The following is a 72,089-nucleotide window of genomic DNA, read 5'->3' as shown; positions in this document are numbered from 1 at the left end:
GGGGGAACCAACAATGAAGTGGTCCCTCTGCTCTGAGGAGAGAGGTGCTTAGGTGGACAGAGTTGCCAGATGCTCTAAGATGCACATAGCCCACTTGAGACTGAATTTCATTTGGATAGAGGCTTTCTAGTTGTACCCTTCAGGCTATAGTGTTGAAATTGTTGAGTGGTAGACAAATCCAAGAGACAAAGTGGGTGGGGAAGTCTAAAATTGGAAAGAAAAGGGTGCTGAACCGGGATGAGGCAGCACTTGGTCATGATGCCATGTGGATCTTCACTGAGTCTCCATCCATGGCCCACCCAGCCAGGCCACTATTTGTATCTGGAAGATGGAGAAAGAACACTAAGATCTTTTCTTATGGAGTCCTGAGCCTGAGACCATAGGAATGAGATGGTCACTCACCAGTATAGGACCAGGCTTTTTTCCACTCTGAAATGCAAAATAGAGAGGATAATGCTCCTTGGCTAGAGCCAGATATTTCTTGGTCTTTTCTGTGCCCTGATTGCCTTCCCTGCCCCTCCTTGGTGCCCTCTTCACTCATCTCCAGTGTTTGTCTAGCTGCTTTTCATGTTCCTCACAAGGATAGTGTCTGGAGAGAGGGAGGCCAGAGGAAATGGACTCTTCTATTTCTCCCTCTTCATCTCTGAGCATGGGCTTGGGCTCTACTGGGAGCTCTTTATCATCTCTTCTCATTCCCTAAATTTGGTGGCTTCCTGCTTCAGTGTCAGAAAGGCACCAGCATGTGGAACCTCATGTGAAGGCTGCCGTTACATAAGACATGACCCTGGACACAGGACAGAACTATGCTGGATTCACTCTTCTCTTCACAGAGATCATGGTCCATTCAACTGCCCTGGTCAGGAACTTGATCTCATCTTCTCCTTCATCTTTTCCAAGACCTCATACAGTGTCCTGCATGCAGTTAAGTGTGGCCAACTGATTGGAAACCTGTCTCTTTGATTTAGTTAGCCTCAGCAAGATGCATCTATTTCTGATGGTTAATCTGTCACCTCTTGCTGCCATTAAAGATGCCCAGGAACACAAATGCTTTTTATAGCTTCACCTGGGGAGCTGCTCGTGTGTTCCAGGCACTATCTCTTATTGTCTACTAGCTCACAGCTCTTCTATCTCCATTTGTTGTTATCCACGACTCATTAGCCATGAAACCCAAAGCCAGTTAACTAACTACTCAATGTCCCTATTTGTTCATCTGTACGGTGGGGATACAACCAGCACTTGCTTCTTAAGTCATCTGGGGAGGACTTAGAACAGCACCCGTGCATATTAACCCTCCATGAATGTCATTGTCCTCCATTTTGAAGGTTTATTCATGACCCCTGCTTTTTGACTCTCTATTCTACCTCCTCAGGAGACAGCATCATCTCGTGCCTGCTGTGGGGTTCTGGTTTTAGTCCAAAAGTTCAGAGGAACCACTGAAAAGTTTGGCATGAGGAATGTGTACATTGAAAATGACAGTAGGGCAGGTGTAGGGGGAGATCGGAGGCAGGGGCACCATTTACATTGTCTTCTCTGGAATGATGTCTCCTGGGATTGCACAACGTAGCTAGGGCCTATTGGAGAGCCAGATGGTACGAGGCAGGGAGACCAGGTAGAAAGCTGCTGTAACACTCCAGGCAAGAAATGATGAGGGCTTGAAGCAAGGCCCTGGCCATGGGGTCAGAAAAGAGAGGAGTGGATTTGATTACTACTATTAATAATACCTAATACTTATATAGAACCTACTATGAACTTGGCACTGTGTTTCGAGCTTTACGTGTATTAACAACACTAAAAGGTAAATTCTCTCATTTCCCACATTTTATACTTGAGAGGTCCAGGGAGGTTAAATAATTTACCCAAGGTCACACAAGTGGTGACTGGCTGAGCTGGGACTTGAGTCCTGGCAGTCTGGCTCCAGAGTCTGTGCTCTAAGCACTAAGCTGGACTACTTTAAAGGAAGTGTAAACAGCAGGACTCGATTGTTAGTCAGATGTGGTAGATGAGAGAGAGTGAGAGGAGTTGAAAATGACTCTTGGATGGTGTCATTCATTCAGAGAAAGAGGGAGGGAATTGTTGGTGGGAGTTTAGTTTTGGATACACTGACTGTGAGACGCCTGCAAGGCCTCTAAAGGGAGGTGTCCAGTGGACATTGAGTCAGGGAGTGGGTGGGGTTGGAGCCAGAAATCCAGGGCTGGTGGGGGAGGGGTGGTCAGCTTACAGGGCAGAGCCCTGAAAATGGACTGCACCCTGCAGGGAATGTGTGTATTATGAAAAGAGAGCCGAGTACTGAAGCCTGAGGAATATCAGCAGTTATGGAGCAAGAGGGGCAAGAATTCTGAGAAGGAGCTCCCAGGAGTAGGGAAAGAACCAGGAGAGGGTCCTGGGTATTAATGAGGCAGATGCCAAATTAGGGAATACGACCTACTCAGGGAGCTCCATGAAGAAAGAATAGCAAAATACCTATGCATTTAGCAACTGGGAGCCATTAGTAACCGACAGACACCATAAATATGGTGTGGTAGAGGAGAGTTCAATCATCACGGCATTCAAGAGAGTGGAGGTCACGCATGTGTTCTCTTTTCTTACATCTTGCTTTGTGTGGAAGTAGAGCCCCAGAGAGTAATGAAAGGAAGCATATTACCCAGAGAAGGGGGAGGAATGAGCTGGTGTAGATGGGAGAAGCTTGTGCTTAATCTAGGTTGTTGTGTGGCTGAAGACTCCAGCGTGGTCCCCCATGGTCACCCCTCTTGTAGTTCACATCCTTGGGTAATCTCTTTCCCTTGACTGTGGGCTGAACCTGTGACTTGCTTCTACCCAATAAAATTTGGCAAAGGTTATGGGCAGTCACTTCCATGATTACATTCTTGTATAATCTGTCTTGCCAACTGGCCCACTCTAGAGGCTCTCTCTCTTCCAGTATTTGAAGAAGAAAGCAGTCAGTGTGGGAGGCCCACATTGCAAGGAGCTGAAGGTGGCCTCTAGAAGCTTAGGTGGCCTCTGGGAGCAGAGAACAGCCTCCAGCAAACAGCCAGAAGAAGTTGGGGCCCTTAGTCCCACAGCTGTGAAGAAATTAATTCTGCCAACAACCTGAGGGAGCTCGGAAGTGGATTCTTCCCCAATGGAGACTCCAGGTAAGGAGACAACAGCCTGGCTGACACCTGGATTGCAGCCCTGTGAAACCCTGAGCAGAGGACCAAGCTACACAGTGCCTGGACTTCTGACTCACAGAAATCGTGAAATAATAAATGTGTCCTGTTTTAAATTACAGTGGTAATTTGTTATGCAGTAATAGGTAACTAATACATAAGGAAGTAAAAAGAGACAGTGGGTCATTGATGACGATACAGAAGAGCAAAAAGAATAATTTATATCTCTAGCCCTGACCTCCTTCCTGGCCTGCACACTTGGTTATCCAACTGCCTACTCTGCATCTCCACTTGATCCCTAATAGACTCCTCAACCTTGACATATCCAGAATGGAACTTTCAACTCTGTGCACCTCCTCCCCTTAACCCCACAATCTGCTTCTCTCTCAGTTTCCCCATCTCAGTAAATGGCAACTCCATCGTTGCAGTTTCTTAGGCCTAATACCTTAGAGTCATCCTTGATCCACTCCTTTATTCACATCCCACATCTAAGTCCACCAGCAAAGCCTTTTTACTGTATTTGAAACATAAATCCAGCCCTGACCACTTCCATTGCTTCCATTCCAGCCCTTGGTATAAGTCATTCTCTTTTCTCACCTGGATCCCTGCAGTAGCTTCCAGCTGGCCTTCAGGTGTCTATCCTGCATCCCCTCCCCATAGCCCAGGCTCAGTTTAGCATCTGATGTAACTTCTTACAACATAAGTCAGATCCAGTCCCTCCTCTGCACAAAACCTGTCAGTGGCTCCCCTCTCAGGGACAAAGCTAAGGCCAGATGAGGGCACTCAAGGCCAAACCCCTCTGATACTGCCCCCTTTGATTCTCCTGGTCACTCCCTGTCCTCTAGCCACACCAGCCTCTGTCTACTCTTCAAACATGCCACACAGGCTTCTGTCTCTGGGCTTTGGTTCTGCTGTTCTCTCTACATGCAATGCTTTTCCCCCAGGTAGTCCTGTGACTTGTTTCTCTACATCGTCACCACCCTATTTTAAATTGCAGCTTCCGATGCCATAGTCCTCTCTAATTGATTTATCTCCTGAGCAGTTACCATCATGTGCCAAACCATATATTTTACTATTCATTTAGTTATCTATCTGTCTCCCTCCACTAGAAGGTAGGTTCTTGGTGAATGGGGAATTTCTGTTTTGTTCACTTTTGTGCCCCGGCACCTAGAACAGTAACAGGCACCTGGTTAGTGGTCATGGATCATAGTTAGTGCTCATGAGTTAATGAATGAATGAATGGACTGAATAGAGAAGCTTTCAGGGAAGCTGGAGAGCATGGGGTCCAGGATGAGGGTGAAGAAATAGCCTCAGACAGGAAAAAGGACATGTGCTCTGTTGAAACCAGAGGAAACAGATCAGGAGGGGCTGGTGCAGGTGATGGGGTAGGAAGTTTGGAACCTCCCCCTTCTATCTTCTCTCTCAGGTGGGGGGTGCAGCACCATCAGAGACGTGGAGAAAGGCTATGGTGATGAGGATAATGGCTGATGTTCATTGATCACAGTTATGTGCTACATCTGTACTGGGTGCTCTCTACACCTTTTCTCAATCCCTAACAGCTGCTCAGAGAAGTGAGCGCAATTTAGTCAATTTCCAGGCGAGGAATCTAGAGTTTCAGAGAGGTTTAGAAACTGTCTCCATTTGTCTAAGTAAGTTGGATAAACAGGGGCCAAGCAGGTGTGAACAGGCAGAGGAAATGGGCACAGAAGTGTGAAAGGAAACGATGCCTTTAGGGCACTGCAGGAGGTGTGGTCAGGCCAGTGCAGGTGGCACATGGCAGGGAGTGTCCAAGGATGGAGCAGAAATAGGAGGACTGGACTGCTGAGTGCCTGCAATGCAAGGATGAAATGTCCAGGGTTTGGATTTTATCTTTTAGGGTAGTGTTTCTTCAACTGGGCTTCAAAAAACTTGTTTAGACAAAAACTAATTTCTAGACCACATCTGAAAATATATCTTCAATCTCCTGAGGGAACTAATTTGAAAATGCAACATTAAATGTTAAAAATTTGTCATTAGTGACTTCACTTGTCACTGATGGGATTATAAACACAGTAATTAGTTTGGAAACTGGAACCACTCAGGGATAATTGATTATAAGGGTATTAGCCAGGTGATACAGAGTCTGCTTAGGTTGTGTTTAGATTAAAAATAACATTAAGACAATTTTTCAAAAAAAAATTTAACAATTCTTTAAGAATTTACAAATCTGCATAGCATCCCCCTACCCCAGTAAGACTGCAGAAGTCGATGGGAAGCCACAGGAGGTTTGGGAACTCAGAGGAATGTAATAAGATATCTTTCTTAGCAAGTTTACTTGGGACTCTAGACTGTGGTCAATATTGTAATAATTTTTCAAAAGCAATGTGTTTATGCTGGTTGTTTTCCATATTTCTTGTCTGTTCCTTGATATTTATTTAGTCTTACGTATTCAAAGTCTTAAGAGGAAAAGGACAGCAGTGGCTCTTGGAGGAAGGGAAGCAGAAACCAAAGAGGTAGAGTGGTTTGTTGGTGAAGCTGTGAAGAGAAGGGCTGTGGTGAATGGAGTCCCAGGGATCTGTGATAAAAGAAGAGAGATAAATTGGGGTAAGCAGTCAATGGTGAGAAGGAGCCCTGGGCTAAGCAGTAGAAAGGACTTTCCCTTAGTGGTAGAAAGGAAAGGCGCCCACCTGGTTGGGTGGTGGAAGCCTTGGGGGATCAAGAGTACACAGGAGGAGGAGCAGGCTGACAGGAAAGGATATGGAGCTCAGTTTTGGTCACAGTTTTTCAAACCCTTTGGGGCATCCTTGACATGTGAACCAGAGACATTGGGATTATGTGGGTTAAGTCAAGATTATATAAAAGTGAGCAAGCCCTCAGGGGCAAGAATCTTGATAGACACCTTTTAAATGAGGCAGATAAAGTCTTATATTAAAAACAAATATTCCAGAGCATCACAGCAGAGTGAGCCTTCCGTAAACTCCTTCCCTGATAAGATACAAAGAAAAGGACATTCACAGACCAACAAAAGACAGTCACACAGCAGAAAAGGACATTGGGGAATCCCACACTGCCGCACATCTGAGAGTGGACATGCTTGGGCCCCTGGAGGAAGTGGAAAGACGTAAGGAGAAATCCTCCCCCTCCATCAGATCACCGATTTGGGTCTACTTGGCTCCCCGAGGCGGGGGGGGGGGGGGGGGGGGGGGGGGGCCTCTGCAGGGAAACTGTAGCTCTTCAAGTTCTCTCAGCCTGTGAGAAAATCCCACACAGAGGAGTCAGAACCGTTGCAGGGGTGCCATCCACATCTGAGCACCCAGGAGAGCAGATACTGAGAAGCCCATCCCCCACCCACCCCTGACACTGCAGCTCAGCCCATCAGACAGAGCAGCCTGGGAGCAGGCAGCCTGTGGAGCAGCCAGACACAGACTGCAGGGTGCTCAAATTACACAGCCCTTGGCCGCCACCCAGTGGCAGCAGGTGGAAACTGCAACCAGATATTTCTAGGTTGAGGAAAAACAAAACGAGTACAACATGCACGATGCAAAAGTATATTAAATCGCCAGACCAGAAGGAAAATGACAAGCACCCAGAAATCAACCCTGTAGGCACAGAAATTCATAATCTAAACAATAGAGAATTCAAAATGGCTGTTATATAAAAGCTTAATGAAATACAAGAAAACATAGATAAACAATTCAATGAAATAAGGAGTTTCTTCACAAGACATTGAAATCACAAAGAAAAACCAATCAGTACTGATGGAGATAAAGAACACACTGGAGGAGATAAAGGAAAATCTGGAATCTTTAAAGAACAGCGATGACAATATGGAGGAAAGAATTAGCATTATTGAGGTTAGGAATACAGATAGGCTCCAGGTGGAGGAGGAGAGAGAACTAAGACTAACAAGAAATGAAGAAAGTCTCCGAGAAATATCTGACTCAATTAGGAAATGTAACATAAGAATTATAGGTATTCCTGAGGGAGAATAGAGGGAAAGAGGAACAGAGAGCCTATTCAAGGAAATAATAGCTGATAACTTCCCAAATCTAGTGAAAGAGCAGGAAATACCAGTAAGTGAAGTCAATAGGTCTCCTAAATATGTCGATAAGCAAAGGTCCTCTCCAAGGCACACAGTAGCAAAGCTGGCAAAAGTCAATGACAAAGAAACAATATTAAGGGCAGCTAGACAAAAACAAAAAATAATGTACAAAGGAATTCCCATCAGGCTCTCAGCAGATTTCTCAACAGAAATTTTACAGGCTAGCAGAGACTGGAATGATATATTCAAAATCCTGAAAGACAAAACCTTTCAGGAAGAATACTCTATCCAGTGAAAATATCCTTCAAATGTGATGGAGGAATAATAACCTTCCCAGATAAACAAAAACTAAGGGAGTTCATGGCCACGAGGCCACCACTACAAGAAATGCCTAAAAAGCTCCTTATGCCTGAAAAAAAGAAGAGAAAAGGAATACAGAGCTTGGAGAAAGGAGATAAATAGGTAGACAAAATCAGAAAAATAGTAGATCTTTATCAGAATAGGTTAGCAATCATTTAAATACCGAAATCAAAGATTAAAAGAAGGAAAACACCAAAAATAAATATAACCTCATCACTTTAAAACACCACAACACAAGATGGAATAAGTTGTGCTGATAATAACTTAGAAGGGGAAGAGGAAAGAGATTGAATCGACTTACTCTAAGGAATTAAGAGGCCATCAGATAATGGACTATCTCATACACAAGATTTTTTATACAAACCCCAAGGTAACCGCTAAACAAATAATAAGAACAGAATCACATATGATAAATAAAGAGAAAACTAAAAGAGTCATAAGACAGAACTACCAAACTGAACTGGCAACCTGAAACACACAGGACAAGAAACAAAGGAAATGCAAAAGAACCAGAAATTAATTGATAAAACAGCAACATTAAGCCCTCATATATCAAGAATTACTTTAAATGTAAATGGATTGAACTCTCTAATCAAAAGACACAGAGTGTCAGGATGGATTAAAAAGCAAGACCCAACAATACGCTGCCTACAGGAAACACATCTCAGCTCTAAAGACAAGCACAGGCTCAGAGTGAAAGGATGGAAGAAAATACTCCAAGCTAATGGCAAACAAAAGAAAGCAAGTGTTGCCATACTCGTATCAGACAAAGTAGACTTCAAGATAAAACAGGTAAAGAGAGACAAAGAGAGGCAATATATAATGATAAAAGAGACACTCCACCAAGAAGACATATCAATTATAAGTATATATGCACCCAACATAGGAGCACCAAAGTACATAAAGCAACTATTAATGATCCTAAAGGGAGATATTAACAATAACACAATAATAGTAGGAGGTCTTAATACACCACTTACATCAATGGATGGATCATCTAGACAAAAAAATCAATAAGGAAACAGTGGACTTAAATGAAAAACTAGACGAGATGGGCCTAATAGACATATACGGAGCACTCCATCCAAAAACAGCTGACTACACATTCTTCTCAAATGCACATGGAAGATTCTCGAAGATACACCATATGCTGGGAAACAAGGCAAGCCTCAATAAATTTAAGAAGACTGAAATCATAACAAGCATCTTCTCTGACCATAATGCTGTGAAACTGGAAATCAAATACAAGAAAAAAACTTGGAAAGTGACAAAGATATGGAGATTAGACAACATGCTACTGAACAACCAATGGATCATTGATGAAATTAAAGGAGAAATCAAAAAATATCTAGAAACAAACGAAAATGAAAATATGCCATACCAACTCATATGGGATGCAGCAAAAATAGTCCTGAGAGGGGAATTCATAACAATACAGGCCCACCTTAACAAACAAGAAAAACTCCAAATAAGCAACCTTAAATTTTCTAGTTCTAACAGAACTAGAAAAAGAAGAACAAAGGCCAAAGTCAGCATAAGGAGAGAAATAATAAAAATTAGAGCAGAAATAAATGAAATTGAAACCAAAAAACAGTAGAAAGGATTAGTGAAGCAAAGAGTTGGTTCTTTAAGAAGATAAACAAAACTGACAAGCCTTTAGCCAGACTCACTAAGAAAAAAAGAAAAGAGGTTCAAATAAATAAAATTAGAAATGAAAGAGGAAGAATTGCAGCAGATACCACAGAAATACAAAGGATTATAAGACAATACCATGAAAAACTATATGCCAACAAATAGGACAATCTAGAAGAAATGGATAAATTCTTAGACTCATACAACCTCCCAAATCCAAACCAAGAAGAAATAAAGAATCTGAATAGACCAATTACAAGTAAAGAGATTAAAATAGTAATCAAAAACCTCCCAAAAAATAAAAGTGCAGGACCAGACGGCTTCTCCAGTGAATTTTACCAAGTCTTCAAGGAAGATTTAATACTTATACTTCTCAAACTATTCCAAAAAATAGAGGAAGATGGAACACTTCCTAACACATTCTATGAGGCCAATAGCACTCTGATACCAAAGCCAGACAGAGACAATACAAAGAAGGAAAATTACAGGCCAATATTGCTGATGAACGTAGATCCAAAAATCCTCAACAAAATAATGGCAAACTCAATACAGCAATATATTAAAAAGATCATACACCATGACCAAGTGGGATTCATACCAGGGATTCAGGGATAGTTCAACATCTGCAAATCAGTCAACATGATACATCACAAAACACAACAAAACGAGGAATAAAAACCACATGATCATCTCAATAGATGCAGAGAAGGCATTTGACAAGATCCAACATCCATTTGTGATAAAACCTCTCAACAAAATGGGTATAGAAGGAAAGTACTTCAATATAATAAAGGCCATATATTACAAACCCATAGCCAACGTCATACTCAATGGGGGAAAACTGAAAGCCATTCCTCTGAGAACAGGAACAAGACAAGCGTACCCATTCTTGCCACTCTTATTCAACATAGTACTGGAAGTTTTAGCCAGAGCAATTAGGCAAGAAAAAGCAACAAAAGGAATCCAAATAGGCAACAAAGTAGTGAAATTCTCACTATTTGCAGATGACATGATTTTATATATAGAAAACCCTAAAGAATCCATTGTAAAACTATTAGAAATAATCAACTACAGTAAAGTTGCAGGGTACAAAATCAACCTACAAAAATCAGTTGCATTTCTGTGTGCTAATAATGAACTAACACAAAGAGAGCTCAAAAAGATAATACCATTTACAATTGCATCAAAAAGAATAAAATACCTAAGAATAAATATTCCAAAGGAGGTGAAAGAACTATACAATGAAAACTACAAGAAATTACTGAAAGAAATATATGATGATGTAAAGAAATGGAAATATATCCCATGCACATGGATTGGAAGAATAAACATAGTTAAAATGTCTATATTACCTAAAGCAATCTACAGATTCAATGCAATCCCAATCAGAATCCCAAAGACATTCTTCACGGAAATAGAACAAAGAATACTGAAATTCATATGGAGCAACAAAAGACCCCGAATAGCTAAAGCGATCCTAAGAGAAAAGAACAAAGCTGGAGGCATCACAATCCCTGACTTCAAAACATACTACAAAGCAATAGTAATCCAAACAGCATGGTACTGGTACAAAAACAGACACATAGATCAATGGAACAGAATTGAAAGCCCAGAAATAAAACCACACATAGATGGACAGCTAATTTTTGACAAAGGAGCTAAGAACATACAATGGAGAAAGAAAAGTCTCTTCAACAAATGGTGCTGGGAAAACTGGACAGCCACCTGCAAAAGAATGAAAGTAGACCATCTGCTATTGCCATTCACAAAAATTAATTCAAAATGGATCAAAGACCTGAAGGTGAGACCTGAAACTATAAAACTCCTAGAAGGAAATATAGGCAATACACTATTTGACATTGGTCATAAAGGAATCTTTTCGGATGCCATGTCTACTCAGACTAGGGAAACTAAAGAAAAAATAAGCAAGAGGGACTTCATCAGATTAAAAAGCTTCTACAAGACAAATGAAATCAGGATCAAAATGAATAGACAACCTACCAGCTGGGAGAAAATATTTGCAAAACATATATCTGAGAAGCGGATAATCTGTATAATATATAAAGAACTAGCACAACTGAACAACAAAAAAACAAACAACTCATTTAAAAAATGGGCAGAGGAAATGAACAGACACTTCTCCAAAAGAGATATACAGATGGCCAATAGGCATATGAAAAGACGTTCAACATCACTAATCATCAGGGAAATGCAAATCAAAACAACACTAAGATATCACTTCACACCCATTAGACAGGTTATAATCGCCAAGACAAAAAAACAACAAATGTTGGAGAGAATGTGGAGAAACGAGAACCCTCATACACAGCTGGTGGGAATGCAAACTAGTACAGCCTCTGTGGAAAACAGTATGGAGATTCTTCAAAAAATTAAAAATAGAAATACCATATGATCATATGATCCAGCTATCCCACTACTGGGAATCTATCCAATGAACCTGAAATCAACAATCCAAACAGGCCTATGGACCCCTATGTTCATTGCAGCATTATTCACTATAATCAAGAAGTGGAAGCAACCCAAGTACCCCTCGACTGATAATTGGATCCAGAAGATGTGATATATATATACAATGGAATACTACTCGGTTGTGAAAAAAGACAAAACCATCCCATTTGCAACAACATGGATGGACCTGGAGGGTATTATATTAAGTGAAATAAGCCAGAAAGAGAAAGACAAATACCATATGATCTCACTTGTATGTGGAATATAAACCAACACGGACAGAGAAAATTGTGTAGTCGTTACCAGGGGCAATAGAGGTGTGTGGGGGGGGCACAAGAGGTGAGGGGAGACATGTATATGGTAGTTGACAAACAATAATCTACAACCAAAATTTCACAATGTTATAAACCAGTAGGATCAATTAAAAAAAACAAATATTCCAATTTACTCATCATCCACTATCTGGGCTTTTATCCAGCCTGAAGCAGAACAAAGAAACCTCATGAGATAACTGGCATGTGAGCAGGTATCAAATCATACCACAGAGGAGAAGGAAGCACAGAACTTACTGAGCTCTCTTTGGAGTTTCTCTGCAAAAAGACAAGAAGTTAATCAGTACCATCCATAGCAAAGGAGCCAGGTCCACTTGGCAATTGGGCCTCTGGGAGACACCTTCCTGGGCTGGGTGTGCAGTGAGTCCTGGTTGCTGTCCCAGAACTAGAAACACTAGGGCACAGTCAGGGTCACAGATGGGGAAGGAAATGGAGCAGGGTCGGTGGTAGTGAGTGAGGAAGGGCTGCATTAAAAGCCTCAATTACAACATCCCCTGATCCTCTTCACTTTTGTCCTCTCCCTTTCACTGTGTCCAAACCCCTGTTCCATAGTTTTTGGATCTCACTGCCTCTGTCTTCCGATTGCTTTATCTTTGGTCTGTCATTGTCGCTTTTTCTCCAGACAAAGTTTTCAGATTAAACTCAGCTCACCTACCAGAAGAAGTCCCAGAAGAAGCAAGAGTGAATTCTGAGCCGTCACCCAAGGTAAGTCCTTCAGGAAAAGCATGCCTGAGCAGGAATTGCTGAGTATTATTCCTGCAGAGAAAAGCAGGAAAGGGCCAAAGACAGCAGGATGCCAGGGCACACAGAGGATGCCTCATGGATTCTACATGATTTCTGGTCCAGCCCAATGGCAGGGAGGGGACTGGCTGGGATAGTGACTCTAGCCTTGCCCCATTCTCTCCCACTGGATGGTTGGGAAACCAAGAAACCTGAGCCTTAAATCAGGGAGGCATGAATCATCCCTGAAATATAGAACTAAAACTGAGATCTGGAGGGATGAGTAGAAATTGTTTCTTTTTCCTGAAATCATGGGAAGAGGAGCCTTCCACTGAGAATTACCTTGAATCACCTAACGCTTCATACTTCTTTGGCTAAGATGCTTTGAGGGACTTGTTCAAGCTCAGAGCTAGTTGGTTTTATGATTTCTAGCCTGGTGATCTTTCCCTGGCCCCAAGCTGTTCCTATTTAACTCTGAGAGTCGGATCTGGAGGTTTCCTAGGTGGAAAGAGTCCCTGGCCCTAGGAATGTGAAGACCTGAGCTGGCAGTTTGCCTTTGTATTCAGGCAGAGAGGCTTCTTCTCCAAAGGACCATTCCATGTATAGAAGATGAAGGAGTCTCATGGATGGTGCAAGGGGAGGGGTCTATGCTGGGACAGGGGACCCCTGGGCACAGGAAAGGAAGGCATCAAAATGGACAGGAAAGGCAGGGGCCAAAGAGGAGGAGGAGGATGTGGTGGAGATGGTGGAAGGCAGGGTTGCAGTCTCACTTCTTGGTGCGACTTCTTGCTGTGGGCAGCACTCCTTAAGCTCCATCATTAGATCCTTCCATACTGCATCCAGTCTCAACTCTTTCTCTTCCCCTCTATCCCTTCCTCCAACCTCTTGCTAATAGAGCTTTGAAGTGAGAACCACCATTCCCCAAAATTCTTTCTAGAGGTAGAAAGCTGCAATCCCAACAATAGGATAAACATTCCCACAATTGGCTGCAGACTCTTCTTCCTAGAACAGTGCATGTCTCTAGGATATTCTCACTCAACTCTGCTGCTACTATGGTTCTCTAAATGTTAAGGCTCTAGGGTCCTTGTTGGTTTTCCAGTCCATTTCCTGCTCCCTGAACTTACATAAACAAGCAAACACTCAGATCCAGGGTGGCTTAATAACTCTTTTCCTTAACATTCTTTAACACAGTGACAGCTCTGGACCTCTCTGACTAAACTTAGTGACTGTGTTATTCCAACTCACTGCCAGTGTTCTTCACTCTCAACATTGCCTTCCCAGTCATTGAATGTGAAAATATATTTCAAAAAGTTGGGGACAATGGAGGACATGCATGTCTCCCAAATCTTCATCATCTGTCATTCTTTACTTTAACGAGATTTTCTTCAATTGCATAAGAAGTGCTGTGCATATGCAGCTTTAGGACCCAAGACACACACACACCTGCCCCTCTGTAGAGAATTCTTGACCCTCCCATCACCTTCTCACATGAAAAATAAGAGAGTTCTCTGAAGTGAGGAAGATCACAGAAGAGGAGGGGAAGAATCTCTCCTTCATTCCACCAAACTTTGCTCCTTCCTGGGAAAAGATCACACTTCAGAATCCTTGTTGTGCCCTCTCTCTAAGACCCCAATAGTAACACCCAGTAGTTATTCAGCACTCCCCCTGCTCTAGGGGCTGTGTGCATCCTCATGACTCAAGCAAGCCCCAGGGGGTGAGTTTTTGTTTATCCTTATTGTACCAAACCTGCCAGGGAGGTATTATGATCCTGATTTTTGTAGGAAACTGAGGCTGAGAGAAGGTGAGTGACTAGATCAAAGTACTCGGCTAGTGAGCAGCAATGCCAGGGCTGAACACGGCTCTGTGTGACTGCAAAGCCTGACCTCTCAGCCATTTCCTCCGTGCAGCAGACCCTGTCCTCATTGCCTTGGCCTGCCATGACTGCCCACACTGACCCTGGGGAACAGACCTCAGCTCAGACTGGCAGAGGCCCTTGATGACCAAAGCTGGCCAATGAGAGCAGGAAAGAAAGCACTGGCCAGCTGAGAACATATAACAGTGGAAAGTTCCTTGGCCAAAGCCAAGGTCTTTGTCTTTGTCCCGCCCCCAGAGTTTATTTGCCCAAAGAAAGTAACATGAAAGACAGAATATGGTTTTCTTATTCCCTCTCAGGTTTTTACCCATATTTACCTCACACAGAATGTTCTGGTCCTTCTATTTCTCCTGTCTTCAAGCACCTTGTGTTCAGTGATATGAAATTCTTATTCTCTGAATTTTGTCGTATTTGGGTCACAGGAGCAGAAGAGGCTGGCTCTGAGGCTGGACCAAGAGAGGCCAGAAAGAGGAGTGCACAGTAGCCCCCTCCTCTGCTCACAGAGACAGGACAGTTGATGATCCAGCAAACACTGCCACTGAGACGGGAGAAGGGAAAACCAGGGAGGCGATAAGACTTAGATATAAGCAGGCGTGTGGAAGTAGCAGCAGCCAGGGTGGAGAGCTGCCCCAAGGACACCCAGGGAGCCTGGGAGAGATAGAGCCCTGTCAACAGGAGCCTTCTTGACTCTGGATAAGGCCGTAGAACGGGTAAGGTTTTATAATCTTCCTTCTCAAGGTTCTAGATTGGAGTTTAAAGCAGACAAGTTCATTCAGTTAGAATGTCTCGATTGTGTGCCAGGTATTGTATGAGGAGCCAGGGGAGCAATAAATAGAACACAGTTCCTGCTGGCCAGGAATTCACAGCCAACTCATTCAAACAGCAAATAATTACCAATTACTGTGTGCCAGAAGTCATTCTAAATGGTTTATACACGTGTGAACTCCTCAGTCCTTACAACAACCCTCAGAGGCAGGCTCTGTTGCCCTCATCACCACCATCCTCATCGTGCTCATTTTACATTCACAGGAAGTGAGGCAGAAAGAGATTAAGTGACTTGTCAAATTAGAGAAGAGTGACACTTTCTAGACTTTGAAATCAGGCTATTGGATCCCAGAGTCTGCTGGGGCCAAACAGCACCGACTATACTAACAAGGAGCAATGTGTTGGTGCTGTGATAATGGGAGTGTTAGGAGAGGCCAGGGAGACTTCCAGGAGGGGGTGGTGTCTTGGGTGTGACTTGGAGAAATATATCTATATAGAGAGAGTCATTGATACAGATAATAATTAGTTAAAATTTGAATTTCAAACAAACAAGAAATAATTTTTTTAAGTATGTGCCAAATATTGCATGGGACAAATTTAAATGATTATCCTGTATTTTTATTTGCTAAATCTGGCAACACTCCCCATCAATCAGACGTTTCCTCGTATAAAGGCTGCATGTCAGGGGTTGAGGGTGTGGAGAAGATGAGACTATAAAGCCAGCCAGGGGCAGGTCACAGAGAGCCTTGGATGCCATGCTTAGCATTTTACACTTTATTCTCATGGAAGACTTTAAAAGGAGAGGGCATTAGAGGCCCAGATTAAATGTGTGCTTTATGAAGCTCTCTCTCAGGACAACGTGTAAGAAGGATAGGAAAGGAAACAAGAACTAGGGAAACTACTGTAACAGTCCAGGGGAGAAAGTATAGTGACATGGACAGAGGCCAGGTGGCTGAAGAGGAGGGGCAGTAAAAAGAAAAAATAGAGCTGGCTTCATAGGGGTGTCACCTGTGCAGTTGCACAGGACTCTGTACTCAGAAGGGCCTCACACTTGGTTTAATTCTCTGCTGTTGCCATCTTGAAATTCTTAATAATTTTATCTTTGAACTTGTGCATTTTTAAAATTAAGATATAATTGACATATAATATTATATTAGTTCCAGATGTAACAACATAATGATTTGATATTTGTATATATTGAAAAATTACCACCACAGTAAGTCTAGTTAACATCCATCATCACACATAGTTACAAATTTTCTTTTTCTTATGATGAGAACTTTTGGAATCCATTCTCTTAGCAACATTCAAATATACCATACAGTATTATTACATTACATCCCCATGACTTATTTATTTTATAAACAGAATTTTGTACCTTTTGACTCCCTTCTCCCATTTCATACGCCCTCCACTCTCTGCCTCTTGCAACCACCAATCTGTACTCTGTACCTATGAGTTCAGGTTTTTGGATATTTTTTGGATTCCACATACAAGTGAGGTCATACAGTATTTGTCTTTCTCTATCTGATTTATTTCACTTAGCTTAACGAGGTCCATTCATACTGCAAATGGCAAGATTTTCTTCTTTCTTATGGCTAAATAATATTCCATTATATACCCATACAACATTTTCTTTATCCGTTCATCTATTGATGTGTGCTTTGGCTGTTTCCACATCTTGTCTATTATAAATAATACTGCAGTGAACATGAGGGTGCATATATCTTTTCAAGTTAGTGTTATTGTTTTCTTCAGATAAATACCTAGAAGTAGAATTGCTGAATCATATGGTAGTTCTCTTTTTAATTTTTTGAGGAACCTCCATACTGTTTTCCATAGTGGCTGCACCAATTTGCCTTCCCACCAACAGTACACAAGTGTTTCCTTTTCTCCACATCCTGGATAACACTTGATATCTCTAATCTTTTTGCTGATAGCCGTTCTAACAGGTGTGAGTGGATATCTCATTGTGTTTTTGATTTGCATTTCTCTGATGATTAGTGATGTTGAACACCTTTTCATGTACCTGTTGGCCATTTGTATGTCTTCTTTGGAAAAATATCTATTTAGTTCCTCTGCCCATTGTTAAATTGGATTGTTTGTTTTTTTGCTGTTGAGTTGCATGTGTTCTTTATATATTTTGGATGTTAACCTCCTGTAAAATGTATGATTTGCAAATAGTTTCTCCCATTCGGTAGGTTGCCTTTTCATTTTGTTGGGGGTTTCCTTTGCTGTGCAGGAGTTTTTTAGTTTTATGTAGTCCCACTTGATTATTTTTGCTTTTGTTGCCTTTGCTTTTGTGTCAAGTCCAAAAAAAAAAAAACCATCCTGAAGACTGATGTCAAGGAACTTACCGCCTATGTTTTCTTCTAGGAGTTTTATGGTTTCTGGTCCTTTGTTCAAGTCTTTAATCCATTTTGAGTTAATATTTGCATATGGTTTAAGATAGCGGTCCCGTTTCATTCTTTTGTATGTGGCTGTCCCGTGAACTTGTGTTTTTTAAGTGAAATCCAATGGACCAACAGAGCATATTCATGAGGAAAGGATATATGCTCAATATGCGTGTCCACTCTTCCTTGCCTCTCCATTCACATATAGCATTTGTGATGCTCCATGAGCTTTCCAGTGGACCCACATGCAGGGGGAACTGAGCAAAAGTCAGAGTACGTAAGCAAGTTTCATCAATGACTGAGTAAATCGGGGTGTTCACAGCCCCTAGAGGTCATGCTTCCCTTTTGAACCAAACCCTGCTTCAAATGCAAAAAGAAGTCAATGGAGTTCTAAGAAACATAATCCTATCATATCCTTTCATGTGTTACTTTCCTGTATTTGCCAAAAATTTGTGCTGAAAATAATGACATAGATGGTAAGGAAAAGATAAGGAAATTTCTACTTCCTTTTCCTTCCATTGCTTCCTTGCTCATCAATAAGCCAATGAAGGTGTTGGTAGAATGCACACATACCAAGAACAGAAATAAAAACAGTCGAGTTAGTTTTGTGCAGGGTTTTCATTGCTCTGGTAAGAATGAGATACGTGTACAAGCTATGGAATAAGGCGCTGGCCCGGCGGCGTAGTGGTTAAGTTCACATGCTCCATTTCAGTGGCTCAGGGTTCACCAGTTCGGATCCTGGGCGCGGAACGACTCACCACTCGTCAAACCATGCTGAGGTGGCGTCCCACATAGAGTAACTAGAAGGACGTACAACTATGACATACAGCTATCTACTGGGGCTTTGGGGAGAAAAAAGGAAAAAAGAAGGAATATTGGCAAGAGATGTTAGCTCAGGGCCAATCTTCTTCAAAATAAAAAAATATTGAATAAAATGATGCAAGTTTAGTTATTCCACACATGCGTCAAATGTTCTTATATTTACATTTAAAACTACCATTGCACATTACAAAGGTGAATGGTAAAATTCATGGTGGTAAATAAAAATTCTAATGTTTCTTTACTTACAACAGTAATAACTAGTAAATAAAAGCCACTAATGACAAGTCGAGAGAGATAGAGACTGTAGAAGAAACAGAAAATCTTTATATTTTAGTAGTTTTAAAGGCACTTGTTCCTACTTTATAAACAAGGGGTTCACATTGTTATTGAGCACTGAGCCCTGCAAATTACCTAGCCAACCTCGGATAGAAATGGCACCTGCCAGAGGTGGGGTAGAGAGAAGGAGTCTTCTGGCATGTTTCCAAGGCCTTGGTTTAGTGACTGGGAATGATAGTGCCACTGCCGGGTCAGGGGAGCCAGGAGGAGGAGCAGGGGGAGATAATGATGGCAGCTCAGTGTATGTTGCATTTGAGGTGCCTGTGGAACATTTAGACAGACACACCAGTCAGGTGGAGAGCCAGGCCTGGGCTTGAGAGAAATGGGTTATCCAAAGAAGAAAGGTCTCATGCAAATGGTGAAGACCATTCAGGGAGCAGAGAGAGGGAGAAGAGCTCTGAGGAGAAGACCTCAGAAGAAATGGGGAGCAGTATGGAAGGCAGAATCTGATGTTAAGGCAAGACTTGCCCATGACACTCCAGGTGCAAGAAATGTCACGTTTCTTAATTTTTCTAAAGAAATTAATTCTGTCCTGGGAGGATCCCATTTGAAAGATTGGCAGGAAGACCTCTACTCAGTCATTTTGCATGGCTCCATGTTCCTCTGCTGCTTGGAGCAGCACTCTTGAAATCCAAAAATTTTGTAAACTCCTTTGGTTTCACAGTTTTGCAAACAAGCACTTTAGCTCAGAAAGGAAAATTGTGTAGGCAACACTCTTTCTTTTTGGCTCGCCTACCTCCCTTGCTGCCTATCTTCTTCTGTAGGCATGGGAGGTAGATTTAGAGCGACACAAATAAAACTTAAGTTTCAGAGTCCCTTCCAAGGGCCTATACTTAATTTATATGCATAATTTTATATATTTTCCTGAAAAAGGTAGCTAAAATTGAATAAGCTTTAGGGCCCTAGAAGGCAAATATTTTTTCCCCTGATGCTTCATAACATACACACCAAAGCCCAAGACACGTGGATAAGGTCATGCTCTAGGCCTGGACATCTTGATTGCAGCGTGAATGTTACACAAAATTCCTCTGATGTCATTTTCATCAGAGCTATTTAGGGAGGGGCTACCAAGCTGGAAATGTGAGGAAACTTTTTGAGATATGACTTCCCTGAAGAACTATTTCTGTTTATATATATTCTAGAATGTGCGAGTTATATATATTGCTTAAAGTATTGCCAGCTGCTGCAACAAGTATCTTCCAAAATGTCAGGGGCTCAACCCAACAATAATTGAGTTCTCACTCACATCACCAACAATGCATTTGATCCTGGCTGGCAGGCGGGTTTCATGGTGTGACTCCTTTCATCTGCTTCCCCACCCCCAGAGCACAGAATCCTCTGCATGTAGCCAGAAAGAGGGAAGACAAAGTGGCCACCACCTACAGGCTTTGGCCCAGAGTGGACACACTTCACTTCCACCCATATTCCATTGATAAGAGACCGTCTATGGAACCACCTAGATGCAAGAGGTGCTGGGAAATGTGTTCCCTGGTGGACAACTAATTACCAGTGATAACTATATTATGGAATGGAAACATATGAATTTGGTGGACAGTTAGGTTTCTCAGGCTCAGTGGGGAAAGCTGTTATTCAGACCACACATAAAGAGTAAATCTCACTTTCTGATTACACTGGGAAGAGCAAATAAATGTTGTAGACAATCTCTTCTGCTTTGTTTTTCAGGTGTTTTGGGGGGCTACTATTAGCCAAAAAGAGAAGTGTTCTCCAGAAGTTTTGGTCTCAGCTACAGGGAAGGTATTTTCTAACTGATAGTCAGGCTGCTCCAGGTACTGAAGGCAGCACATACCTTTAAACTCTGTTTCTGTTTGTTTCAAAAAGAGACTTTACCTGAGGCCAATTTGTGGAATTGGAGAAGTTTGACTTCAGGATATCCAGTCTCCTCTTGGTACTTGGTTTCAGATGCCCAGGGCCTGCTGACTTTCTAACCCTATCCGTTATCAGACAAGCTTCTGCAAGGCCAGGGCCCTTATCTATTGCATACTTGCATACTTGAAGGAATGGAGTTAGTGCCTGAAAGACAGGAGTAGGTGCTCAAACCATTGGTCAAATAAATACAGAAAGAGAGGGAAAGAGACAGAGTGAGAGAAAGAGAAAAATTATCATCATTATTGACCTTAAAACTCCTTTGCTCTATTTCTTTTACATTGCATTTGAAGTCTTTTATTTTTCATTCAGGAATAAAAGGTTATCTCTCTCATTAAGCAGACTTCATGGAATAGGAAGCAGGTGGGAGTCTTCTGGGGCAAGGGAATCTCTCCCCCCTGGATTGTCCCTTACCCAAATCCTGCCCTGCAGTTGATCCTGTTTTGAACATTTTTCCTTTGGGGGAGAAGAAAGAGCCCTTCCTCCTCATGTTCCTTCCCCCGCTTCAAGCTTAGCAAGACGATTAAGCTGCTCTGATCTGCAAAACGGGGAACCTTGGACCTAGCCGAAATAGTCTCCAACCAATCAGAGGCAAGGAGTTACCATTATTACAAAAAAATAATAATGGTAATAACATTTACTTTGTACTGGGTGAATGTGTATTAGATAGGTTTCTATTGCAATCATGCTTCCGAACAAACACCAAACATCTCAGGGGATTATATCCACATTTATTTTCCTCATTCATGGGTTGACAGAGTGACTGGAGTGCAGCTAGTCCAGAGTAGAGTCACCTGTTGGACTCCAGGCTGGAGGTTGGGTTCCAGTCAACTCCAAAGGTCTCTTTTTTCTGAGACCAGGAGCTACAAGACATGTGCTTCTCCCATTCCCGGCAGATGGCAGTAGCAAAGGAGCCAAGCCAAACCATGCAAGCATATTTAGAGCTTCTGTTTCACTGACATTTCATTGGCCAATAAGTTACATGGCCAAATTCAATGAGGTGTGGACTGCAAAGACTCATGGCTGACAACAGGAGAACAGGGGGCATTGATCCTATCCACCACAGGAGAGAGCTCTAACCACAAAAGTAACATGTGCTAAACAGAAAACAAGAAATAAACACACACACTCATGCACACAAGCACTTAGAGCATACATAATCACACCACCAAAGGAAACACAATTGAAACACTTTTCTTCTACTCTCCCGCTATCCACCCAGATGCTCAAGCCAAAGCTTAAGAGGCATCTTTGCTTCTATCCTCCTCTCTCTCAACATCTAATCCATCAGCAAGTCCTATCTCCAAATAAATCCAAATCCCTCACATTCTGCACCTCCATGGTTACTGCCATGGTCCAAACTTGCATCATCATCTGTTGCGTAGACAATTGCAATTGTTTCCTAATTGGTCTCCCTCCTCCACACTTGCTGCTGCTTTGGGAGCATTTGACCTCCACCATTCGACAGACACAACATGTACCCACCACAGAACAGACAGACCATGTACCCACCACACAACAGATACAGCATGTAGGCACCACATAATAGTTTCAGTTTCAATCTCTAAAGCCATACATGTTGACAGATATAACTAAAGAAGCAAAGGCTCTTTGGGATCCTCAAAGTTTTGAGTGTCTAAAGGCCAAAAGCTGGAAACTGCTGCTCTCTCCACCAAACCTGAAACTTGTGATCCACTTGGTCCAGGATTCAACTGCTCAGCTGGGATCTGAAAACTTAGTCCATACTCAATAACTGAGTATTGACTTTTTGCTTATTGCACAGACACTGGAACCAGGCCAGACCTAGAAGTGTCCACATCCTTCGTCTTTCTTCATCCAAGTTCTAGGCCTGATGAGCTTTAATGTTGGCTCTGGAAATCTTGAGAGTGGGTTGAAAATGGACCATCAGCTCCTGGGCCCCTTAGATGTAATGATGGGGTTTAACCACGCCAACAGGCTTGGACCCATCCCACCTCTCTGGTCCTGCTTACTCTATCACTGACCTCCATTTGTAGTTTCCGCCTCCCCCCTTACATCCTAGTGCATCCTGTTGTACTCAAATGAGTCCACAGTGTCTGATATCAACTCCAGTTTCATTCTGAAAGTGTCACTCTGATGATAAAGCAGCACGTTTTCCACCTGTCACTTTCTCATTCGTTCTTCTTGGTTAAGAACCATGTGGCAGCACTAGTTTCCTGAGACTAGGCCCTGGCCCATGGATATAAGCAAATGAGTTATGAAAGCAACAGCCTAATGAGGGAGAGTTGGGGCTGGGGCCTGAGGGGGTTGTCAAGGGGGACCCTGGAGGAGGTTCCCTTATGTGACCAGAGGGAAGAGGGCCCATTTTCCTCCATGGGGTGCTGTACTGTGGTAATAAGGATGGCCAGGGCTTATCTACTTGGCTCTGTGACAAGGGAATTGGTTCTGGTGGCTGTGGTGGGTCCCCGCCCTGTGAAGGGTCAGGCCACTCTCAGGCACCATGATCTCCTGGGCCCCTGTGAATGCTGGGCAGATGAAAAGGAGGCTGTCATCAGACCCCAGCCTGAAGAAGGGCCTCAGGGGCCCAGAGAAGTGTAAACAGGGACATGTGTAGATGTGCGATCTGTCCCTCATGTCACAGAAGGAGACATGTCCAACTTCATATTCCAGGAAGGTGCCCACATGGCGAAGGTGCTCTGTCAAGGAGAAAATATTCTCAGGAGAGGACAGGGCTCTGTATTGGATTCCAAACATCTCCAAGGTCCAGAAGCCATTCTGAGGAACCAGTAGGGCCTCTCCTTTCCTCTCGACATCATCTCTACAAACCCCTACAGCCCACACCATCACGTTTTTGACGCCCACCTCCCAGTAACGTCTCCCTGAGAAGAAGATATCCAGGCCCAGGACATAACGCTGACAGTCGAATCTGTCTGTGTTGTCAGGCATGCTCTGCCTGGACGGGATCCATCTCATACATCTCTGGTCCTCTGACAGGAATAGCTTAGTGTCGGGGTCCAGGACCACATCAGCTGCAGAGGAAGTCTCAGGTTTAGGTTTGGGGTCTCAGGAGATTGTGTGGTTCCTGGTCCCCAGAGAGGTCTCAGAAAGCTGGTAGAGATCCCCTGTGTGGTGGCCTTTTCCATGAAAGCCCCAGGTCCCAGGTAGTTCATAGACAAGAGTTACTTAGGCTGCACTTCCATCTCTTGAGTGACAGGAGCATTGCCTCAAGTAGAGGATAACTGGGGCTCTTGGAAATGTAGAAAATTTAGAAAATGAGGTGAAATAAATGGCTTCCACTTTCTCTTGACCTTCTCAGATCTGCCCCCTTTTTTGTTCAAGACATACGATCTCTGGGACTCTCTTTAGTTAGAAACTTTCCCACTTGGCTTAAACCAGCAGAGAGGCCCTATCCCTCTCCCAGCGAAGCAATTAAGGCCAATTTCTCCCTACACAGTTTCCTGGGGGGTAAAGGGTCCTTTCATTGGTCCTCTGTGTTCCACCAGTTTAACCAGAAGACAATTGATTTAAATGACTAACAAGGGCTCCCTTCACAGGGTAAAAAAGGAGGATAATGTCCCCAAAAGCCAACCTGCTGCCTGAGAGGTGTGTATGGCAAAAGGCAGGGGGAACTATCTCCATCCAGTTTTGCTTCAACAACCTGGGTCTGAAGTCTGCAGCTCTGACCTCTCTGGATACAGGAAATGCTTCAGACCCTGACATTCCACAGACTCTCCCATCTGCAGTCGTTATTAGTTAGTCAATCTACATTTCCATTGTGTTAAAATGACTTTCTCCTTTCCCCAAGTTGATATGTATGACTGTGATAATTTTGAAATTCATATGAGGAAAGGGAAAAGTCTGAGTGCCATGGTATCAGATGAATTCTGGATTCCTAGGTGCTTTTGAGCAGAAGGTGGCAAATCATAAAATGCAAAGTGCTCATTAGGACAAGGCAAGTGGATTCCTTGCTCTCCCACTAGCCCACCCCCCCGCCCCTCACAGGCTACACACAGAGTATCAGTGTTCTCTTGGAGCAGAAAGGCATTATGGCACCTGTCTGTGCACACCTGGGACAAGCTAGGGGAAGCTCATTGCATTCCCACACATGTCTCTTCAACTGTGCAGTCCGTGCCCTCTCCCAGGTTACAAATCATGAAACCATATTGTCTTCTTTCAAATTAATCCAGGATCCACAGAGTAACAACTACTACCATGTAACCTTTGTGGAGGTCCACTGTGTATGGTAGACTTCCGTAATCATGGAATAAATTATTCTAAAACAGAAAGTTTGGTGGGAACTAAGCCATAGAGTTGATTGAGAGCTGTGGAGATTCCCTGACAGAAGAGGTGGGATCCAGCTTTGGGTGGGATACTGCTAGCGAACTGACCTCAGTTCCCTGCTGCCCCCAGCCAGTCTTGGGCCCCCTTGTTCATCTCCTCTAATGTGTCCTGTTGGCTGGAAGTGGGGAGGATGCTCAGGAAGTGAGGGAATGTCAGAGGTGCTCCAGCATGTGAGAGGGTTCTTCTCCATCCTGCAACGGGACAGACAGAGAGGTGAGCTTCATGAGATAACGGCTAACCAAGCAGAAGACAAATTGTGTCTGGAGTAGTTCAGGAAATGCTAAACTTATGCAATTCCTCTTGAAGTTGCTCTGAAAAAATAAACAGAAGCAAACGAATGTCCACAATAGAGAGACTAAGAGAATCTGAGTTTGTATTAAACCATGAAGGACTGGCCCTTTCATTGAACACAACTGTCCCCTTTTCCCCCTTTCTAAGGAATTGTCAGCATACCAGAAATGACGTATGATCAGGTGGATTGAGATTATCAGTACTGATTTAGGTTTGCTTTAGTTCAACAATGTAGTGCTACATGTAGCCAGGTGACTGGAGGCAACATTGCAGAATGGAAGCAAGCAAGCTCTGAGGATTCATTCTTAGCACATGAGTTCCAAGCCTTTCTTCTGCCTCTATTAATTTCCTCTCTCTGTTTCCCAGGCCTCTAGCTGTCAGAGCTGTGTCCTTTGTGTGACAGTGAACTGTACTCTTACTCTTTTTACCTTTTATGTGAAGTTCTTTCTCTTTTTCACACATTTTCCACAGTTCTTTACTTCTTGTTTCTTTTTTTTTTTTTTTTAAAGATTTTATTTATTTATTTTTTTCCCTCCAAAGCCCCAGTAGATTGTTGTACGTCATAGTTGCACATCCTTCTAGTTGCTGTATGTGGGACGCGGCCTCAGCATGGCCGGAGAAGCAGTGCGTCGGTGCGCGCCCGGGATCCGAACCCAGGCCGCCAGCAGCGGAGTGCGCGCACTTAACCGCTAAGCCACGGGGCCGGCCCTACTTCTTGTTTCTTTCTCTTCATTTTCAACCTCTTTTTCTCTTGACAGAATCTCTTTTTTCCCTGTGGAGTTTCTTGATAAGACAGATGCTTCCAGTGATGAGGAGGAGCAGAATGGGCACAATGACAGCCAGGGCCACCATCCAGGGAGATGTTCTGGGAATAAAGGATTCTGAAAAGGGAACCCGAAAAGTCCCATTTAGTGAGAAAAAGGGTACCAGGAATGAGAGTGCCCCTCAGGGCTCATATTTAAAGACCTCCCCCAGGTCCCTGCTCTGTTGATTTCTCCATCAGAAACCCAGATAGAGAAAGAGTCATCCACAGTGATTGCCAGGGCTGGGAGCCCAGGAGACAGAAAAATAGAAACACCTGGAGTCAAAGTCACCATGCGAAGGATCAGGATGAATAAAAGCTAACCAGCCATGCTGGATCACCACAGCCACCACCCTGGGACAAGCCACCATCCCTTCTTGCCTGGAATATTGCAATGCCCTCCTCCTGCTTCTGCCCACACCCTCTGCAGTCTATCCTCAGCACAGCAGCCTAAGTGAGATAATGTTATGTCTTTGCTCAAAACCCTGCAATGTTTCCTATCCCACTCAAACTAAAAGGCAAAGTCCATTTGTGGCCTACATTGCCACATATGATCTAGACCTATTGCCTCTCTGAATTCATTTACTCCTACTCTCCCTGCACTCAACCATTCCAGCCACACCTGCCTCTTGGGGTTCCTTGAAACTGCCAGACATGTTCCTGCCTTAGGCCTTTTGCATATGCTATTCCTGCTACCTGGCTTGCTCAGCCCTCAAACATCTGCATGGCTCATGCCTCACTTGCCCAATGGCCATGTTTTCTGTGAAGCCTTCCCTGACCATCCTATTTATAATTACAACTCCCCCATAGCACTCCCTATCCCCTCCTTGATTAATTGTTTCTACAGTACTTATCACCATCTGATATAATCCACAGTTTAATTAATGATTTCACTCCTTAATTACTTCGTTTATTGGGCTCTGCTGCTCTAGAATGTGAACCCCATGAGGGCAGGGATCTTTGTGTATTTTGTTCTATGATTTATCTTTGGTTTGTAGAACAGAGCCTTGAGTATATGTGATGCCTGCTAAGTGTTTCTTGAATGAATTGATGAATGTCTGTAGATAGAGAATTTCCTTGCTCTGTCCCTTGGGAAATCCCACGAGCAGGAAGGGAGGGCTTCAGCAGGCAGCACCTCTGGGTGTAGATAGACACCTGCCCAGACCACTCTCCATGGTTTATGATTTTTCTAAATGTTTAAAAATTGTTGCAGGATGAGGACCATAACAGGGAAAAAAGATCAGATTTACCATAAGAGAAGAGGCTTCCACCCATGTGTTTTGAGAATATTTGATTTTCCTCTTGTGACAAGGGGAGAGGCCCTAGCTCCACTGCAGCCTCCAGCCCTTCCAGGCCCAGGACCTTTCCACCCCACACCCCTATCTCCCCATCGATATTACAGGCTCCAATCTGGCTACTGAGGATCTGCCTCCACACAATGGGCTCCAGAGGGCAGGGAACTAACCTGGAATGACAATCACAGTTTCTTTCTCCTGGCCAAGCAGGGTGTTGTTGATGGAGCAGGACACATTCCTCACAGAGGGGTCCCTGATGATCACAGCCGTGGTGACCGTGAAGAGGCTGTCTGCATCCACAGTGTAAGCTTCCTCCAGGGTGGGCACGATCTCACCATAAGGGTCCCTCCAAACCACTTGGGGCTCTGGGTACCACCCTACAGATATGCACTCCAGCTGGATGCCTCCATTCTCATGGCCCTTCATTTCAATGAGGAGCTTAGAGCCCTGGCCTGAGGAAAGAGAACAGGGCTCAGATAACAATGCAATGGTGTCTTAGCCAAAGTGTCTTAAAAGATCAACTCTTAATGGTGAGAGCCAAGGGAAGAGGGGAGAGAGCAAGTGTCCAGCCTCCAGAGAAACTGATTACGCATATTCCATGCATTCCTGCAGTACCCTCTCTGTGAAGGGAGGAAGGAAGGAAAGGAAGGAGGGAGGGACAGAGGAAGGAAGGAAGAAGATAGAAAGGAGGAAAGTAAGGAAAAAGAGAAGGAAGGAAACCTCAACATTGGAGAACACCAGGAGACCGATATGCCAAATAAATGATGAGATCTCTAAGGAAAAAGGATTACATTGCACTTTTTTTTCTTCTCTACAGACCCCATTATAGTACCAAGCATCCACCTCCTAATAAATGTTTGTTGATTGATTCATTCAGCTAGAGATTTTAATGTTCTGACTTCTCTATGGGTGTGTCCACTCTGACCTGAAACAACCATGTTCAGGATTTCACTTTCAGCCCTGGGAGGACTTCTCAGTAGCCTTAGCTTCCTGAAGCTCTAGGTTAATATAAGGACAGAAACCTGCCCAGGTGGCAGAATCTTAAGAAATTTTTTGACCTTCAGATACTGACCATTCTCTCCTGGTTTATGGCTTCACATCACCACAGATATCAGATAATCATGAGGAGCTGTTGGTTTTAAGGAGAATGGACAGAGCTAGTGTGAAAGCCAACTCTTACCTCAGTTCAGAGATGTTTATCTCCCATGGCCTCAGTCAATTTTAATGATTTTCTTATAGTCCCTTGACAACATCCACCTGTTAGAAAGATCTGGATACTCTGGGATCCTCAAGATAACAATATCACCTCCCCAGTGTCAGCAGAACATCATCAAAAATCCTAGGAATCCAGGCTCTTCGTAACTTATTCTGTCTTTAAAAGATTCTTCAATAAAAGAGATAACAGGTGTGAGAGAGCTGCAAATGCATGGTCCTGACAGACTTCTGCCCCTTCAGCAATGTGTCCAGCAATCATCCAAATTGCTTTTAAGCAATTCCTTCATTAAGCTTATCCAACAAATTATACCAAAGACAAAATTAAAGCAATCACTTAAGTTTTAGTGCTTCCTGATCAACTTGATTTTTGCCAATGATACCCAACCAAGTGGGCTCGCCTCCTGGTGAGTTAAATAAGACTCTACACCAGTGGAAGTTGTCTCACAAAGTAAAGTGTATTTGCAGCAAATTAGGCCATGAGGATTCATTTCCAAAGTCATGGCGTCCCTGAACAAAGGAAAGCAGGAACTTTTATTTGGTTGGGAAATGAATATTCAAAAGGGAGAGGTGGGTATTCGCTTGCACAGGCTCAGTTGGAGAACATCCTTCCACATAATGAAGCCTAAGTTCCTCTTGGAGAGATCTTTGCATTAAAGATAAGGCAAAGGTCATGGGCATAGCTCTTGTGGTGAGGCTTGGTCAGTTTCAGGACAGCTGGTGGTTACATCCTGGCTTGGTCAGTTTCAGGATGGCTGCTGGTTACAGCTCCTTAACACACAAAAGGAAAAGAAACAACCTGGAAAAACAATTAATTGCTTACAAATCCACCTTTGACTTTCTCGAGGCACCTAGTTGGTGACACTAAGAGGAAAAAAAAGCTAGTTGCATATTGAAAGGCTCACACAGAAACTTGGAAGTGGGATAAGACTCAAAATAATGAGGCAAGTTAGAAAGAAATTCTACAAAATATTCCATGAAGTTCAGTAATGGCAAGCATGAGACAATAGACTTAAGGACAAAAATCAGTCAACAATTAAACAAACAAAAAGCAATAAACAAACAAACAAAATTCTACAACTCAATTCGGAGTACGGCAGGCCAGTACAGGGTCATGTTGACAGGGAAAGAGTAGATAGTCCCCGCCACACCCATATCCACACTGTCAGCTGTGCAGTGCCGCTGTGAACAGAGTCAGGACACCAGGTTGAGAAACACCCCTTTGAGGATATTTTGTATTAATCAGATACAAGGTTGCCCTTCTGAGTAACAAAGATGGGATCTCCCACCAGCTGTGATTTGAGGCCCCCTGGGAAGGTCACACTGTCCCCAAACCTCACTTCCACTGGTCTAATGGATTGAAATTCCATTTATTTCTCTGTGTCTTCAAGGCTTTTCCAGTCTTCAAACGTTTCTTTTTAAAGTATAATACACTGACTCCAGGAGTGAGGTCATACCCTAAAGCAATTATTAATAAACTCCTAGAAATCCCAGTTTAAATGCCACTTCTGTTTTGAAGCCTTGCCAAATTCCTCTTGGCTGAATTCTCACTCTTTTTCTCTGTGGGGCTAACAGGCTTAGTACTTAATCATACTTTCATGAAATCGTCTGTTTACATGGGAGTCATCCTCACTATGATTAGTATTTCAGGAAAGAACAAAAAGGCAAAATGTATATTTATCAAGAATGAGATGTCCACTTGTTGTCGTTTTCTGGGCAGTCCTTGTTTATACCAGTTGTCCTGGTGCAGTTATTTACAGTTCTCCCCTCACTCTCCAAAGGGTACAGTTTGCATGATCAAGTACAAGGTTCCCCATCAAGAAGCCATGTGCCAGGCACTGTGCTGGATGGGATTTCACATCAGATCCTCTCAGTCAGCCCAAGAGGTGCATGGCTCACTCCCTCACTGCATTCTGGTTTTGCTCCAAACCAAATCTGCTGACAGCTTAATCTTGGGATGTCCAGCCTCCAGAGCTGTGAGAAAATAAATTTCTGTTGTTTAAGCCATTCAGTGTGTGGTATTTTGTTATGGCAGCCTTGGCAAACTAGCAGGAGTCAGGAATAGGCGGTGTACTATTTGTTGATATGTGTAGTGGTTACATTGGTTATAGTTCATGATAACTCAGTATTCTGTACATTAGTGTTTCATGAGTTTTTCTGTATATTTCACAATAAAAATGTCTAATTCTAAAACATGTTACTGAGGAAGACCCTCAGAGATCTGCAAGAAGTAAGCATAAGAATAATCTTCAGGGATTCAACACTCTCTGCTGTTCAAGGCTACAACTGAGTTCTGTGTGTGCTTCTCAAGAGGCGATGCCCATAGCTTAGCAGGGCAAACCCACTCATTTGACCCTTGGGCAGGAGGAAGCCACCCTACCCGTGTAAATGGAACTCTAGGCAAATATCTGCTGGTCTGCCATGGGCCTTAGGTTAAGAGAGAAACTTTCCTCAAGAGCCACACTGTGAAAAACCAAGGGAATGAAATGAAATGACACATCTGCCACCATCAGGAGCATGACAGCCTCATTGTAGATTTTGCTTTCTTAGAAATAATGGTGGTAGATGCCATTTTCATGGGCTGTGATGTTGTGGATGATCAGCGCCACTATCCCCTTTCTTATCTCTTCCTTCACAAAGGTTGTTCTTCCTCGGTACTCCTCCATCTGCTCCTCTGTCCTCTCTCGCCTGCCCTTATACACAAGCACTACAGGGAGAACTAAGACCTGAACCACCGCACCTCCATATCCTCAGCACTTCTCTCAGGTGACAGGTGGCAGCATAACATGTTTGCTTCTGCTATGGCCAGGATTGGATCAGCTGGCCCCACGACAGTAAACTGGTCTGTTCAACAAAAGGGTAGAATCAGGCAGGGGCACCAACCATCATATATCTAAGGCAGGAAAAGAAGTGTATATTCCGGGTCACAGGCAGATTCTTTCTCTATTTCTAATATATTCTCTCCGACATAGTCTTTCTAAGGCCACAGGGGCTTCCTGGGCTGAGAATTCTGGGGCCAGTAGCTATGGCTGGTCAGCAGCAATAGATACCTATTAGGAGTGTCTGCTGAGGCTGCTAATGCTTCCTGAACAAAACATTGAGAAGCACACACTGAGCACCCCCTACTGACCCTGTGCTCGCACAGATTTTCTTCCATTCAGATATCTAGAAGAGTGCCTGGAGTAGAGTATAAACCTGAGCTGTCCAATATGGTAGCTGCTAGCTAGTCCCAACAGAAATGTGCTAAAATGTGAAATATATGCACATAATTTTGAAAATTTAGTATGAAAAATATTAAATATCTCAATGATAATATTTTTCATTAATTAAAATTTAAATAACACTATTTTGATCATTTGAGGTTCAAGAAAATATATTAAAGATTATTTCATCTGTTTCTTTTTTAGTTTTTTAATGTAGCCACTAAAATACTTAAAATTGTTTATGCAGCTGGCTTTTGTGGCTCTCATTGCATTTCCATGGGACCATGCTAGTATGAATTCAATGGGCATGTGCAGAAGGAAAGGATGAGTGAACACAACTGCAGTACTTCTTCAGACTGCAGTGTTTTGCAGACTGAAGTGTTAATATACTTTCTGAGAAGCTGACAGTATCTAGTGGCATGGACCCCACCTGAGACCAGTGCAAACAAGCTGAGGAGCTGGAAGAAGAGAAGGGAGCCCAGCAGGGGGAAAGGCTGGGAAGCAGGAGGATCCGTAAGCACCTCAGATGAGTCATCCAGGAGGGACAGGGACCAGAGACCTAGGGGCACAGACACGGAGAAATCAGCCAAGGAGACTTGGAACCATAGTTCTGATCTAAGTCAAACTCTCTTGTAACTTGTGTTGGTATCATGAGCGCCGCAACTTCTGTGTTCAGCAACCTCTTTCCTCTCTGGGATCAGGTATCTCCCGATAGATTGATTAATTAAAGATTCCATGGAATAAGCCAGCAATACCAGGATCAGGGAGTCAGTTTTCTGCCCTTATATGCTCACTTCTCTCTGGCCAGAGTTGAGTTTCTTCAGTTGTCACTTCATATTCTTTCATACCCTCCCATCTTTCCCTTCCTCCTCCCCAGGAATCTGGCTGTTTGACCCCAGGTAAAGCCAGTCATGGAGACCCTCCCCAGCAGGAAGCCTTCCCTCTCCCAGGGGCCCAGCCTTTCTCTTCATCAAGTTCCCTCCCTCCATTTACCACCCCAACCTCACCCCAAGGCTGTAGCGATTCCCCCACGCCCCTTTCCTACTTTCTACAATTCATTTCTGGGTTTTCTGTTGTCCTCTGATGCTCAAGTGATGATTTTCCCCTTATTCCTTTTCTCTCTAACCCACTTACAGGCACAGTCACAACGAGAAAGCAGAGAAAAAATTTTCTTCCTCTCCCATTAGTCACAGTGTGCGGAGCTGTGGGACATGGGACAAGGTCCAGTCTCTGACCACAAAATCCCAATATTTGCAATAAATAGTTTAGAGCCCAGGATTGTCTAGCTGTGAGTCAGTCAGCCAATGGTATACCAGAGCCCACTTTCTCCCAGTTACTAGGTAGAATACACAGAAACAATTTAAGAATTAAAATCAAACAGCTGCTAATAGCCTCTTGCGATGAAATGACCTTTTAATTTCCTTTTTCTGTTTTCAGAAACAAGATACTTTTCATTTTTTCCCATAAAACCTTGAGATTCCCCGAGGATTGTGGCATCGCTGCTAACTAGGAGAAGAGTCTTCTGTGTGTAGAAGTGTCTATTTAGTAGAGGATGGGGTTGGGGGTGGAGAGGTGATGAGGTAAACATGAACAGCCCTCTTTCCAAAGCCTGAAGGATCTTATTCAAGTTGTTTTGCTTGTGGAGGGCAGTGGAGAGATAGGGGGAACCGTGGAGACATAAGGGAGAACACAGGGAGGGGTTGGAGGAGTAAAGAATGAAGTAAGACAGCAGCTGCAATAGTAGACTCTAGACTTTGTAGACTTCGTCATTCATTCAAAAACCATTGAGGGAGAGATGCTGAGGATCCTGAGAGGAAAAACCTCTTTCTTTTGGGGGCAGGAAGATGGCAGCAAAGAAAGATTTTCTAGTTGGGCTTCATCGTCTGCCATTAGATGCACAAGTTGAGTCCAATAGCCCCCTACACCCACACAATGCTCCACTCCCATGCACCATAGACCTGAATCAGGCCATTGTATTGATTTCTTCTAGAATAATCTTCCTGAGACACATTTATTCACATCTCCCTCAAGAGCCTAAATGCTTATACTCAAGGCCTCAGATTCCTTTCTGATTCAACTCAAAACTGTGCAGTTAACAGACTAGCAATGACTCCACAGTATCCTCCCAGGACTGGGTTGCTCTTGGGAAGGGACAGAAGAAGAGGCTAGGAGAGTCCAAGGGCCTGGTCTGCCTATGCCTCTATCTGAAGAAAATCAGACCCCAGGCTTCTGGGGAAGTTTGTACCAGAAGTATACAGCAATGCCAGGCCTCAAACCCATGTGGTAGCTGACCTGAGCTAGAGGGACACATATGTGTTCTGAACATGAGGAAGACCTATTGTCCATGAGGTGGTTTACTAGGACACCAGGTCCCACCGGGGTGTGCCACTTCGGATCATGACAACATGACATAATTAATCTCCTTCATGAGAGGAATAAACCTAGAGAGTGTGTTCCTCCCTTTGATTCACCTCCAGCTGTGGATTCCTTCCAGGTGAGGCTAAGACATTCTGGTTCTTAAAAGTGGAAGAAGGCAGAAGAGTCAAAGAGATTCAAGAGAAAAGGAACAAGGAGAGATTCAAAGATTGAGAGAGACTCAATCTGCCATTGCTGCTTTGAAGGTGGAGGAAAAGGGCCACGAGCTGAGAAAGGTGGCAGCCTCTAGAAGCCGGGAATAGCCCTCAGCTCATAGTCAGCAAGGAATAGCACTTCAGTCCTACAACTGCAGACTGAATTCAACCAACAATCTGAATGAGCAAGTAAACAGATTATTCCCTAGGGCCTCCAGAAAGGAGCACAGCCTGTAGGCACCTTGATTTTGTCCTGGTGAGATCCATGTTGGACTTCTGACCTTCAGAAATGTAAGAAAATAAATTTATGTTGTTTTAGGTCCTGGAATTTGTGGTAACTTATTATGGCAGCAGTAGAAAACTAATACAATAAGGATTTTGGGAAAATGTTGCACTGAGGTTAACTGTGAAACTGTGGTGAGCACACTGTGGGGCATAAAATCTAGAAAAAGCTCAATTGAAGAATGAAGATTATTAACAGGTTTATTTAACAAATGTAACTTGACAACCACATGCCAGGTAAAGGGGATACAATGGTGAACAACAACAGTGATGATAATAAAGAGTAGCCTTTCCCCAGTATCCATCAGTTGAAAGGAACATCTGTTAACATCAATGAATGATCAGGGGTGGAAATATCCCTTTCCTGGTGAGGGATTATACAGTGCAATAAAAATACCACTAAAGTTCATCTGGCTTCCCTCCTCTCAAATTCTTATTCTTCAGACAATCTTTAGGTGTTAAGTTAGGCTCCTAGAACCTTCAAAGGAGGATTGATTCTGGCTCCATGATCACGCATCACATTGACAGAGTGGGTGCACATGTGCCCATCATTAGTGAAGAGTTTGGCCTCTAGTCCCTTCACATCCTGTGTGATGCAGTCCCTGTGAATTCATTCTCTGGACCCCCTGCAGACTCAATCCAATGAAGTGCTGGGCCTATGGCTCTGACAATTGACCTTGAAGGAACCAAGTGGGGTGTGGTCTCCATAATCACTCACAGTGATCTTTAATGTGAGGTGCCCTGGGCAGCAAAACTCAGGGCTGGATACGGTCCCACGGGGGCAATGGGACAGGAAAAGAACAACATGCTAGGGCAAGGGAGTGGGACAGGGGCTTAACCTCTCCCAGCAGCACAAATTTCCGTGTGAATTATATAAGTTACTTAACTTGGCCCTGCCTCAGTTTCTACATTCTCAAAATGAGACTACCTTGCAGGGATTTTGTGAGGATTAAATGAGTGAAACTTACTTAATGCATTTAGCACAGCACCCAGTATATTTTGTCTACAAATGTTAGTTATTGTTGTTCAAATCTTAGCTGTCATTCACTTGCTGAGTCCCTTTTGGAAAGTTAATTCACTTTTATGCACCCCCGTTTCTTTATCATAGAAAGGAGACAAAAAAGTACCAAAATCACCTGTCATGTGGAATAATGGGATTAATGTTAGTGAAGTACTTCACACAGTGTATGCATTTAGTAAGTATTTTATTGATATGATGCGTTGCTGTGAAGGAGGAGGCCCTCAGCTCCAGGCTGGGCAGGGGGGAGCAAGCACGTTACTCAGCCTGAGGGTCCCATTTCTCATCAGCAGAGCCCGGGGCTCACTGGGGTCTCCAGGGAAAGGTCAGACACTAGGTCAGTAACAAGGGAACTCTGCACTCAGGTCAGCGCTGGGCAAATGGCCAAGGCTGTGGTATCCACTGTCGAAATTCCGAAAACAGGATACAGAGGCCCAGCGAAGAAGGTGTGCGGGAAGGTGTAGATATGATTTCCGTCCATGGCATTGTAGAATGAGACCTCACCAGTCTCATAGTCCAGGAAAATCCCCACTCTTTGAGGAGGGCTGGCAATTGTCAGGTTGTTCAGAGGGTCAGCGAAAGCCTGATAATCATTCCCATTAGACAGCCTTACAATCCTGAATCCATTCCTGGGTGCTATATAAACAGAAAATTTCCTCTCTACATTCTTCCTACACACCCCAACATACCACTCTTTCCTATACCCCACATCCACCTTCCAGAAATGTCTCCCTGATGTGAAGCTCTTGCAGCCAAGAACAAAGTTAAAGTTTTCAAATGTCTTAGGATTGTATGGTAGAAACCATGGTGTGTGTGCCCTCTGTAGGATCCTTTGGTCTCTGGAAACACGGAGGATGGGGTGTGCAATGTCCAGATCCAGAATCACATCCACTGCAGAAAGTATGGGATGGGCCATGGCATCAGCCATTGTTCCCAAACCTCAGAACCACAGCCTTCAAGACCTGGGTCTCGCAGAGGAGGTCTCAGTCCAGAGCTTGGTGTCCCCAGGCTGCCCTGAAAGTGACCCTCTCAGGAATACCAAATGAAAGGCCCATGTGTCTTCTGATTAGTGGAGTACAGTGTTGAGGGTCAGAATCTGCCTAACCTGATATCTCTAGCTGGCTGCTTCCTTCCATCTTTCACCTATTTCCTGCTCTAAATGATTCAGTCCACCTGTGCTTTACAGTCATATAAATATACATATCAATCCTTGCTCTACCACTTCTGAGCTGAATGACTTCTTTTTCTGCAGTCTCTTTTTCCATAGTCTGAAGCTATATAATATCTTTGAGCCTTAATTGCCTTATCTGAAAAATGGAAATAAAAGTACTAATATCTAGGGTAGAAATAGAAAATACATGTTTTATATTTAGCCTAGGGCCAGGCATGGAGGAAGTGCCCCATGTTATAATAGCTGCCATGCCTTTTCTGTGCTAGAGGCCATGTTGGGGGCTTTCTGTGTTCCCAGATCCACTCTCCCACTTTCTCTCCCCTCTTCTGGGCCCTAGGAATCTATCTTCTCTGGACAGCGTCCCTGGGCTCCCTTGCCTCAGGTTACCTGTTAGATTTGGCCAATGGGAGGTACTAGCTAAAGATTGGAAGGAGAAAGAAAAGAGAGGCACAGCATTTATTCCCCTCACTTCCTACCTGCCATCATCAGATGGCAATGCTCTAACAAAGGCATGACTCCTCTCAGGCAGCCCTATCCTTGAGCTACAGCTTCCTCTGGGCTCCAGTAACTGCTCCCTCTCCCTATTCCTTCAAGCCTAGGGGTGGTGACAGCTCCCCACTATTGTGAGCCCTGGGGCACTTCACATTCCCTTTTTGGTTTCCCTTAACCCCAACCCCACTTCTGCCTTTGTAAAGAAGTCCTTTTCTAAACCTTCAATAATCCGGTTTGAACATGCCATGTCTTTCTTCTTGGTTTTTAGACCAATGCACATTCATTACCTCATTTAGTCTTTCCCTCAACCCTCACATAATAGGTTTTATGATCACCATTTAAAAATGAAGAAACTAAAGTTCAGAAACATTAAATAACTTGGGGACACACAGGAGCAGGAGGTGGTATAAGAAGCTTGAGTAAAACAAAGATCTTTGTGCACTGCCTTCTCTCCTTGGTCATTCCCCATGCTCAGTCTTCCTGCAGTATTAGTTCACTCTGCTTCTCCTTCCCCTCAGATCTACCCTTTATCTCTCTTCCTTCCCATGAAGATCTCTGGAAGCCCAGGACAGCAATTCTCCCTTGTTCTCTGGGCTCTCAGCAGGAAGGCCCTGGAGATGGGCACATCTTTGAGACCAGGACCTCAAGTCATCCACCCGGAACTCTCCAGTCATAGGGACTTTTCTTGCCAGAATCTCAAGAGTTGGAGACGAAAAAGGGAATATGGTCCCTCAGGTTGTTGTCCTAGAAAACATACAGTGATTCACTCACCAGCTTGGAAGAGGGCCATCTTCCATTCTGAAAGGCAGGAGACACAGATAAGGAAAGGGCATTATTTCTGTCCTTGCCCCCACCCATTCTCCTCACTAAGCCTTTTCTCTCTCCCTTTCATCAGTCTCTTCCAAGGTCCGGCTTCCTTCATCTACAGCTCTGCTGATTCAGGCATACACCCTCTCCAAAATAGTGAACTTTCTACCCTCCATCACATGGGAGTGCAGGCCACATGGCCAGGCTTTGCTAGTGTGGGGCATGTGTGACCGCAGGCTGTGGGATGACTGAAAATGCCAAGATGCTGTAACTGGAAGTTCCTTCTGAGGCTCTAGAAAAGCAGGAGTGGTATCCCCCCCAGAAAATGATCCTCCAGGTTAGATCTGATTATTCCTCCTGGGAATGCCAATGGGTCACACAGGAGAGAAACGGCTTAAATGCTTAGTACACATATGCCAGGAAACTCAGAGAACATCAGGGTCACTCACCAGCATAGTTCTGAGACTTCTCTCCACCTACAATGGAAGAAAGGTACAGATGTCACCTGAACAATGTCAATTCTGAGTCACGTCCTTTCTCTTTTTTTGCACCCATCTAATCTTTCTTTCTGGCCTCCATCCCCATGCTTCATACGCACTGCCTCTGCCTGTTCAATTGTCTCTTCCCATCTCCTCCTTGATATCAAGTCTGAGAACATCAATTCCATGCTGATGATACCACAGGCACCATGTAAGTACTTTCCCAGCTGAGACCCGGCAGATCTATTCTGTATGTATATACACTCCCATACCTGGGCACAGGTGTCACTGTGTGTACACGTGTCTGTGTATGTGCACTAGAACCCATCTGTCTCAAGCTGTTATGTCCTGCCTACTCCTGAAAAGAATTGAGCAACATGACGAGGAACTTTCAGATACTATTTTTTTTAAAAGCAGTTCTAATAAATCTGTGACACCTGAGCTATTGTGGCTACTCTCTTTTTTCTTTCTTTTTTTTTTTTTTTGTGAAGGAGATCAGCCCTGAGCTAACATCCGTGCTAATCCTCCTCTTTTTGCTGAGGAAGACCGGCTCTGAGCTAACGTCCATTGCCAATCCTCCTCCTTTTTTTCTTCCCCAAAGCCCCAGTAGATAGTTGTATGTCATAGTTGCACATCCTTCTAGTTGCTGTATGTGGGACGTGGCCTCAGCATGGCCAGAGAAGCAGTGTGTCTGTACGCGCCCGGGATCTGAACCCCGGCCGCCAGTAGCGGAGCGGGTGCACTTAACCGCTAAGCCACCAGGCCGGCCCATGGTTACTCTTTTTAAACACACTTTTCTCTCATCTTCTTCTCTGATTTTCTCATTCTTTTAAATCTTACATTCTTTGTTTTCTTCTCAGCAACCTACAGATTATGTAAAGCAACATGTGAGATTCCAAGCATAGGGAAGTCACTTCATCTAGAGAGTTCCATCCCCATCCTCCTCCTTTCCTCTCAAGTGCACCCTGGATATTCCCTGGTGCCTTGCTGGGTTGAAGAGTCTGTGGGCCCCTCCTGGAGAGAGATTGAAGGCCCTTTTCTACATTAGAAAACCATGATTCCCATGTGCTTCCCCACAATCAGCCACCCTTTCTTTCCCTCCATAAAGGGATCCAGGACATTTCTCAGCCATGGACAGAGTTAGAGGTGTGGAAAGGACTGGAAATATCTTAGTACAGAGTCTTAGATGCAAATTCAGAGAAAACGTCAGAGCCACTCACGAGCCATGTACTGGATCTTTCTCCACTCTGCAATGGAAGAAATGTGAAGAGTCATTCAGATGCTTAAAGCAGTGAAAGGGAGACATATATAGGTCCCTGTGGGAATAGGAACTTACTGAGTTCATGCTGGAGCTCCTCTGGAAAATAAGGAGAAAAAAAATTACTGATGTAGGAACGGAGCAGGGAGGAACTCTGGAAAACAAACCTTACAAATGACCCAGTGTAGGGGTGGGTGCACGGGGTGGGGATTGAGTGAGGTCCTTGGGGGTACCCTCCGCTAAGCCAGTGCCTTAGTTTGCCTCCCTGGTCTGATACCTCTTGTCCTTCCTTCCAAATCCTTTTCTGCTTGCTTTCTCTCTTTCTCCTTCTGCTGTCGCCATAGGAAGTAACCCAACACTGCAAGAATCAGCAGGAAGATGGGTAGTGTCCCCACCAAGGCCACAATCCAGGGCCAGGCCCTCCATAAGGGGTCTGCAATGGAATGGAGCTTTAGCCTCTTACCCCAAGGGCAGAGATCACAGAGCTGATCTCACGACATTAAATGACCCTTCTCCTTCTAAACTCTCAGCGAACTTTGTATAACAATTCAGTAAACTCTTACTGTAACATAATACTATTACTTGTCTTGAAATGTCTGCTTCTCACATCTGAATATGAGTTTCTTGAGCATGAGACTCATGTTTTTTCTAATTTAATTTTTCAACAGGTTACCTTTACACAGTTCAAATATCAAAAAAACATGAAAAGTCTCCCATCCACTCCCTCTTCTCTCTCCCAATTTATTAGCCTCTCATTAGGCAGCTTAATAGGGTGGTTAAGAATGTGAACTTAGGAGCTGGAGGGGCTTGTGTTCAAATTCTGGCTCCTCCACTTGACTGGGAGTGTGATCTTGGACTAATTACTTCACTGCTCTGCTCCTGGTGTTCTAATCTGTAACATGGGTTAATAATAGGACCCTACTTGTAATGTTAAAAGATTCAATAAATGCTTATAATGCCTGACACATAGTGAGTGCTATGCAAGTGTGTATTACATTTTAAAAATACAAAGATATGCTTATTTTTTCTTGATTACACCAAAGATAGATTTCTCTACAAACTACTCTGCATCTGGCTTTTTCTCTTCATCTTGGAGATCCTGCCATTAGTACAGAGAGAATGTCTGTGTTTCTTTCACAGCTGTGCAATATTCCATTGCATAAAAGTTTTCCATTGATGGACATGCACATAGTTTCTAACTTTTTGCTATTATAATTAATGCTATAAGAAATAACATTTTACATGGGTCATTTCATATAAATGCAAGAATATCTGTGAGATAAATTCCCAAAAATGGGATTTTGGATCCGTAAGTAGGTACTTTGGAGAAATACTACTATATGGTCCCAATAGCAGTTGTGCCAATTTATACCAAAAATACATCAAATTATGTCAACAAATGTCTAAGAGTAACTGTCAACCCACAATCCCACCATTAGAGAGTCTGATCTACCACCTCACTCTTGTTTGTTTTGTTTTGGTGCCAATCTCACAAGTGGAAAATGTTTTAATACACGTTCTTCTATTGAGTGAGATAGGACACCATCTGGTGTGTTATTTCCTTTTCTGTGAACTAATAATTCATATCCTTCACTCATTTTTCTACTGGGTTGTTTTATATTTTAAGGAGATTAGCTCCTTCTCCAAGATATGAGTTGTATGTATTTTTTTCATTTGTGTTTGCTTAAGGGTCTGATCTTTAGCATTTTCCCACAATTCCCATTGCCTTTTACAGTTACCAGCACACAGGAAATACTCAAAATGTTCATGAGATAAACAGATTTATGGGGAAAGGAAACATCCCTGGAGTAAGAAGAAGCCTCTGGGTCCCTGCTCTGCGCCTTATATTCACTGCAGAGACCCAAGTCAGCGACAGAGAATCAACATTCTTCTTCTTTCAATAGCCAGAGCTCAGCACAGTGAGGATAAGCAGAAAACTGACTTGCAATGGAAATCCTGGCTGTCTTTTTCTGTCTGGGAAGGGATTTCTGATGATACAGGACACTCTTCCCCAGAGCTGCCTTTCAGGATCAAAGATGCTGCAACTGTACACAGGCTGGCTCTATCTGTATCCAATGGTACTGCACAGCTGGCATGCCTCTCCCTTGGCATCTCTCCACTGTATTTGAGGCCGGGGATACCAGCTGGCGGACATGCACTACAGATGGATGCCTCTACTCTCATAACCCTTATTTCAAGAAGAAAATCAGAACCCATTGCTGTGGAAGGATAAATGAGCTTGAATTCTTTGGAGACTCCTGTACTGAGTCTCCACACAAATCAGAGGCACACTCACATTAGGTAATTCAAGGGCTGTTTCATTAAGGAGCTATTTACAAAAGCGTGGTCATGGGAAGGGGAAAACCAAACGGAATAGAGCAATACCCCAGAGCCAGGAACAGTGGAGATATTACCACCCACCTCTAAATCCAAAGAGAGGTGGAGAAAAAGCCATTTTGAAGACCTAAAAGTAGATAATCATGTAGACAGGGACTTCTTAAGAGTAGCTATGATCTTGGAGAAGGGAATACAGCCAACTAGAGGTGGTCCTGCAGGGAGAAAGCCAGGGGAATAAGTACTTAGACCTCTCTTCCTCTCTTCCTCCATCCGTCTTCTGCTATGGCTCCCCAGTGATCAAACCCAGCAAGATGCTACAGGGCAAGAGAGTGCCCAGAGAAAAAGAAATCAACATGATCTCAGAGTTCTCCTGTTAAACATAAGCAATTTCATGGAACATCAACATCAGACAAGGGCACTTTGTCACTGTGATGGGTTAAGACAAAGACAAGACCACTCAACAACTGTGTTTGAACATAGAGAAAAATATGAATACTGTCCAAACTACAGTCATGAAGAAACATTTCCCTGTCCTGGCTATGAGTGACTGCTGCTCCTTCACCAATTAAAGCTTTAGCTTCACTCAAGTCATTTTTCTAGATAAGAAGTCTTGAGACATCCACACACAGCATCAAACCCTCCACCTTCCTGACAGAAACCAAACCAGATCAAAACCACACTTCAACATACCCTCCCCCAACTCCCCTAACATAAGCCCAAATTCTATACCAAGTCTTCTTGAACACCCTCTTACTGAGACACCCCACAGTTCCCACATGGTGTGCATTTTCCCTCCCTGAAAAATGTAATAAACACAACTGGGTCAACTCCAGGTGTGTTCCTGGGAGCCTTTGGCTGGAGAACATTGGCAGCACAGATGCTGTCCTACAGGTCATCCTCCCAGGGCCCACAGCAGTCTGCACCTGGAGGGGCCACAGAAGCTGTCTGGAACACAACTGAACCCAAACAACTGTGTGCCATCACTGAGGTGATATTTTCTTATCCTTCCTATCCTCGACCTTCCACTTCCCTGCTTATACCCTGGTGGCCAGCAGGAGGGAGTTTTTTACTTGATATTATAGGGTACAGGAGAGATTCTTCCTGGAGGAAAGCCTGTGACTTTCCCAAGGACCTCAGAGAAACAAAGTGGGAAGGCAGTGGAGGCAGTTCCTAGTGAATTACCAGGATGCTCTGAGGTGTATTGGAGCATGACTTCTGCCTCTGCTCACAGGTTCCAGGTAGCAATGAGTTCAGAACAAAACCTGGAGGCTCACCTGCAACCTTCAGCTGCATCATGGCGTTTTCAGAGAATTTGTCATCTTGGAAATAACACAGGTAATTTCCACTGTCAGAGGCTCTGGTGTTGTAAATTCGGAGAGTAGCCTTCCCTTCAGTGATGCCATCTCTTAAAATCGAAGTTCTCCCTCGATATTCTGCCATCTGTATGTCTTCTACCTCCTCCCCATATGAGTACATGTATACTACCTCAAGATACTCTTCTGCCAAAATGTCTGCTTGCGAGTCTCTTTACTTTGAGTTCCAACATGGAAAATCACTCATAAAAATATGTAATGTTAAATGTACATACATTTAACATGTAAATATTATGTAAGAAGCATTAAATATACATACATGAACCCTAACCCATCAAGAAATCCTTGGCTCTACTGTCCAAATAGGTTCAGAATCCTTCCACTTTCCCACACTTCCCCTGCTGCAGCCATGTCCAAGCCTCCACCATCACACTCTGATTAATGCAGGAACCTCCTTTCTGGGTCTCCTGATTCCACTTTGGTCCCCTACAGTCTATGCTCAACACAAGAGCCAGTAGGTCCCTTGAGTCACATCGTGCCACTTCTCTGCTCAGCACCTACCAGTGGCTCCCTTTTCACTCAGAGTAGATGCTGAAGTCCAAGAATGGCCAGCGTGGCCCTCTAGGGCCTGAACCTCTCACGTAACCCCCCCACTCTCATCGTTTGCTCCAGCTTCTCTGACATTCTTGCTAGTCCTTGAACAGACCAGGACAGAGGACCTCAACCCTGACTCTTCCTCTACCTGGAACCCTCTTCCCCCAGCTATCCACCAGGCTCACTCCCTTACCTCCTTCAAGTCTTTTCTCTAAAGTCAGCTCCTCCACGAGATCTTCTCTGACCACAGGATTATGGCAAACTTCTCCCATCTCCCTGAACCTGCTCTCTTTTCCTCATTGAATTTTCACCATCTAACATATCCTGTGTTTACTCTGTCTCCACCTGCTCGAATGGGAAGCTCCATAAAGCAAAGACATTGGTCTATTTTGTTTCCTGATATGTACCGAGCCCGTAGAACAGGGTGTGGTTCACATGGAACCCTCAGTAAATATTTGTTGAAAGAGTGACTGTATGAGGGGTAACATATTAACCTAGCAAAACTCACTAACATTATCAATCAATTTAGATGATCACATTAACTGGTTGCCATCCAAGAGGAGTGAAGGTGGAGAGTTGTGAAGACAAGCATCCATCTCCTTAATGATGTTGCTCTTTTGGTCTGGCCTAGAGAGCAGAGCTCACCCTCTTGTGTTCCGACTGGGACTGGCCTATATTAATGTATTTATTCCTATTTTTTAATGAAGTGGTTTCAAGGAGCAAGAATGTCCTGGGTATGCACGTAAGAATGTTACAACTCAGTGTGCCTCAGTGTACTCTTTTCACAATTGTTCTTTGTGAGACAAACACCCCTGGGAAGGAAATTATTCCTTTTCTGTCTTCTCTTTCCCCAGGTGTTCCCCAGTGTTTCCTGGCAGATGGCCTCTGGGCTCACCAGCAATGGATAAGTTCCCTGGTCTTAGTCTGTCCACTGCTAGAGAAGTGCCATTTCGAGGCAGAGATATAAGAGCTGGTACTTGAAAAGTAGGGGCGAATATGTGAAGCGAGGAGCACACAGCAGCCCAACAAAGCTCGTGCCTCTACAAAGTGCTGAGGTTCTCTCAGTTCAGAGGCAGGGCCCCTGCAACTCCATATTCCCTGCCCAGTGCTCCAAACTGTATCTTGGCTCAGAAAAGCATCTCCATCATCTTTTGGGAGTGCTCTGTGGCATCTCTGTGACTGTTTATGATAAGGGAAGTGTAGGACCCACACCAGCTGGCAAGGCTTGATTCTAGCTGGAGTTCTAGCTTGGCTTCCATCCTAAACACCCCAGACTTGGCTGCATCCCTAGATAGTGGAGAGCTTGAGAGCAGGCCTGGGTGGATTACTCAGAGACAGGACTGAGATCTCTGGACCAACCTCCTCCCTTCTCCCTTGGTCCTCTCCCATCATATATCTTCTCCTTCCCTGAAGATGTCAGGTGGAATAGGGTGGTGACAAATTACTTGAGGGTATGTCCTTCTGGGGAGCTTCACTGTGAACTCCGCTAAGCTGCAACCCATGGCCATCACTTAATTCAAATCACCCAACATCAGACTCTGGTTAAGATCCAGGCAGACTCCCTGGTGGAGGCTCTGGAGTCAGTCAGAGGCTGAACCCACCACTTCTTAGTCACAAGGCTAGTGAATAGGAGAGCTGGGAATAAGACCAGGTCTCACCCATCTTTTCATTCATTCATTCAATAAACATTTACGGAGCACACACTGTGCTCCAGGCCCACTATGTGTTAGGTGTAGGAACAAAAGGGGGGTGGAAACTAGGTAATGGCTCCATGATTCATAAGCTGTGTGATCTCAGTCATGTGACAAAACCTATTTGAACTCCAGTCATTCATGAAACAATGTGAAATATGAACTTTAGAATGTGCAGAATTCGCCCTGCAATTCCACCTCCAGATATCTGGTCCAGCAAAGCACTTGCCTGCGTCCAGAGAGAAGCATGTGTGAAGATGACACTGCAGTATGATTTTTAAAAGAAAAAAGCAATAAACAACCTAACCACCCACTCATGGGAGACTGGTTAGTTAAATGATGGCTCAGCACTATGAAGCAATTCATTCTGGCAGTTAAGACTAATTTATAGTCACTAACCCAGATAATCAAGATACATTAAGTGAACAAAAAGCACATTGAAGAACAATACTAATGATTTTGTTAAAAAACAAAAACAAAGCTATAAATTTGTATATACACGCTTATGTAATTGCCTTGAAAAGGATACATGCTACACTGAGTATTGGGGATTGAATGAAAGATATTTTTGTCTCTTGCACCCTATACTTTGAAAATTATATGAATACTTTAAATTTTAAAAGTATTCATTTATAACTTAATGACTGAAAATTGTTAGAAGTAACTATGGTGACTGCAACACATTAGTTGTACATTAAATACCAATTCTTCCAAAACAAACCAGCATGAGGCCCCCAGTCACAGTACCTGCAAGTCTGGAAGCTGCCGGGGGACAAGGGAGCAGAAGTCTGTGCAGCTGGTACTCCTTCAGACCCTTGTCTGAAACCTGGACACACCCTCAGACAGAATACTGCCTTTCACTACATCCTCTCCTCTTCAAACCATTCTCTATGCTGCTAGAGAGAGGACAGTATTATTATTATCATAATAGGTAACAATGTCTCACCTGTCTTCAGAGTGGGGAATATGTTTTCACTTATGTTTTAGAATATTTATTGAAAGTTTCTCCATTCAGGTTGCCTCCCTCCCACTAAATTTCCCAGTGCGGGTCCTTACCTTTTGCAGAGCCTCTTGCCCCCATCCCCATCTCCTCACCACACACAAGCACTAAACCCCTTTCTCTGGGTGAGGACTTCCCTGTACCCACTCTCAGCTTTTTAGCCTCTCTCCTTGCAGGGCCTGTGGCCCTGGCTTTTACCAATTTCCCCCACTTACCCCTTGGCATTCCCATCTGAAAATCACAGCCCATTGAATGAAGGTAATCAATAGTTCTCCATTAATCTTAACAGTCTGCTCTGGAAGAAAGGGAAAAGAAAGAAAGGCAGCTCACGGTGAGAAACAGTAACAGAGTCTCTCGTTGGGAGAAATAGGTTTTTGATTGGCTCAGAGTGGAGTTTCTTATCAGTTGCTGGACAGAAACCAGTAGGGAAGCTTAGAATGAAAACTGAAACTGTACTAGATTGTACAAAATGAAGAAAAATTACAGACCTAATTCCCACACTGTTTGTGTCTCTCTGTGTTTATCTATTTGAATCATTCATGTGTACTTTTGTGTATTATCAGTATTTCATTATACACACCTGTTTTATGTCTTTTATATCATAATAGATTTATTAGCGGGAGTAAGAAAAATTACAAGATTTTAATGTGTGACTTGCGTTAATTAAAATGTTTCTGTGGCCATTTGCTAACATCTGTGTGCATGTAGGTGGACACACGGAGGAGGACATCTTTTACAACAGAGACAAATGGAAATATGAATGGAAAGGAAACCAGATCCCCTCCACCTTTTTAGCACCTCTGAAACTCGAGTCTCAGATCCATGACCACATCATTTAATTTTCAGGTTCCAGAGCCAGTACTGCCAGAGACTGATGGGCACGTCTTAGATTTTTCATAACATTCTTAGTTTGAGGATGGCTGAGCAGCTTCCTTCACCCTCTGCACCTTATTTGTGCTACATTTGTATTTTGACATGTATTTGTTTCTACTCTGCCCACAGGATTCTGTATTCTCCGAGGTTAGACTCTGGATAGGCAGTGAAAGTTGTTTCTAAATGTGTCTTTGGGACAAACTGGTCCTCCGTGTGGCCCAGGGCCTCCCCAGACACTTTATTTGCATCTCAAGACTGTGATTAAAGCTCCTAGGGCTTTGATATGACCTTGGCTTATGGAATTTGATTATTTTCTCACAGTTTCAATTCAGGCTCCATGGTAGACATTCATTCTTTCTTGTGCAATATCTATTCCCTGATTCTTCTTAGCAATCAAACCCAGTTAGGGTGTGTGGGGGGAATGGTACTGCCATGTGCCTATCCCCCTTATAGATAGGAGAGACCAAAGGACTATGTTTGAGCCAATGATGTGTAGGTGGAAGTTGTTGGGCTGTGCTTCTCAAGAGAGGTCCATACTCTTCCTACTTCCTCCTTCCTTTTGCCTAGAACGTGATCCTTGGAGCTGGAGTGCAGGGACCATCTCGTAACCATGAGGCAACCTTGAGAATGGAAGCCACATGCTGAGATGGCAGAGAATAAAGACAGAAGGATGCTAGGGCATGGATGCATCTCTGAGCTGCCAGACGAACTCTAGACGGCTGTCCTCTGAATTCATTTTACATGAAAGGAAAACAACCCTTGTTTCCTGAAGCCAATGGTACCATGGTCTCTGTTATCTGCAGCAAAATACAATTCTTCCCTCCCCACTGCTCCCTATCAACAGTTCATCACGAAACTTTTCAAACATAGAGCAAAGCTAAAATATTTTTTCAGTGAATTCAAAATCTACCTACTGTCTAGATTCTACAGTAAACATTTTAGTCTACCTGTTTCATTTTAGTCTATCCTACAGTTCCTCCCCATCCATCCTTATTTATTTATTAATTTCAATCTTTATTTATTTATTTGGTGTCTTTTCAAGTAAGTTGCAAACATCAATGCACTTTTCCCTGGATACTTCAGCACACCAATCATGTAGAAGAACAGAGTTCAGAAATGCTTGAGGCACCAATGCTGCCTTTGAAACACAAATGTAGGAGTACCTTTCAGTTATATGTCCTAAAATGATCAGTGGGGTGTTTTTATCTTGTATCTCTGTCTCCTAAATGCCTCGCCATCCCCAATGACACTGACAGTCTGGCCCCAGGTACCTAGCTACTCCTAGTAAGAGTCAGGCTACCTCCAGGAGGCTGTGTCAGCAGGAGGCTCCAGGACAGCCTCTCAGGAACAGCTTGAGACGGGGACAAGCACTGTCCCAAGTCCTTTCTGTCCAATCCCTGGCAGCTGCTGCGAAAAGTGCTCTCTTCTCTACTGATACCACAAGAAGGGAATCGATGTTCTGATGGACCTCTAGGATGTAGGGCCCCACAAATCACTTGAAGAAGAACAGACATAAAATTGCTTGTGAAGGAAGCTGAGCAAAAGCATGGGGTTGAGTTCAGAAACAAAATAAAATAGGAGTGTGGGCATTACATTACAGAGGGGAGAGAATGTGAAAATTAGCTCAGAATGTAACAATCTGCTCTACTGGTCATAAGGCTGAGATACTAGACATATTTGCTAAAGGCAAATATACATAGTTAACAGAAATAATATTTTTCCCCAGGTCATGCTGCAGTTGCAAAGGGGCAAAACAACCCCTTCTCTGAGTGTTTCCTGCTTTCTTACTCACTGAGAAACTTCCTTCTAAAATTCACATTCTACTTTCATTCTTTTGCATGTGGTTGCCCAGTTTTCCCAACATCATTTATTGAAGAAGCTTTCCTTCCTCCATTGTATGTTTTTGGCTCCTTTGTCTAAGATGAGCTGTCCGTTATCTTACAACATACAAAAAATGGACTTAAAATGGATTAAAGACTTGAAGTAATACCTGAAAACATAAAACTTGTAAAAGAAGACACAGGCAGTATTCTCTTTGACATTGCTCCTAGCCATGTCTGTTTAAATATCATGTCTAATCAGGAAAAGGAAACAAAACAAAAAATAAACAAGTGGGACTACATCAGACTAAAATGCTTCTGCATGACCAAGGAAACCATCAAGAAAATGATAAGAGAACCCACTAACTGGGAGAAAATATTTGCAAATCATATATCCAACAAGGAGTAAATTTCCAAAATATGAAAAGAACTGTTACAACTCAACAACAAAAAGTGAACAATCCAATAAAAAAATGGGCAGAGGCTGTGAACAGACATTTTTCCAAAGAATATATACAGATGGCCATGAGGCACATGAAAATATGTTCAACATCACTAATTATTAAGGAAATACAAATCAAAACTACAATGAGATATCACTTCACACCTGTCAGAATGCCTATAATTAATAACAAGTGTTGGAGAGGATATGTAGAAAGGGAACCCTCATACACTGTTGGTGGGAATGCAAACTGGTGCCACCATTCTGGAAAACAGTATGGAGATGTCTCAAAAAATTTAAAAATAGAAATAGCATATTATCCTACTATTCCACTACTGGGTATCTGTCAAAAGAATATGAAATCAATAATTCAAAAAGATTTATGCACCCCTATGTTAATCTCAGCACTATTTACAATAGCTAAGATGTGGAACCAACCCAAGTGCCCATCACTGGATGAAAGGATAAAGAAGACATGGTGTATATATGTAATCAAATACTGCTCATTCATAAAAAAGACAAAATCCTGCCATTCTACAACATGGATGGACCTTGAGAGTATTATGCTAAGAGAAATAAGTCAAAGAAAGACAAATACCATGTGATTTCATTCATATGTGAAAGATAGACAAACAAACATAGATAAGGAGAACAGATTAGTGGTTACCAGAGGAAAAGTGGGTGGGGAGAGGTTGAAAGTGGTAAAGGGGCACATGTGTGTGGTGATGGATAAAAATTAGACTATTGATGTTGAAAAATAATTAATTAATTGATTAAAAAAATACAAAGAAGAGCCTGGAATCTAGCAGGTGAAGTTAAGGTTGGGAATCTCACCACAGAAAGAAAAATTTTGTATTAAAATATTGTCCAAAAAAAAAAAAAAAAACACACCGAGACCCTTAAAAGCTATGCATTTTTATCTAATAGCTATTTTATGGCTATATTCATAAATTTTGATGTCACAGTTACCTTATCTTCAAATAGTCTGTAGCTGTAGTTTTTGTGTCCTTTTCCATATTTGTTATTAAGGATAATTTATTTATTTATTTAGTGTTTTTTTCTTTCTTTTTTTTTTTTGAGGAAGATTGGCCCTGATCTAATATTTGTTGCCAATCTTCCTCCTTTTTTGCTTTTTTTCTCCCCAGAGCCCCAGTAGATAGTTGTATGTCATGGTTGTACATCCTTCTAGTTGCTCTATGTGGCTTGATGAGCAGTGAGTAGGTCCGTGAGCAGGATCCAAACTGGCAAACCCCAGGTCGCCTAAGTGGAGTGCGCGAACTTAACTGTTATGCCACTGGGTCGACCCCTAGGATAATTTATTTTTATTTACTTATTTTGTGCTTGTTTCTGTGTTCCAGAGAATGTGGCTTATACAAATTCTCATTTCGGGAATTTTTTGAGGCTGTGACCTAGTGTATAACAGTGATAGCTAATATTTATAAAAAATTTATTATTTAGAGATATTTTAAGAAGTTCTTTATATGCAGGTTTTATTTAATTCTCACAATAATCCTATGATGTAGGTATGATTATTACACAGATGAGGACACTGATGTTTAGAGATGTTGAATGACTTACCCAAGATCACACAGTTGTAAGAGCCACTCATTAAACCCAAGATAAAAGACAAATTAAGGATCAAGCAAATTGGCAATGACCGGGGGTACCACATTACAAAGGGGGATGTATTCCCACAGGAGGTCTGGGAACTGAGAAGAACGTAATCAGATGTCTGTTTTAGCAAGTTTACTCTGATAATCTAGACTATGATCAACACTGTAAGAACTTTTAAAAAGCAATGTGTTTATGCTGGTTGTTTTCTACATTTATTTTCTATTTTCTGATATTTATTGCCTTAAGTCTTAAAAGTCTTAAGAGGAAAGGACAGCAGTAGCTCTTGGAGGAAGGGAAGCAGAAACCAAAGAGGGTAGAGTGGTATGTTGGTGAAGCTGTGAAGAGAAGGGCTCTGGTAAACTGAGTCCCAGGAATCGGAGAAGAAGCAAAAATCAAACAGAAAAACTGGGGGAGGTGGTTCTTGCTGAGAAGGGGCCTTGGACTAAGAAGTAGACAGGACTTGCCCTGATGGGTAGGAGGGAAAGGAGCCCACCTAGGTAGGTTGTGGCAGCCTTGAGGGATCAAGGGTGCACAGGAGGAAGAGCAGGGTGACAGGAAAGGATATGGAGTTCAGTTTTGGACACAGGCTTTAAAACCGTTTGGGGTATCCTTGATCTGTGAGCCAGAGATTTTGGTATTATACTGGTAAGTCCAGATTGTGTAGGAGTGAGCAAGGCCTCAAGGGAAAATATCAGCTTAAAGGCACCTATTACATGAGGCTGATAAGATCTTAGATTAAAAACAAAAATTCCGGTTTACTCACCATCCACTTTCTGGGCTTTTCTCCAGCCTGAAGTAGAACAAAGAAACCTCATGATGTACCTGGGATGTGAGAGGGTCTCAAATGGTACACAGAAGACAGAGAAGCACAGAGCTTACTAAGAGCTCTCTTTGGCGTTTCTCTGAAAAAGGACAAGAAGTTAATCAGTGCCGTCCATAGCAGAGAAGCCAAGTCTACTGGGCAAAGGGGCCTCTGGGAGACCCCTTCCTGGGCTGTGTGGAGTGAGTCCTGGGAGCCGTCCCAGAACTAGGAACACTAGGGCACAGTCAGGTCACAGGTGGGGAAGGAAATGGAGCAGGGTTGGTGGTATTGAGTGAGGAAGGACTGCATTAAAATCTGATCTTCTTCATCTTTGTCCTCTCCCTTTCCCTCTGTCCAACCCCCTGTTCCAGAGTCTTCTGTGGACCGCACTGCCTCCATCATCTGATTGGTCTACCTTTAGTCTGGCACTCTCACTCTCTGCCAGTGAAGTTTCCAGATGAAACCCAGTGCACTCACCAGGAGAAGTCCAGGAAGAAGCAAGGGTGAAGTCTGTGCTGCTGCCCAGGAAAGTCCTTCAGAAGGAGAGTTTCTAAGCAAGAATTGCTGAGCATTAGTCCTGCAGAGAAAAGCAGGAACGGGCCAAAGACAGTGGGATGTGAGGCACACAGAAGGTACCTCAAGCACTCTTCAAAATTCATGGTTCAGCCCACTGGCAGGGAGGGACCTGGCTGGGATAGCGACTCTAGGCTTGCCCCATTCTCTCCCATAGGATGGTTGGGAAACCAAGAAACCCTGAGAGTCGTTGTGGGGAAAAAAAAAAAAAAAAGCCCCTGCAACTTAAATCAAGTAGACACAAATCACCCCTGAAATATAGAACTGAAACTGAGTTCTGGAAGAACAGATAGAAATTATTCCTTTTTCTTCAAATCTAGTGAAGAGGAGCCTTCCACTGAGCATTACTTTGAATTACTTAAATACTTTTTACTTCTTTGGTCAAGATGCTTTCACGGACTTGTCCAAGCTCAGAGATAGTTGGTTTCTGATTTCTAGTCTAGTCATCTTTGCCTGGCCCCAAGCTGTTCCTGCTTAACTCTGAGAGTCAGATGTGGAGGCTTCCTAAGTGGAAAGACTCCCTGGTCCCAGGTATGTGGACACCTGAACTGGTGGTTTTGTCTTTGCATTCAGTCAGAGAGACTTTCTCTCCAAAGGACTATACCATGCATAGAAGATGAAGGCATCTCCTGGATGGTGCAAGGGCAGGGGTCTACACTAGGGCAGTGGTCTACGCTAGGACAGGGACTCCTGGGCACAAGAAAGGAAGGCATCAAAATGTACTAGAGAGGGGGGCTCTGAACAGGAGGTGAAGGAGGAGGAGGAGAAGGTGGAAGGCAGGGTTGCAGTCTCACTTCTGGGTGAGACTTTTTGCTGTGGGCAGCGCTCCTTAAGCTCCATCATCAGTCTCCTTCCAAACTGCATCCAGTCTCAACTCTTCCTCTTCTCTATCCTCTCTTCATACCGCTTGCTTGCTACTAAAGCTTTGAAGTGAGAACCACCATTCCCAAAAATTTTGTCTGCAGCTACAATAGCTGCCACCCCATCAATGGGATGAACATTCCCACCACTGGCTGCAGACTGTTCTTCCTAGATCAGTGCATGTCTCTAGGATATTCTCATTCAGCCCTGCTGCTACTATGTGTCTGTGAATGCTAAGACTCTAGGATCCTTGTAGGACTTACAGTCCAATCCCTGCCATCAAAACTTATGTAAACAAAACAAATGTCCAGATCCAGGATGGCTTAATGACTCTTGTCCTTAATATCCCTTAGCACAGTGATGGATCTGGACCTCTCTGACTAAACTTAGTGACTGTTATTCCAACTCACTGCCAGTGTTCTTCTCACCCAAAATTGTTTTCCCAATCATTGTAACATGAAAACATATTTAACATCATTGGGGACAATGGAGGACAGCCATGGCTCCAAAATCTTCATCATCTTCCATTATTTACCCTGTTGACATTTTCTTCAATTGCATGAGAAGTGCTGTCCATATGCTGCTATAGTTCCCCAAGACACTCACGTACCTGCCCCTCTGTAGCGAATTCTTGAGTCTCTCATCACCTTCTCACAAGAAAACTAGAAAGTTCTCCTAAGTGAAGAAGATGGTGGAAGAGGAGGGGAAGAACCTTTCCCTTATTCCTCACAACTTTGCTCCTTCCTGGGAAAAGTTCACACTTCAGAATCCTTGTTGTGCCCTCTCTCTAAGACCCCAATAATAACACCCAGTAGCTATTCAGTGCTTCCTCTGTTCTAGGGGCTGTGTGTATCCTCATGACTCAAGCAAGCCCCAGGGGGTGAGTTTTTGTTTATCCTTCACTACATGAAACCAGTGAGGGAGGTATTATGATCCTGGTTTTTGCAGGAAACTGAGGCTGAATCAAAGTACTCCGGTAGTGAGCAACAATGCCAGGGTTAAACCCAGCTCTGTCTGACTGTGAAGCCTGACCTCTGAACCATTTCTGCTGTGCAGCAGGCCCTCCCCGCATTGCCTTGGCCAGCCATGACCACTTGTACTGACCCTGGGGAACAGGACCTCAGCTCAGACTGGCACAGGCCCCTGATGACCACAGCCGACCTTGAGAGCAGGAGAGAAGGTGCCAGCAAGCTGAGAACACTTGACCAATGCACAGGATGTCTTTGTCCTTCCCCCAAGTTTATTTGCCCAAAGAGAGTAACATGCAACGGCTAGTATGGTTTTCCTGTTTCCTCTCAGTCTTTCTGCCATACTTACCTCATACAGAATGTTCCTTGCCCATCTCTCCTTGGTCCTCCTATCTCCTCTGTCTTCTGGCACTTTGGGTTGAGTGATATGAAATGTTTATTCTCTGGAGTTTGTCCGATTTGGGTCACAAGAGCAGAAGAGCCTGGCTCAGAGGCTGGACCAGGAGAGGCCAGGCAGCGGGGTGCACAATAGCCCCCTCTCTCTGCCTGCAGAGGTGTTCTCAGTCACAGATCCAGAAAACACTGTTTTTGAGATGAAAGAAAAGAAAAGCCAGGGAAGTGATGAGACCTAGAAACAGTCAGGTGCGTGGAAGTAGCGGAAGCCAGGGTGGAGAGCTGCCCCAGGAAGGACACCCAGGGGGCCTGGGAAAGATAGGGCCCTGTCAACAGGAGCCTTCTTGACCCCTGATAAGGCCATAGGCCAGGTAAGGTTTTATAAACTTCTTTCTCAAGGTCCTAGGTTGGAGTTCAAAGCAGACAAGTTCATTCAATAAGCATGCCTCATTGTGTGCCAGGGCTTGTATGAGGAGCCAGGGGAGCAATAAACAGAACACAGTTCCTACTGGCCAGGAATTCACAGCCAACTCATTCAAATAGTAAATAATTACCATTTACTGTGTGCCAGAAATCATTCTAAGTGGTTTATACACGTCTCAATTCCTGAGTACTTATAACAACCCTCAGAGGCAGGCACTGTTCCTCTCATCACCACCATTCTCATTATGCTCATTTTACATTCACAGGAAGTGAGGCAGAAAAAGATTAAGTAAAAAGTGACAATTAGAGAAGAGTGACTCTTTCTAGACATTGAAATCAGGCTATTTGGTCCCAGAGTGTGCTGGGGTCCAAATAGCACCAACTCTACTAACAAGGAGCAATGTGTTGGTGCTGTGATAGGGGAGTGATGGGAGATGCCAGGGAGACTTCCAGGAGGGGTGGCCTCTGAGGTGTGACTTGGAGAAAAAGAGAGAGAGAGTTACTATGACAGATAACGCCCAAATTAAAATTTGCATTTCAGATGAACCATAAACAATTTGTAATGTATGTTCCAAATATTTCATGGGACAAATTTAAATGGGCATCCTGTAGCTTTATTTGCTGAATATGGTAACACTACTCATCGGTCAGTCGTTTCCTTGTATAAAGACTGTATGTCAGGGGTTGAGGGAGTGGAGAAGATGAGACTGTAGAGCCAGACGGGGGCAGGTCACAGAGGGCCTTGGAGACCATGCTTAGCATTTTATACTTTATTCTCATGGAAGGATTTAAAAGGAGAGGGCAGTAGAGGCCCAGATTAAATGTGTGCTTTATGAAGATCTCTCTCAGGACAACCTGGAGGAAGGATAATAAAGGAAAGAGGAAGTAGGGAAACTACTGTAACAGTCCAGGGGAGAAATTACAGTGACTTGGATAGAGGCCAGGGGGCTGAAGAGGAGGGGCAGTTCCAGGAGGTAGTAAAGAGAAAGAAACAGGCCTGGCTTCATAGGGGTGTCACCTGTGCAGTTGCACAGGACCCTACACTCAGAAGGGCCCCACACTTGGTTTAATGCTCTGCTGTTGCCATCTTGAAGTTCTTAATAATTTTATCTTTGAATTTTCAGGTTTTTAAATTAAGATATAGTTGACATATACATTATATTAGTTTCAGGTGTACAGCATAATGTCTAAATATTTGTATATGTTACAAAATTATCATCACATTAAGTCTAGTTAACATCCATCGCCACAGATAGTTACAAATTTCTTTTCCCTGTGATGAAAAATTTTAACATCCACTCTGTTAGCAACTTTCCAATATACAATATAGTATTATTAACTATAGTCACCATGCTGTACATTACATCCACATGACTTTAATTTTATAACTGGAAGTTTGTACCTTTTGACCCCTTTCATCCATTTCACCCACCCCCTAACCTCTGCCTCTGGCAACCACCAATCTGTTCTCTGTATCTATGAGTTCAGGGTTTTTTTTTTTTCAGATTCTCACATATATGTGAGATCATATGGCATTTGTCTTTCTCTGTCTGACTTATGTCATTTAGCATAATGACGTACATCCATATTGTTGCAAATGGCAAGATTTTCTTCTTTCTCATGGCTGAATAATACTCCATTATATACATATATATAAAATATACAATGTTGTATTATTTAAAATATATATATATATATTACACAATATATATATGGATAAAGAAAATGTGGTATATATTTTTTTCTTTATCTTTTTCCATTCATTTTCTTTATCCATTCATTCACTGATGGATACTTAGGTTGTTTCCATATCTTGTCTACTGCAAATAATGCTGCAATGAACGTGTGGGTGTATATATACTTTTCTTTGGATAAATACTTGGAAGTGGAATTGAAGAATCATATGGTAGTTCTATTTTTAATTTTTTCAAGTACCTCAGACCCATTTTCTGTAGTGGCTGCACCAATTTACATTCCCACCAACAGTGCACAAGGGCTCCCTTTTCCCCACATCCTCGCCAACACCTGTTACTTCTTGTCTTCTTGCTGATAGCCATTCTAACAGGTATGAGGCGATATCTCACTGTTGTTTTGATTTGCATTTCCCTGATTATTAATGATGTAGAGTGCCTTTTCATGTGCCTGTTGGACCTCTGTAGGTCTTCTTTGAAAAAATGTCCTTTCAGTTCCTTAACCCATTTTTAAATTGGTTTGTTTGGGGTTTTTGCTATTGAGTTGTATGAGTTCTTTATAAATTTTGCATAGTAACCCCTTACCAGATATATGATTTGCAAATATTTTCTCCCACTCAGAAGGCTTCCTTTTCATTTTGTTGATAATTTCCTTTGCTGTGCAGAAACGTTTTAGTTTGATGTAGCCCCATTTGATTATTCTTGCTTCTGTTGCCTTTCATTTTGGTGTCAAATTCAAAACATCAATTCCAAGACCAATGTCAAGGAGCTTATTTCCTATGTTTTCTTCTAATACTTTTATGGTTTGTGTCTTACGTTAAAGTCTTGAATCCATTTTGAGTTAATTTTTGCGTATGGTGTAAGATAGTGGTCCAGTTTCATTCTTTTGCATGTGGCTCTCCAGTGAATTTGTGTTTTTTAAGTGAAATCCAATGAACCAACAGAGCACGTTCATGAGGAAAGGGTATATGCACAATATGCGTGACCACTGTTCCTTGCTTCTCCATTCACATATAGCATTTGTGATGCTCCGTGAGCACAGATTTCCAGTGGACCCACATGTGTGGGAATTGAGCAAAACTTAGACTGAGTAAGCAAGTTTCATCAATGACTGAATAAAGAGGGGTTCTGACAGCCCCTAGATGTCATGCTTCCCCTTTGAACCAAACCTTGCTTCAAATGCAAAAAGAAGTCAATTGAGTTCTAAGAAACACAATATTATCATATCCTTTTGTGTGTTACTTCCCTGTATTTTCTACTATTTATGCTAAAAATGAAGACATAGAAGGTAAGGAAAAGATAGGGCACCCTGTAGTTCCTTTTCTTCCCAGTTCTTTCTTACTTATCAATAAGCCAAAGGAAGTGTTGGTAGAATGAACACATACCACAAAGAGAAACCACAGTTGAGTTAGTTTTGTGCAAGGTTTCCATCATACTGATAAGAATGGAATACATGTCCAAGGCATAGAATGCGAATAATGCAGGTTTAGTCATTCCCCACATGAGTTAAGTGTTCTTATATTAGCATTTAAAACTAACATTGCACATTATAAAGATGGATGATAAAATTCATGGTAATAATTAAAAATGCCAATGTTTCTTTACTTAGAACAATAATAACTAGTGAATAAAAGCCACTATGGCAGGTCCAGACAAAGAGAGAGGGAGACTATAGAAGAAAGAGAAAAGCTTTATATTTCAGTACTTTTAAAAGCACTTTTTTCTGCTTTTTGAACAAGGGTCCTCGCATTGTCATTGTGCACTGAGCCCTGTAAATTATGCAGCCAGCCACAGATAGAAATGTCAGCTTCTAGAAGTAGGGTAGAGAGAATGAGTTATCCGGCATGAGCCCAAGGTCTTGGTTTGGTGCCTGGAGATGACAGTGCCACTTCTGGGTCAGGGGAGGCAGGAGGTAGAGCAGGGGGAGATAATAATGACAGCTCAGTAAATGCTGCGTTTGAGGTGCCTGTGGGACATTTAGACAGACTCACCCGGCAGATGGGGAGTCAGGCCTGGGCTTGAGAGAGAGGTAGGTTATCCACAGAAGGGGGACCTCATGCCAATGGCCGAGATCATTCAGGGAGCAGAGAGAGGGGCAAGAGCTCTGAGGAGGAGACTTCAGATGAAGTGTGGTGCAGTGTGGAAGGAGAAACCTGATGTTGGGGCAAGACTTGCCCACAACACACCTAGAGCAAGAAATGTCATGTTTCTTAATTTTTTAAAACAAATTAAATTCTATCCAATGATCTCATTTGGCAGATTGGCAAGAAGCCCTCTGCACAGTCACTTGGCATGGCTCCACGTTCCTCTGCTGGTGGAACAGCACTCGCAAGGTTTACACAGTTTTGCAAACTCCTTTGATTTTACATTTTGCTACCAAGCACCTTAGATGAGAAAGGAAAAATGTGTAGGCAGCCTTGTTTTTTCTTGCCTGCCCATCTCCCTTACTGCCCATCTTCCTGCAGGCATGAGATGTAGATTTAGAGTGATGCAAATAAAACTTAAGTTTCAGAGCCCCTTCCAAGGACCACTACTTAATATATATGCATAATTTTTTTTGTATCTTTTCCTTAAAGTGTGTACTAAAATTGTATAAGCTTCGGGGCCCAGGAAGGCACATTTTTTCCCCACAAACTGCATAACTTACATACCAAATCCCCACACAAACTGATAATGTCATGTGCTCTAGGCCTGGGTGTCTTGATTGCAACGTGAATGTTACAAAATTCCTCTGATGCCATTTTCATCAGAGCTATTTAGGGAAGGGCCCCCAAGCTGGGAAAATTGAGGAAACTTTTTCAGATATGACCCCCCTTAAGAAATGTTTCTATTCCTATATATTCTAGGACATGCGAGGTATATGTATTGCTTAATATATTGCCAGCTGGTGCAACAAATACCTTCCAAATTGTCGGAGGCTGATTCCAATAGTAATTGAGTTCTTGCTCACATTAATTGTCAATGCAGTTACTCCTGGTTGGCAGGCAGGTTTCATGGGTGTGACTCCTTTCATCTAACTCCCCATCCCTGAGAGCACAGAGTCCTCTGCATGAAGCCAGAAAGAAGGAAGAGGAAGTGGCCACCTCCTACATGCTTTGGCCCAGAGGGGACACATCTCGCTTCTACCCATATTCCATTGGTGAGAAACAGTCCATGGACCCACCTAGACGCAAAGGGTGCTGGGAAATGTATTCTCTGGGTGGACAACTATCTACCAGTGATAATTCTATTATTTCAGAAGGAAAAAACTTGAATTTTTGTAGACAGGTTTCTCAGGCTCAGGGTGTAAAGCTATTATTCAGATCACATATTAGCAGCAAATTGCGCTTTCTGATTACACTGCGAAGAGCAAATAAATGTAGACATTTTCTACTGCTTTTTTTTTTTTTTTTTCTTTTCTTTTCCTTTTTTTCCTGTGGGGCTATGGTTAGCCAAAACTGAGGTACTCTCCAGGAATGTTATTCTTATCTCTAGGGACAGTAATTTCTAACTGATAGAGCACTTGTAAAGGCTTCTCCAGGCTCTGAATGAAGCACATACCTTTAAACACTGTTTCAGTTTGTTTCAAAAATAGACTATACATGAGGCCAATTTGTGGAAGTGGAGAAGTTTGACTTCAGGATATCCAGTCTCCTTTTGGTACTCAGTTTCAGATGTCCAGGGCCTGCTGATTTTCTAACCCTATCCCTGATCAGACAAGCTTCTGCAAGGCAAAGCCCTTATCTACTTCACATTTGCATACTTGAAGGTTGAAGTTAGTGCCTGAAAGACAGGGATAGGTGCTCAAACCGTTGGCTGAATAAAGAAAGAAAGAGAGAGAGAGAGAAATTATCATCACTATTTACTTTAAAAACTCATTTGCTCTCTTTTTCCGTTTCATTTCAAGTCTTTTATTTCTCATTGTGGAATAAAAGGCTATCTCCTTCATTAAACGGACTTCAGGCAACAGGAAGCAGGTGGGAGTCTTCTGGTGCAGGGAACTCGTCTCACCCCAGGATTATCCTTTATCCAAATCCTGCCCTGGAGTTAATCCTGTTTCCAACACTTTCCCTTTGGAGGAGGGAGTGCAAGAGCCCTTCCTACTCATGTTCCTTCCCCACCTTCATGCTTAGCAAGATAATTAAGCTGCTCTGATGCACAAAATGGGGAACCTCAGACCTAGCCAAAATAGTTCCTCAACTAATCAGTGGCAAGGAGTTACCAATTAATATAAAAAATAATAATGGTAATAACATTTACTCTGTATTGGGTACATATGTATTAGACAACTTTCTACTGCAATCATGCCTCAAAATAAACATCAAACATGTCAGGAGATTATATCAACACTTATTTTTCTCCTTCATGGGTCTGCAGGGGAACTGGAGTGCAGCTTGTCCAAGGTGGGATCACCTGGGTTTGGCTGACTAGGTTGGATTCCAGGCTGGAGGTTGGGTTCCAGTCAGCTTCAGAATTGTCTTTATTTTGAGACCGGGCTACAAGACACATGCTTCTCCCAGTCCTGGCAGACGGCGGTAGCAAAGCAGTCAAGCCAAACCATGGAAGCATGTTTAGAGCCTCTATTTCACTGACATTCTATTGGCCAAACAAGTCACACGGCTAAGTCCAAAGTCAATGAGGAGGAGTGCCGCAAAGACTAATGGCTGACAACAGAACAATCGGGAGCAGTGAGCCTATCCATGATCGGAGAGAGCTCTGACCACAAAACTATCATGTGCTAAACACAGAACAACAGAAATACATACACACTCATGCACACACGCACACAGAGCATACATAATCACACCACCAAAAGAAATACAGTTTAAACACTTTTCTCCTAGGCTCCCGTCATCCTCCCAGATACTCAAGGGAAAACCTAAAAGTCATCCTTGCTTCTATCCTCCTCTCACCCCCAGCATCTAATCCATCAACAAGTCCTATCTCCAAATAAATCTTGAATCCATTTCCTTCTGCAACTGCATGGTTACCACCATGGTCTAAACCTGCATCATCATCTCTTGCATAGACACTGCAATTGTTTCCTAAATGGTCTCCCTCCCCACTCTTGCTCCTGGCCCAGGGACCCACCACAGGATAGACACAAAATGTACGTGCAACATGGCAGACACGGTGTGCACCCACCATACAACAGAAACAACATGAACCCCACACACAGAAGATACAGCATGTAGCCACCAGACACTGCCACACAGTTTCAGTTTCAATTTCTAATCCCATAAATATTGACAGATATAACCCAAATAGGAAAAAACTCTTTGAGGTCCTCAATAATTTTTAACTGTCTAAAGACCAAAAACTGTACACTGTTGTTTTCCCACCTGACCTGAACCTTATGGTCCATTTGGTCCAGTATTTACTTGCTCAGCTGGGACCTCAAACCTTAGTCCCTACTCAATAACTGAGTCCTGACTCCTTGTTTATTGCAGGGACACCTGAGCCAGGCAAGACCCAGATGAGTCCTACTCATTCATCCTTCTTCATCCCAGTTCTAGTCTTGGGGAGTTTTATTGTGTGGTATAGAAAACTTGGAGTTAGTTGGAAATGGACCATCAGGTCTTGGGACCCCTTAGCTGTAATGATGGGGCTTGACCAAGCCAACAGCTTTGGCCCCCTTCCACCACACTGGTCCTATTTCCTCTGTCTCTGACCTCCATTTATGATTTCCCCCTCACTTCTTACATCCTAGTGTGTCCTGATGTCCTCAGTTCAGTGTCTGATGTCAACATGAAGATCAGGCTGAATGTCTCCCTCTAATGTTGAAGTAGCAGGTTTTCTGCCTGTCACTTTCTCACACTTTCTTCTTCATTGGGAGCCATGTGGCAGCACAAGTTTCCTGAGATTAGGTCCTGGCCTATGTTTACAACCAAATGAATTACTACTAAAGCAACAGCCTAACAGGGAAGAGATGGGGCTGGGGCCTGAACAGAGTGTCAAGTGGGCCTCTGGAGGAGGTTCTTTATGTGACCAAGGGGAAGAGGGACCATTTACCTCCATGGAGTGCTGTGCTGTAGTAGTAGATATGGCCAAGGCTTCTCTACTTGGCTCTGAGACCAGGGAATTGGTTCTGGTGGCTGTAGTAGGTCCATGCCCCGTGAAGGATCAGGCAACCCTCAGGCACCATGATCTCCTGGGCCCCTGTGAATGCTGTGCAGATGAAGTGGGGCTTTTGTCAGACTTCAGCCTGAAGAAAGGTCTCAGGGGCCCAGAGAAGGGTGAACAAGCACAGGTGTAGATGTGTGATCTGTCCCTCATGTCATAGAAGGAGACATCTCCAGCTTCATAGTCCAGGATGATGCCCGCCTGGTGAAGGTACTCTTGTCAGGGAAAGAATATTCTCAGGAGAGGACAGGGCCTGGTACTTGTTTCCAAATATCTCCAAGGTCCAGAAGCCACTCTGAGGAACTAGTAGGGCCACCCTTGTCCTCTCAACGTTGTCTCTACAAACCCCACAGCCCATACTATTATGTTTTCGACCTCCACCTCCCAATGATGTCTCCCTGCGGGGAAGTTCTCCAGGCCCAGGACACAAAGCTGACAGTCAAAGCTCTCTTGGTTCTCAGGCACGTTGTGCCTGCGGGGCCCTGTGTCACATTTCTCTGGTCCCCTCTGACAGGAAGAGCTCAAGATGAGTAGTGTCTGAGTCAGGACCACATCAGCTGCAGAGGAAGTCTCAGGTTTAGGCCTGGGGGCTCAGGAGATCGTGCGATTCCTGCTTTCCAAACATGTCGCAGAAAGCTAGAGGGAGATCCTCATGTGGCAGCCTTTTTCATAAAGGCCCCTTGATCTCAGATCCCAGGCAGCTCACATACTGAGAATTACTGAGGCTGCACTTGTATCTCTTGAGTTACAGGAGCATTGCCTCAGGTAGAAGGTAATTGTGGATCTAAGAAATGTACAAAATTTAGCACATGAGGTGAAATTAAAGGCTTCCACTTTCTCTCAACATTCTCAGATCTGCCCCCTTTTCTATTCAAGACATATGATCTCTGGAACTGTTGAGTAAGAAACTTTCTCACTTGGCTAAAGCAGCAAAGAGGCCCTATCCCTCTCCCAATGAAGCAAGTAAGGCCCATTTCTCCCTACAAATGTTCCCGGGCAGTTAAGAGTCCTTTCATTGGTCCTCTGTGTTCTAATAGTTTAACCAGATGGCAACTGATTTAAATGACTAATAAGGGCACCCTTCAAAGGGTAAATAAGGAGAATAATGTCCCTGGAGGCCAAAGTGTTGCCTGAGAGGTGTGTATGGCAAAAGGCAAGAGTACCTATTTCCATCCAGTTTTGCTTTAACATCATGGGTCTGAAGTCTGCGGCTATGACGTCTCTGGATACAGGAAATGCTTCAGTCCCTGACGTTCTGCAGATTCTTCCATCTGCAGTTATTGGACTTAGTCAAGCTATGTTTCTATTATGATCAAATGATTTTCTTCTTTGCCCAATTTGATATGTCTGACTGTGACAATTTTGAAATTCAAAAGAGGAAGGAGGAGGGTTCAGAGTGCTATGGTATAGTAAAGCCTGGATTCTTTGGGGCTTTTGAGCAGAAGGTGACAAATCATAAAATGCAAAGTGCTCATTAGGACCAGGCAAGTGGATTCCCTATTCTCCCGCTTTCCTGCCTTCTCTCCCCTGGCAGGCTACACACAGAGTATCAGTGTTTTCTGGGACCATGAAGGCATTTCTGGCAGCTGTCTGTGCACCCCTGAGACAGGCTTGGGGAAGCTTATTGTCTTTCCCACATATGGCTCTTTAACTGTGCAGTCTATACCATCTCCCAAGTTATAAATAGCTAAGTCAGTATTGTCTTCTTTCAAATTAAGCCAGAAACCACAGAACAACAATTACTACAATATAATCTCTTGTATGCTAGACCTCTGTAATCACAGAATAAATTACATAAGAAACAAGTTTGCTGGGAATTAAGGCACAGAGTTGATTGAGAGCAGCAAGGATTCCATTGCAGAAGAGCTGGGATTCAGCATTCGGAAAGATACTGACAGTGAACCAATCCCCGCCCCCTGCTGCCCCCCAACCAGCTTTGGGTCCCGTTGTTCATATCCTCTAATATGTCCTGTGGGCTGGAAGTCAGGAGGAATCTCAGGTACTGAGGGAATGTCAGAGGTGCTCACCAGCGTGTAAGAGGGTTTGTCTCAATCCTGCAATGGGACAGACAGACAGGTGAGCTTCATGAAATAATGGCTAACCGAGCAGAATACAAATTGTGACTAGATTAGTTCAGGAAATGCTAAAATTATCAAATTCCCCCTGAAGTTGCTCTGAAAAAATAAACAGAAACAAATGAATGCCCTCACTAGAAGAAGTAAGAGAGTTTGAGTTTGTATTATAGTATATGTACTATCTATGAAGGACTAGCTCTTTCCATGAACATCCCCATCCCTCCTCCACACTGCCCAGGGAATTGTCGAGATACCAGAAATTATATACGATCAGGTGGCTGGAGATTGTCAGCACTGATTTGTGTACTTTGTTGAACAATATAGTACTACACGTAGCCAGGTGAATGGATGCAACATTTGCATAATGGAAGCAAGCAACCACTGAGGGATTTATTCCTAAGACTTGAGAGTTCCAAGCCATTCCTCTGCCTCTCTTCATTTCCTCTCTCTGTTTCTCAGGCTTCTAGCTGTTAGAGCTGTGTCCTTTTGTGACAGTGAACTGCGCTACTCTTTTACCTTTATTTGATGTTCTTTCTCTTTTTCACACCTTCCTTCTGCAATTCCTTGTGTGCAATCTCTTTCTCTTCATTTTCAACCTCTTTTTCCCCTGAAAGAATTTCTTTTTCCATGTGGAGTTTCTCTATAAGACGGATTTTCCCAGCAATGAGGAAGAACATACTAGGCACAATGATAGCCAGGGCCACCATCCAGGGAGATGTGCTGGGAATAAAGGATTTTGAAAAGGGAGCCAGAAAAGTCCCATTTAGTGATAAAAGGAGACTGGGTATGAAAGCACCCTTCAGGGCACATATCTAAAGAGTTCCCCCAGGTCCCTGTTCTGTTGGCTTCTCTCTCAGAAACCCAGTTAGAGAAAGAGTTACCCACAGTGATTGTCATGGTTGGGGGCCCATCAGACAAAAAAGCAGAAAGACCTGGAGTCACCATGAGGTGAACCAGGCTGAATAACAGCTAAGCAGGAATGCTAGATCACCAGGGCCATCACCCTTGGACAAGCCACCATCCTTTCTTGCCTGGAATATTGCAATGCTCTCCTCCTGCTTCTGCCCACACCCGCTGCAATCTCTCCTCAGCACAGCAGCCTAAGTGAAATTATATTATTTCTTGCTCAAAACCCTGCAATGTTGAGGAGTGGCATCAGCATCATGGCGGAGTGACCTTTCGCCCTTAGACTATTCTGCCCTAAGATACAATAAAAAGGACATTCATATACCAACAAAGGACATTCACACAACACAAAAGATGTCTGAGATATCCACACAGTCTTACATCTGAAAGTAGAGGTGCTGTTACCCCTGGAGGAAGTGGAAGGAGGTAAGAACTCCTTCCTTTCTCAGTGACAGTGGCCCTGGGACTGGGACTGCGTGGCTCTCTGAGAGATGAGGGGGAGGGATAGCCCCCCATGGGAAGACCATTGCTCTCCAAGTTCTCTCACAGGGTCTGGGAAGTTCCCATATGGAGGGGACTTAACTTGCAGGGGTGCCTTCATCAAGCTAGCACCACAGGAGAGCAGATAGCAAGGGAAGAAGAAGAAGCCCCAGGGATTAGGCAGGCAAAGGAAAGACCCCCTCCCCGCCCAGAGTACCAGCACACCTGATCAGCCAGAGTGCCCGCAGATCGTGGTGGGTTCAGAATATACAGCTCTTGACCCCCACCCAGTGGCAGCAGATGGAAGCTGCAACCAGATATTTTCAGAATGAGGAAAAATAAGCCCACACCCTCAAGCAGTATTCAAAAGTATATTAAATCTCCAGACCAGAAGGAAAATGACAAGCACCCAGAAATCAATCCTGAAGGCACAGAAATTTATAACCTAAAAGACAGAGAATTCAAAATAGCTATCATAAAAAAGCTCAATGAGTTACAGGAAAATAGACAATTCAATGAAATCAAGAACTTTTTCACAAAAGAGATTGAAACTATAAAGAAAAAAATCAGAAATGTTGGAGATGAAAAACACAATGGAGGAGATAAAGAAAAATCTGATATCTTTAAAGAACAGAGCTAACAATATGGAGGAAAGAATTAGCAATATTGAGGATAGAAATGCAGAAATGTCCCACATGTAGGAGGAGATAGAACTAAGACTAAAAAGAAATGAAGAAATTCTCTTAGAAATATCCTACCCAATTAAGAAATGCAAGATAAGGATTATAGGTATTGCAGAGGGAGAAGAGAGGGAAGAAGGAGCAGAGAGCTTGTTCAAAGGAATAATAGCTCAAAACTTCCCAAACCTGGGGAAGGAGCTGGAAATACAAGTGAATGAAATCAATAGATCTCCTAAATATATCAACGTGAAAAGACTCTCCAAGGCATATAGTAGTAAAGGTGGCAAAAGTCATAGATAAATAAAAAATATTAAGGGCAGCACAACAAAAAAAGTAGGGTGCAAAGGAATTCCTATCAGGCTCTCAGCCAATTTCTCGGCAGAAACTTTACAGGCTATGAGAGAGTGGAATGATATATTAAAAATTCTGAAAGACAAAAATTTTCAGTGAAGAATACTCTATCCAGTGAAAATATTCTTCAGATACGATGGAGAAATAATAACTATCGCAGATAAACAAAGCTAAGGGAGTTCATTGCCACAAGACCCCCACTACAAGAAATGCTCAAGAAGGCCCTCATGCCTGAAAAAAAAAAAGAAAGAGAGGATATAAAGCTTTGAGCAAGAAGAAAAATAGGTAGACAAAATCAGAAAAATTTTGGCTCTCTATCAGAATAGGTTAGCATACACTTTATAACATCAAAGATTAAGAGAAAGAAAACACTAAAAATAAATATAATGTTGTCACTTTAAACACAACACATCTAGCCACACAAGATGGAATAAGTTGTGACAATAATAAATTAGAATGGGAAAAAGAGAGGGATGAAATTGACTTAATCTAAGGAAATAAGAGGCCATCATAAAATGGACTATCTATGAGATTTTTTTAATACAAACCTCATGGTAACCACTAAACAAATAATTAGAACAGAGACACATACAATAAACAAAGAGAAAACTAAGAAAACCATCATACAGAACTACCAAACTCTATTGGTAGTCTGAAACACAGGACTAGAAACAAAGGAAATGCAAAAGAAGGGGAAAATGAGTGATAAAATAGCAATATTAAACCCTCAGATATCAATAATTACTCGAAACGTCAATGGATTGAATTCTCCAATCAAAAGACACAGAGTGGTGGCATGGATTAAAAAACAAGATCCAACAATATGCTGCCTCCAGGAAACACATCTCAGCTCTAAAGATAAACACAGTCTCAGAGTGAAAGGATGGCAGACAGTACTGTAAGCTAATGGCAAACAAAAGAAAGCAGGTGTTGTTACACTTATATCAGACAAACTAGACTTCAAGATAAAACAAGTAATGAGAGACAAAGAGGGGCAATATATAATGATAGAAGGGACATTCCACCAAGAAGATATATCATTTATAAATATATATGCACCCAACACAGGAGCACCAAAGCACACAGTAACACAATAATACAAGCTATTAATGTACCTAAAAAGAGATATTAACAACAACTTAATAATAGTAAGGGATCTTAACATCCCACTTACATCAATGGGTAGATCATCCAGACAGAAAGTCAATAAGGAAATTGTGGACTTAAATGAAACCCTTGACAAGATGGACTTAATAGATATATATAGAGCACTCCATCGAAACACGGCATGTTACCCATTCTTCTCAAGTGCACATGGAACATTCTTAAAGATAGACCATATGTTGGGAAACAAGGCAAGCCTCAATAAATTTAAGAAGATTGAAATCATAACAAGCATCTTTTGTGACCATAATGCTATGAAACTAGAAATCAACTACAAGACAAAAACTGGGAAAGTGACAAAGATGTGGAGACTAAACAACATGCTACTGAACAACCAATGGATATTTGAAGAAATTAAAGGATAATTCAAAAAAATATCTGGAGACAAATGAAAATGAAAATACACCATAGCAACTCATATGGGATGCAGCAAAAGCAGTCCTGAGAGGGAAACTCATAGCAACATAGGCCCACCTTAACAAACAAGAAAAACCCCAAATAACCAACCTTAAACTACACCTAACAGAATTAAAAAAAGAAGAACAAAAAAAGCCCAAAGTCAGCAGAGGAGGGAAATACTAAAAATTAGAGCAGAAATAAATGAAATTGAAACCAAAAAAAAAAAAACAGTAGAAAGGATCAATGAAACAAAGAGTTGGTTCTTTGAGAAGATAAACAAAATTGACAGACTCTTAGACAGACCCACTATGAAAAAAGAGAGAAGGCTCAAATAAATAAAATTAGAAATGAAAGAGGAGAAATTACAATGGATATCACAGAAATACAAAGGAGAATAAGTGAATACTGTGAAAAACTATATGCCAAAAAATTGGGCAATCTAGAAGAAATGGATAAATTCTTAGACTCATACAACCTCCAAAAACTGAATCAAGAAGAAATAGATAATCTGAAGAGACCAATCACAAGTAAAGAGATTGAAACAGTAATCAAAAACCTCCACCAAAATAAATGTCCAAGACCAGATGACTTCTCCGGAAAATTTTACCAAACATTCAAAGAAGGTGTATTACCTATGCTTCTCAAACTATTCCAAAAAAACAGAGGAAGATGGAACACTTCCTAACACATTCTACAAGGCCAACATCACCCTGATACCAAAACCAGACAAGGACAATACAAAGAAGGAAAACTACAGACCATTATCACTGACGAACGTAGATGCAAAAATCCTCAACAAAATATTGGCAAACCAAATACAGCGATACATTAAAAAGACCATACACCATGATCAAGTGAGATTTATACCAGGGATAAAGAGATGGTTCGACATCTACAAATCAATCAATGTGATATACCACATTAACAGAACAAGGAAAAAAATCCACATGATCATCTCAATAGATGCAGAAAAGGCATTTGACGAGATCCAACATCCATTTATGATAAAAACTTTCAATAAAATGGGTATAGAAGGAAAGTACCTCAACATAATAAAGGCCATATATGACAAACCCACAGCCAACATCATACTCAATGGGGAAAACTGAAAGTCATTCCTCTGAGAACAGGAACAAGACAAGGGTGCCCATTCTCGCCACTCTTATTCAACATAGTACTGGAGGTTTTAGCCAGAGCAATTAGGCAAGGAAAAGGAATAAAAGGAATCCAAATAGGCAACTAAAAAGTAAAACTCTTGCTGTTAGCAGATGACATGATTTTATACATAGAAAACTCTTAAGAATGCATCAGAAAAATATTAGAAATAATCAACAACTACAGCAAAGTTGCAGGGTACAAAATCAACTTTACAAAAATCAGTTGCATTTCTATACTCTAATAATGAACTAGCAGAAAGCGAACTCAAGAGGACAATCCCATTTACAATTGCAAGAAAAAGAATAAAATATTTAGGAATGGATTTAACCAAGGAGCTAAAAGACCTATACAATGAAAACTATAAGACAGTACTGAAAGAAATAGATGACAACATAAAGAAATAAAAGGTATCCCACGAACGTGGATTGGAAGAATAAACATACTTAAAATGTCCTTACTACCTAAAGCAATCTACAGATTCAATGCAATCCCAATCAGAATCCCAATGACATTCTTCATGGAAATAGAACAAAGAACACTAAAATTCGTATGGGGTAACAAAAGACCCTGAATAGCTAAAGCAATCCTGAGAAAAAAGAACAAAGCTGGAGGCATCACAATTCCTGACTTCGAAATATACTACAAAGCTATAATAATTAAAACAGTATGGTACTGGTATAAACACAGACACACGGATCAATGGAACAGAATTGAAAGTCCAGAAATAAAACCACAGATCTATGGACAGCTAATCTTCAACAAAGGAGCTAATAACATACAATGGAGAAGGGAAAGTCTCTTCATAAATGGTGCTGGGAAAACTGGACAGCCACATGCAAAAGAAGGAAAGTAGACTGTTTTCTTTTGTCATACAGAAAAATTAACTCAAAATGGATCAAAAACTTGAAGGTAAGACCTAAAACTATAAAAATCCTGGAAGAAAACATAGGCAGTACACTCTTTGACATTGGTCGTAGAGGGATCTTTTTGAATTCCATGTCTACTCAGACAAGGGAAATAAAAGAAAAAAGAAACAAGTGGGACTTCATCCGACTAAAGAGTTTCCCCAAGGCAAACGAAAAGGGGAACAAAATGAAAAGAGATCCCATCAGCTGGGAGAAAATATTTGCAAATCATGTATCCAACAAGGGGTTAATCTCCACAATATATAAAGAACACACGCATCTGAACAATAAAAAAACAAAGAACCTGATCAAAAAATGGGCAGAGGATATGAACAGACATTTTTCCAAGGAAGATATACAGATGGCCAATAGGCAGATGAAAAGATGTACAACATCACTAATAATCAGGGCAATGCAAATCAAAACTACACTAAGATACTGCCTTACACCCGTTAGAATGGCTACAATAAATAAGATAAAATATAACAAATGTTGGAGAGTTTGTGCAGAAACAGGAACAC

At 42.8% G+C, this 72,089-nt stretch overlaps 3 pseudogenes across 1 annotated transcript; all 3 read right to left on the bottom strand.

The window, feature by feature from the left end:
• Positions 1-23,089: 23,089 nt before the first annotated feature.
• On the bottom strand, positions 23,090-31,434 carry LOC101405923 (butyrophilin subfamily 2 member A2-like; annotated as a pseudogene).
• A 4,499-nt stretch (positions 31,435-35,933) lies between these two features.
• LOC101406178 (butyrophilin subfamily 3 member A3-like) lies at positions 35,934-43,586 on the bottom strand (annotated as a pseudogene). Its single transcript, XR_015553911.1, has 5 exons — positions 43,565-43,586; positions 39,916-39,942; positions 38,666-38,692; positions 38,181-38,207; positions 35,934-36,637 (listed from the first exon to the last, which is right to left on the bottom strand). The product of XR_015553911.1 is annotated as a butyrophilin subfamily 3 member A3-like (transcript).
• A 19,799-nt stretch (positions 43,587-63,385) lies between these two features.
• LOC147915423 (butyrophilin subfamily 2 member A2-like) overlaps positions 63,386-72,089 on the bottom strand; it is a 13,199-nt pseudogene continuing 4,495 nt past the window's right edge.

This window comes from Ceratotherium simum, chromosome 13 (genome assembly GCF_057802395.1).
Source record: "Ceratotherium simum simum isolate JZ-2026a chromosome 13, ASM5780239v1, whole genome shotgun sequence".
Classification (NCBI taxonomy): domain Eukaryota; kingdom Metazoa; phylum Chordata; class Mammalia; order Perissodactyla; family Rhinocerotidae; genus Ceratotherium; species Ceratotherium simum.
This window is presented reverse-complemented; position numbering and strand designations above follow the sequence as displayed.